General features: G+C 35.2%; 14 protein-coding genes across 26 annotated transcripts; 4 read left to right on the plus strand and 10 right to left on the minus strand.

The window, feature by feature from the left end:
• Window positions 1-2792: 2792 nt before the first annotated feature.
• On the minus strand, window positions 2793-5356 carry LOC18029240 (membrane-bound transcription factor site-2 protease homolog). 3 transcript variants are annotated; one of them, XM_006413821.2, is made up of 7 exons: window positions 4849-5255; window positions 4675-4766; window positions 4386-4533; window positions 4213-4293; window positions 3705-4136; window positions 3320-3619; window positions 2793-3235 (listed from the first exon to the last, which is right to left on the minus strand). In XM_006413821.2, exons 1-7 carry the CDS (start codon window positions 5203-5205, stop codon window positions 3062-3064), a joined length of 1584 nt encoding a protein of 527 aa, XP_006413884.1. In that variant the 5' UTR covers window positions 5206-5255; the 3' UTR covers window positions 2793-3061. The 3 variants fall into 3 exon arrangements, with proteins under 3 accessions (XP_006413884.1, XP_024005904.1, XP_024005905.1); XM_024150136.1 differs by having other exon boundaries at window positions 2796-3235; window positions 4386-4555; window positions 4849-5020; XM_024150137.1 differs by lacking the exon at window positions 2793-3235 and having other exon boundaries at window positions 3469-3600; window positions 4849-5356.
• A 288-nt stretch (window positions 5357-5644) lies between these two features.
• Window positions 5645-9543, minus strand: LOC18029241. Of its 2 annotated transcripts, none has more exons than XM_024149647.1 (5): window positions 9208-9543; window positions 8216-8689; window positions 6943-7360; window positions 6760-6837; window positions 5645-6045 (listed from the first exon to the last, which is right to left on the minus strand). In XM_024149647.1, the coding sequence occupies exons 1-5, from the start codon at window positions 9213-9215 to the stop codon at window positions 5992-5994; spliced, it is 1032 nt and encodes a 343-aa protein (XP_024005415.1). In that variant the 5' UTR covers window positions 9216-9543; the 3' UTR covers window positions 5645-5991. The 2 variants fall into 2 exon arrangements, with proteins under 2 accessions (XP_024005415.1, XP_006413885.1); XM_006413822.2 differs by having other exon boundaries at window positions 5645-6048.
• A 413-nt stretch (window positions 9544-9956) lies between these two features.
• On the minus strand, window positions 9957-11370 carry LOC18029242 (transcription initiation factor TFIID subunit 11). Its single transcript, XM_006413823.2, has 5 exons — window positions 11237-11370; window positions 10793-11122; window positions 10607-10694; window positions 10395-10494; window positions 9957-10298 (listed from the first exon to the last, which is right to left on the minus strand). The coding sequence occupies exons 2-5, from the start codon at window positions 11107-11109 to the stop codon at window positions 10171-10173; spliced, it is 633 nt and encodes a 210-aa protein (XP_006413886.1). The 5' UTR covers window positions 11110-11122; window positions 11237-11370; the 3' UTR covers window positions 9957-10170.
• A 4673-nt stretch (window positions 11371-16043) lies between these two features.
• Window positions 16044-16766, plus strand: LOC18029764 (dof zinc finger protein DOF4.4). The gene is made up of 2 exons (XM_024148967.1): window positions 16044-16557; window positions 16588-16766. Exons 1-2 carry the CDS (start codon window positions 16044-16046, stop codon window positions 16764-16766), a joined length of 693 nt encoding a protein of 230 aa, XP_024004735.1.
• Window positions 16767-17672: 906 nt separating this feature from the next.
• LOC18029765 (leucine-rich repeat receptor-like serine/threonine-protein kinase BAM3) lies at window positions 17673-21143 on the minus strand. Its single transcript, XM_006413825.2, has 2 exons — window positions 18301-21143; window positions 17673-18112 (listed from the first exon to the last, which is right to left on the minus strand). The coding sequence occupies exons 1-2, from the start codon at window positions 20960-20962 to the stop codon at window positions 17784-17786; spliced, it is 2991 nt and encodes a 996-aa protein (XP_006413888.1). The 5' UTR covers window positions 20963-21143; the 3' UTR covers window positions 17673-17783.
• A 5561-nt stretch (window positions 21144-26704) lies between these two features.
• Window positions 26705-27476, minus strand: LOC112081916. Its single transcript, XM_024148968.1, has 2 exons — window positions 27307-27476; window positions 26705-27155 (listed from the first exon to the last, which is right to left on the minus strand). The coding sequence occupies exons 1-2, from the start codon at window positions 27474-27476 to the stop codon at window positions 26705-26707; spliced, it is 621 nt and encodes a 206-aa protein (XP_024004736.1).
• Window positions 27477-29178: 1702 nt separating this feature from the next.
• On the minus strand, window positions 29179-32186 carry LOC18029767 (plasma membrane-associated cation-binding protein 1). Its single transcript, XM_006413827.2, has 5 exons — window positions 32002-32186; window positions 31150-31306; window positions 30657-30746; window positions 30462-30546; window positions 29179-29919 (listed from the first exon to the last, which is right to left on the minus strand). The coding sequence occupies exons 2-5, from the start codon at window positions 31258-31260 to the stop codon at window positions 29468-29470; spliced, it is 738 nt and encodes a 245-aa protein (XP_006413890.1). The 5' UTR covers window positions 31261-31306; window positions 32002-32186; the 3' UTR covers window positions 29179-29467.
• Window positions 32187-37226: 5040 nt separating this feature from the next.
• Window positions 37227-38662, minus strand: LOC18029768 (protein NLP2). Of its 10 annotated transcripts, none has more exons than XR_002897009.1 (5): window positions 37958-38661; window positions 37753-37849; window positions 37615-37662; window positions 37510-37518; window positions 37227-37423 (listed from the first exon to the last, which is right to left on the minus strand). XR_002897009.1 is itself a non-coding variant. In XM_024150004.1 (5 exons), exons 1-5 carry the CDS (start codon window positions 38079-38081, stop codon window positions 37394-37396), a joined length of 327 nt encoding a protein of 108 aa, XP_024005772.1. In that variant the 5' UTR covers window positions 38082-38662; the 3' UTR covers window positions 37227-37393. The 10 variants fall into 10 exon arrangements, 5 of the variants coding, with proteins under 5 accessions (XP_024005772.1, XP_024005774.1, XP_024005773.1 ...); XM_024150004.1 differs by having other exon boundaries at window positions 37753-37868; window positions 37958-38662; XM_024150006.1 differs by having other exon boundaries at window positions 37227-37518; window positions 37753-37847; window positions 37958-38036; window positions 38293-38660.
• Window positions 38663-42227: 3565 nt separating this feature from the next.
• On the plus strand, window positions 42228-45029 carry LOC18029769 (terpenoid synthase 26). The gene is made up of 7 exons (XM_024149603.1): window positions 42228-42524; window positions 42604-42880; window positions 42965-43343; window positions 43589-43810; window positions 43907-44048; window positions 44248-44496; window positions 44614-45029. Exons 1-7 carry the CDS (start codon window positions 42264-42266, stop codon window positions 44905-44907), a joined length of 1824 nt encoding a protein of 607 aa, XP_024005371.1. The 5' UTR covers window positions 42228-42263; the 3' UTR covers window positions 44908-45029.
• A 561-nt stretch (window positions 45030-45590) lies between these two features.
• LOC18029770 lies at window positions 45591-46817 on the plus strand. The gene has a single exon (XM_006413830.1). It carries the CDS (start codon window positions 45591-45593, stop codon window positions 46815-46817), a length of 1227 nt encoding a protein of 408 aa, XP_006413893.1.
• Window positions 46818-48542: 1725 nt separating this feature from the next.
• On the minus strand, window positions 48543-50992 carry LOC18029771 (galactan beta-1,4-galactosyltransferase GALS3). The gene is made up of 2 exons (XM_006413831.2): window positions 49656-50992; window positions 48543-49124 (listed from the first exon to the last, which is right to left on the minus strand). Exons 1-2 carry the CDS (start codon window positions 50825-50827, stop codon window positions 48779-48781), a joined length of 1518 nt encoding a protein of 505 aa, XP_006413894.1. The 5' UTR covers window positions 50828-50992; the 3' UTR covers window positions 48543-48778.
• A 2288-nt stretch (window positions 50993-53280) lies between these two features.
• On the minus strand, window positions 53281-57415 carry LOC18029772 (intracellular protein transport protein USO1). The gene is made up of 8 exons (XM_024149896.1): window positions 56480-57415; window positions 56261-56388; window positions 55882-56182; window positions 54353-55818; window positions 53889-54261; window positions 53650-53797; window positions 53476-53572; window positions 53281-53398 (listed from the first exon to the last, which is right to left on the minus strand). Exons 1-8 carry the CDS (start codon window positions 57413-57415, stop codon window positions 53281-53283), a joined length of 3567 nt encoding a protein of 1188 aa, XP_024005664.1.
• Window positions 57416-59367: 1952 nt separating this feature from the next.
• On the plus strand, window positions 59368-60985 carry LOC18029773. Its single transcript, XM_006413833.2, has 3 exons — window positions 59368-59615; window positions 59756-59893; window positions 60701-60985. Exons 1-3 carry the CDS (start codon window positions 59525-59527, stop codon window positions 60715-60717), a joined length of 246 nt encoding a protein of 81 aa, XP_006413896.1. The 5' UTR covers window positions 59368-59524; the 3' UTR covers window positions 60718-60985.
• Window positions 60986-61081: 96 nt separating this feature from the next.
• Window positions 61082-65071, minus strand: LOC18029774 (LRR receptor-like serine/threonine-protein kinase GSO1). The gene is made up of 2 exons (XM_006413834.2): window positions 61666-65071; window positions 61082-61580 (listed from the first exon to the last, which is right to left on the minus strand). Exons 1-2 carry the CDS (start codon window positions 65069-65071, stop codon window positions 61228-61230), a joined length of 3759 nt encoding a protein of 1252 aa, XP_006413897.2. The 3' UTR covers window positions 61082-61227.
• Between the last annotated feature and the right edge of the window lie 1597 nt (window positions 65072-66668).

The following is a 66668-nucleotide window of genomic DNA, read 5'->3' on the forward strand; positions in this document are numbered from 1 at the left end:
CAGATTGTGAAGTTTATGAATTTTGGAGTTGAGAGGTTTCATTACTATAAGAGGAATCAGTTATCGGATGCTTGGCCAGTGAAGTCATCTTTGATTTGTCTTTTCAAATGAGCTCTAGAGGAAACAAAATGGTACCACTGCACTCCAAACAAATTTGTACCTCCTCTCAATCTCTATTGCAAGGCCCAAGTTGTTGTTCATTGGCCATTTATGGGAAAACCTTTTCTAGATTATATATGGGTTAATTAGAAAACACATATGCTCTTGAAGAGCTTCAAAAGCAGGTTGATTATGGCAAAAATGTTCATTTCATGCACTAGACCATTCGGCAGAAGTGGATGATTCAACTAGAGGTGTGGATGAACCTAAACTGCAACATCTAACTCCATCTACAATGAAGCATGAATTTAGATATTTTGTTTGAAAGAAGTTAGATATTATTTTTTTTTCTTTCTTAAATGTAGTTATTACTCTCTCTTCTTTTATTCATTCTAATTTTTTTTTTTAAAAAAGTGTCAATTGGAGTATGTTTGATGCCTGAAAACAATTCGAGCTGGAAAGTGTAAATAGGGAGTATGTAACTGCAAATAATTTTTTTTAACATGGGTTAAAAAACCTAAAATATCTAATATCTAATAACTAGAGATAGATGGAGTATGTATTAAATGGCAAAAATGTCCAAATTTTGAACTTGTTGAAGTTATACCTAATAACACATAATTAATTTTTGATTATTTCCTTCATTCGTTCACTCATTTTTAAAAAAAGTTATATTGAAACCTTTCATTTGATCGTAATATTCAGACACGTAAATTTTTTTACTCGATTCTCGTGAGATAGATATCAGAAATAAGCAAATTACTCGATTACTCAAAGACAATGCTTTTTCCTTGCTGTTACACAGTACTCACTCATCCTGTAATTCGGTCTTGGTTCGACTCCCGCCCGTCAAACGAACTTATACCACCTCTCAATACCTATTGCAACGCCCATATCGTTGATTACTTGCCATTCACCCGAGAGTCTCTTCCAGAAGCCGTTTGGTGTGCTACAGTCACTGCCAACGAGAGCTAGTGAACAGAGTTGGTTGTGAAGCTCTGGTGGATCGTGTTCAAAAATATCCAATTGGTGCACAAGGCCACCTGGTAGAACTGGCTGGTTCAAGTGGAGATGTTGATAAACTAGAAGTGAAATATCCAATGCCATCTGCAAAAAATCTGATTCTCGTGAGATGGATATGAGCGCAAGATGGATATAAACGCAAGATGGATATGAAAGCAAGATGGATATGAACGCAAGATGGATATGAACGCAAGATTCAATCCTCAGCAGATGTCTTACGTAACAAGCAAATGCAGATTTAGAAAGCCCCTGCGCAAGATTCGATCCTAATTTACGAAGAATGGAACTGTTGTTACTCGATTTGATTCTCACCAGATTGCTTGAGATTTTGTGATCAAACCGAGGATAGATAAGCCATCAGAACGCAAATTCCATCGTAATCGACTCTCACCAGATAATAGAGAAAGCGCAAGATTCGTAGTCTTTGGAAGATATACCGCTTTTTTTTTTTGAAAATAATTCGATGTTTAACAATAATCATAAAATGACTAACATTTTAAATATAAACTAAACTAAAAGAAGACATTAAAATAGTATTAAATCATTAATAACAAAAATAAACTAATAACACACATTACACCAAATAAAATCATGTTTATTTCCCTCACGATTCTGCTCATCTATTATATTAAAACAGAAGCACATTTAGTACTTGCTTCTAAACATCCTTAATTTTTTTTAAGTGTTTAAAAATAATTTTAATAATTATTTATATTTAATTTCGAAAATTAGTTATTAATTCAAATATTTTAAGAGTTCCTTAAAAATATGGGTAATTTAGATTTGATTTGATTAAAAATAATAAATCAGATATTAATTTGAATTTGATTTAAAGATTCTAATTTAAATAATCTTTATATACTATTAAACATTTTTATCAAAAATATCTAGAATTTTTGAAAAAACATAATTCACATATGAAAAATAATGGTCATATTTGAAATATAAAATATTTATAATGATGTAAATGATATGATATTTATGTTGCTATAATATATTTACGATTATGATTTATTTACAAATTAATAATAAAATAATAGGTAAAATTCAAATATATAATTTAAATATTAAAAATATATTTTTTAAAATTCATAGAACTAAAAATATATAAAAAATCGGGTTAAAAATATTTTGGTAACTAAAATCACTAATCTTGAATTATACATGTATATCGAAAATATATTTTTCATACAAAATAAAAACATAAAAAATTAAAAATTATTGCATACACTATAATGTGGTTTGAAAAACCAGTCGTACACTCCCTTCGTTGATTAAATTTTAGAAAATTATAATGCTAAATAATATTGTTAATACATCTCAAACTTTTAACAAATATTTATATTATACAGTAATATGAAGGGAAAATTTAGAATTATGTTTTTATAATAGTTCATTTTGAATTAATATAAGCGGACGGGTTAAAATTATATTTTTATAATCATAATTAATTTTAATACTATAAAAATATATATATCTAAACACAAAAATCAATATTTTCATTTATTAAAAAATATATTTATAAAAATAATTATATCTAAACTTAAAAACACAAATTATATTACAAAATTCGTTAAACAATAAAAAATATTCCCGTGCGGATGCAAGGGTTAGAATCTAGTTTTCTTTAAAATGTATTATTGAGTTCTTAATCAAAATCTACAAAAATCACAAATAAAACAAACAGAAAATTACAACAACATTTTAAAACTACCCTGATCCTATACAAATACATACAGTGAGTGAGATAAAAAATGACCAATCTCAACATAAGTTTCCATGATTCCTTTCCGGTATATGTTAACCCGCAAATCTGAGTGCAGTTTGCATCCACTCCATATGTTCAAGGCACTCGAGCTACTTTTGGCCTCGAATGAAAGACCAATCGTGTCGTAAAGATTTGAGAAAATGTTGAATTGAGATTCAAAATTGCGGGCATTTACCATCGGTTCAGAGGTAAACCGATGAGGAAGATTCTGAGGAAGGCAAGGAGAGAGAGGAGACTCCCTCCAAAAAGGCAAACTTGAAGTGCTTTCTTCTTCTTTCTTGGGGTTAACCAAGTGAGATGCTGGAGACTAGACTCTAAAATGGATTCACCATCAAGATAATACACCTAGTAAAAAAGTACTATCAAGATCAAGCAAACAAGAACTTAATTTACATGAGATTCAGTGTCCGGATTGGAAGTAGAACTTACCGGTAAACTGTTCAGAAGGACTAGTGCAAGAGAGACATGGAATGTGCAGGTCAAGCTCCTCTCTAGGATATCCGGTAAGGATTTTCCAAATAAGTTAAATAACGAACGAGGTTGGTATGCGGTTAGATGAACTGAACGTGACATGGCAATCAGATCACCGACAAATACAAACGTCCCAAGACAGTTCGAGCTATTGAAATCCAGACCAAGTCCAGAACACTCGTGTGATGAGGTTCTTCTATAAGTGATTTCTGTCCATGAAACACCTGGAGATTGGATTGCTTGTAAACACCACTCACCCTGAACATCAATAATCAAATGCATAGAAAGTCAATTGATATACAATACAATCCCTGTTTTGAGGGTATTCTCAAACGATAATCACCTGTGAACATACGCAGTCACTTTTAGTATCAGTGTCTGATGTTGTCACCCATCCATCACCACATTTGCTAAGCTTAACGATATCCTTTGCATCCAAACAAACGGAAAAGTCTTTTAGCGTTGCATCTGAGCATGGCATTGGTAGAAATGGAGTGAGATCATCACGACAAACATATTGTTGCTCAACCATTTTCCCCTTGAACCCTTCTTCAATCAAAGAGATAGGGACACAGTAACCCTTCCCGTGATGAAACCTCCTTGAGCCTCCAGTATTCAAGGAAGCATTGAGAGTTTCGCTGTTTTTCTTATCCAAAATCGCTGACAGTTCAAGCCACTCGCTAGGTTTATGGACGCGTATGCCATCCAAGGACACGATAGCATCTCCAGGAGACAAGTAACCAAACAACGGCGACTTAGAAGGCACTCCCACAACCTACAAAAAGCAGCTGAAGTATTAAAGCTTCTACATGGGATTTGGTAAGGTTAATGAAATAACATTAGAAACGCACCACGAGGCTTTCCCCATGCTTGTAGAACGGAGACAACATCACAGGCAAGAGAAACAAAGCGAACGCGCAGAGTACACAGAACTGCAGAAAGGAATTCAAAATCAAGATCAAGGGCTCTCTTATTGCAAAACACACAGAAAGACAATAAGAGAAGAGAAAGGAGCTAAACCAACCACAGCATTATGCCAAATACCAGCACAGTAAACACGAAGAGCATTAAAGCTTGGAAGTGATTGTAAGAGATCATGATCGAAAGCTACAAGACCTCCCGGAAATATAGCTGCGATGAAAACGGCAATGTATTCCATCTGTATCCCTTCACTGCCGCTCAATCAGAAGAAGCCTATAATTAAGCAACTAATATAATCTAAGAGTAAAGCTTCAAAATCAACCCAATTCTATTTCACAAGGAAAGAGCGTAAGGCATTACGAATGAGAAAAAGGTGAGATCTTTAAACTAACCTAGCAGCAGCAAGAGCATGGCCAAGTTCATGAACTAAAACAGTAATAACAGTGGAAACGAATACGTAAACGAGGCCGGAAAGTGATACACGCTGCAAAAACACACAGTCAAAGTAGTTAGCTTTTGTTTTTTCGAATTTCAAGATGAGATTTTTTTATGGTAATCGAGCTCACCGTTGATGGAGAGAATCCGAATACGGCGGAAGCGAGGCTGTTGGAGAGTGGGTTAGAGTGGAATTGAAGGAGAAGGAAGAGGGTAACGAGGAGAAGAGAGGCGACGCCGAATCCGACTCCGATTGAGAACCAGATTTTCATCACGCCGGAGAATCGCCGTCCAAGGCGGGAGATGGGTTCGTTGAACATCGAGATCTTGAGATCGCAGTAGCAACACGAGGCTTCGCTTTCCGTATCTCCGCCGTGTCGCAGAGGGAGGACGGAACCGTCATTGTTTTCGCCGCCGTCGGTGCCGGCGAGGCGGTTTCTTCCGAATCTTATCCTAAATCTTCTCACTCGTCGTCCTGAGATTTCCATCGGAAAATTCAGATTGGTTGTTTCTCAGGCGATGATGGTTTATGTTAGAGCCGATAAAGTAAATAAAACCCGGTAAGAATCGGACCGGAACAGACCCGATTGGACCGGTTATTGACGAAAGGAAGACTGAAGACAGAACTCAGAAGGAAGAGGTCGGTTCGGTTTTTTTTCTTCTTTTCAATATTCTGGTTTAAAGGAAGACAGCATTTGATTACAATTTCAAACCGAGCAATAAACCATGTAAATGAAGCAAGTTTGAGCCAGAACCGGACAGGGAGATGCCTTGTCTGACAATGACATAAAGTCAAAGAGGTTCGAAACTTCAAATCACAAAGAATCTTTGACGTAATCAGAAACATTTTTCTTAACTTGTTATTGGTGTTTCTCGATTACAAGATTGATTTTTGAATAACTTGATTTATCTAAGAAAATAAAACGCAAAAGAAGTTTCATTTCATAAATAGTGAGAGAACCCATGCATCTTTTTTTTTTTTTTTAATAATTAGAGGGAATTATGATTCTTCATGAAGATGCATCTTCACCCCTCTTTTTTTGTACACGAACCGAAAAAAAGAAGAAGATACAAAAGAAGGAAAAATAAGGATAAACCAAGATTCAAAGAAAACAAAAATATAGGTAGGGTAACTTATCCGCTGGTTCTTGTTGGCCCATTTCGCAAGCGCGCAACACAAGCAACCCACACATGCGTCCTTCTTCCACTCTTTAATATTTCTCAAAAGAGAAATCGAAAAGAACCACAGAGAATGTAAAGAAAGAAGAAGGGATTTACTCAGAGTCGGTGTCCAAATTCTCCATACCTTTCAATCCTCTCCGTTTCTGCTGCTGCATTTATACAATTCAACATAACATTTTTCAATTTCATCCCATTAAACCTCTATTAATCATTACATTTGTCTGCTTTCACTTTAAAACCGCATAAGCGAAACAATAAACACCTACAAAAACATTAATCACCCTTAGCAGTAAACTTAATCAAGATCCAATGGAAATCAAGAATTCAAAACTCGGGTATTTTGTTTTCGATCAACAAAACCGGGTATTAATCAACTAATCATACTGTTTTCAATTTGATCACATAAACAAACACAAGATCAAATAGTTTTTAAAAAACTTAACTAACCGAGTAAAACCCACTTGTGATTTTTATTGTTATTTACTATATGTTATTTCAAATATTACTTTGAAAACAATTTTTTAAAAACTAGTGTTCTTGTCTCTTTTCCTTAAGAAAATGAGTTAAAAAAAACAGTCCATTATTCTCCATTAGGAGGAATAGTAGGTCCCATGTCTTTTCCATTTTCTTCTTCATATTAAAATACATATCATGTTATTTATTAATAATAAGGTCCACCCAATTTTGTTTACAAGTTACAACACACCACCTTCTCTGCCACATAAAAATATTATGTAATATTATATAGACACTAGACCCAAACACATTCCATCATCTGTTCTTCTACTATAATCTTAACTTGTATTAAGTCTCTTTTGTCATTATCAAAGAAGTAAGAAAGGTTTAGTAAAGTTAATTACCTTCTTCACATTTTTCTTCTCCCTAACTTCATAACGGTTCTTAGTCAAATCTGATAACCACATCCCTGGAAAACAATACTGTCCACAACACACCGATTAACAAACTTTCAGTTTTCTCTTTTTTTTACTGTCCAGATAAAAATGAAAGACTTTGGATTTTTTGTTTTTAATTAATGAATCTACCTGGAGGGATTTATCAATGTTCTTAGCTCGTTTCCTGGGTCGATGAGGAAGCTTTGTTCCCTTCATTACCAAGAAATCTTCTTCCTTTTCTTTCCTAGACAAGGCAATGTAGATCCTTGGCCACTCTACCACTTCCACATGTGTTGCTTTCTCTCTCTCTCCACTGTTATTGTCTCTCTCCAGCTCCGGATGAGCCTGAGCCGTTGATTCTGATCTGTTCACTCTCTGATGCTGTTGTAGATGGTTATGATCGAACCCGTTTTGTCTCTGGTTATGATGATGATGATCTCTGATGCTTGATCTCTTCTCGATTTGGTCAGGAGACGGTGGAGATCGCTTAGAGACGGCCGATCTGGACACCATACGCCCGTTGGTGTTCCTTGATGGTGATCCGTTGGCTGATCGATCTTCTAGATTCCTGGGCATGATGATGATGATGAACAGCTTAAATCCACAGGTGATTTTGTTTCTTTTTAATAAAGCAAAAAGTTCTAGACTTTGAAAGAGTAAAATGAAATGACGATTTTTTTTTTTTTTCTTCTTCTAGGGACGAAAATTAGAAAAAGAAACTAGCAGTACCCATTACATATTTTTAAAGAATCAGAATCAAAACGCAGACAAAAAAAAAAGTTAAAAGAGATTTTTATCTAATAGGGAATGAGGGACCAAACAGAAAATAAGAAGAAATCTAAAATCGATTAATATTGTGATTTCAAGCACGAAGCCATATTTGAAGATTGGGTCAAAGAAAGGCAACGAAATTTTGAGAGCTTGTATTTCAGAAAAAATAACAATCAAAGATTTAAGTTGAAAAATCTTAACAAGAGAAAAACCTAGAAACAGAGACTTGGGGAAAGGCAAAAGACATAAACTCTGTTTCTGTGTGTTACCAAGGGTATTACCGTAACTCCCTAAAAAAGAGTTTTGGATCACCATCTTTTTTGTAAATGCTTTAACCAAGCGTTTGGATCTCAAAAATCATATAACCAAAAAAAAAAAAACAAACCCGGAATTCTAAAATAGCAATAAAAACAAATAAAATAGGAAACAGTATTTTTAACACATAACATGGATGAACAAAAGAGGAACATATAAAGTCACGATCAGAGAAATTTAACTTTACAGTAAACAATATCTAAATTTTTTAAAGTAAACAATACTGTAAAAAAAAAAAGACAAATCAAATCTGTTCTTACATTTACGGTAAAAAATATCTATCAAAATAGGAAATATAATGGAGTGAGAGAAATTAAGAAGAAGATTTGAGCTAAACCTGGAAAGCAAGAATTCCTTGCCGTCGACGAAACCGTTTCTAACTTTAGCACTCCGGCCAGAGAAAACCGGCGGAGGTGGTGCCGGCGGTGGCATAGACGGATTTACCGATCTTCTCAAACTCTTGCTCGATTGCATCTTACCTTGTCCTGAAGAAGACGAAGAATCATCGGCGGCGGCGGTTGTTGATCGGATCTCGGCTCTCGAGATTCTCGATCGCTTTCGCTGTCCCCACTGCAACAGCACATCTCCTCCGCCGCGACGGCTAGGGCTAGGATCTTGCTGCTGGGTGGATCTGAATCGGAATCCTTTGGGGACTCCGTCTAAGGATGAGCTTGTGGTGGTGGTTGTGCATGATCCGCCGTTGAATTCTGTTCTGGCGACTTCGTTTGATGCTCTTGAAGGTGAAGGTCTCAAGTTCGGCTTTTTGCCTCCGTTTGTGAGGGGAAGACAATCTGGGCTTACTCTCTGATACCTAATCAAAACAAAAATCAGATCAAGCATCAACAAAATGCGTCTGTGTTCTATGCGATTTGGTGAAGAGGAATTTCTCAAATTCTTCTGAGTTTTATAGTAGCTAATGCAGAAGCTCTAAGTGATTTTTTTTGTTGAAGATCTTTTGGTGCTCGAAAGCCCAGAAAATCATAATCTGGTTGGTGGATTCAATTTTTGTGATCAAAATTGAAAACTTCTGCATCTAACGAAGATGAAATCCGGAGAAGGAGACTATTTTGACATTAGAGTTATAAACACCGTTGATAGTTTTTCTTTTTCAAATCAAACCCAGATCCATAGAAACCATTAGAAATTCGAAAAAACAAATCAAAATCCAGAAAAGGAAGAATGAAGAGAAAAACCCAAATCAGTGGAAAATTCCGATGGTCAGCGTATCCGGAAAATGGAAAAGCTCAGAGAGGCAAACAAAAAGTAAAACGGAGAAGACGAAGAAGAATAGGAAGAGGAGGAAGAAGAGGGAGAAGAGAAGAGAGAAACCTCATCATTATACCCAAGTGAAAACTCGATTCGAATTTTGCAATGGTATGTTTTCCGATTCCCGATCTGTGATTATTTTCAAAAATCTAGGATTCGTTTAATTTTCTCCACACCAAACTTTTTCCCGATTGAAACACAGCCTCCTCGTGCTTCCACTTTCTCGTGCCGATCACCAGAGAAGCAAGGAAAGAAAATGAAAAGAAACGATGACGAAAATATCTATGTATAGAGAGAGAAAGAGAGAGGAAGAATAAGAAGAAGAGAAGAAACGGAGGCTCTGCGTTAACAGTGATGAGGAGGAGGAAGAAGAAGGCGGAAGGGAAGGAGAAAGATAGTGGGTGCGTTATTGTGGCGAAACTTCTTTTATTCTTTTTATTTTCCCAATCGAGTCCTTCAAATTTCTCTAGACTTCCGATTCACTCCCCATAGTTCTTTTCCTTCACACCTTACGTTACATAATCCGGCCCATCACAAGGCCCACTAGTTAGACTCTTTCGCAGCCAGAGCAACTTGTGATAAAAAAACGTCTCCGTACCAATTTGACACTAGAACCAATTTTGATAGTGACGCTTTACAATTACGCCCAAGAAACATATGTACACCGAAATTCTTCTTGCAAGATTCGATTAATTAAAAAAACGAGATGTTTAATCCAAAATCGAATCAAAATTTGTTTATTAACCAGAAAGAAACCAATATTTGTTAGCCAAACCTAACCAAGTAAACCGGTATTATTACAACTCAAAACGAAGACCAAAATGATTTTATTGGATTCCAGATTACGTACAACAGAAAACCAGATGAGCAGTTATGAGCAAAAGGCTTGTATTCAAAGAGAGAGTTGTCACAAAGTTCAAACACTGAAGAACAAACATATTCCACAATTCTACTTATGACAGTAAAACATCGCCAGCTTGAGTCTTTGGGGTAAGAGAAGCTCTCTTTTTTATCTCGAGTTCTGACTTAGCGGAAAAGGCGTGGAACAGATCTTTTAGGCACTTTTCCTTCGAGCTTTAGTCTTCGATAGGACTCTCTGATATGGCAAGGTCTGATAGGTCCTGATTCTTTCCTTTCCCCCATTACAACTCGAGCTGCAAAACCAATTGTTCCATCAAGCGAGTTTAGCTTCTTCACCGATTCAAATGTTGGCACCGTATATAATTGAAAAAAAATGTCGCTAGTCTTACCTGTTTCCACGAGTTCACCAACAAACATCTTTGCGATACCACAGGTAACGATTGTTATTGGCATACTAATCTTCTGACTCCCTATGACTCCCTGTAACAACTGCATTCAAAGAAAAACACAAACAAAGCTAATGGTTCTTGAATCTTGTTTCAATGAAGCAAAAAAAAAGAAAAGAAACTTGTGTTCAAAACACAAATCAAATGTACATTACCTTCCTCATGTTTCCTTTTTGCAAAGCAGATCTCCTGAAAGATTCATATCTGCTCATCTGATCCTCAGTGAACTGCGATAAAATGATCCTGAAGAATTCAACAAAGAAACAATCACCAAGCTCAGATTTTTAGTAAGCTGATAAAGAAAACAGGAAGAAAATTGAAAACCAAAAAAAAATACTTACTGCATTTTAGCCATCTTAGCAGGATCAGCAGTGGTTGGGTATTTGGTTAGCTCAGCTTCCATATTCTCTTCCTCTTCTTCTTCGTCGTCATCTTTGTTCTTAGCTTCAGAAACAACGGAGGTTTTAGGCTTCTTCATCTGACGGCGAACACCCACATCTCTCTCATCCTCTTCCGGAGTCTGGTCGATTTCAATTCGACCCTCGTCACTACCATCTCCTCCGCCTCCGCCTCCGCCGCCACTAACGGGTGATTCCGGCGGCGATTCCTCTTGCTCCTCCTCAATTGCTGCTTCGAATGGATCCTTCGAATGCTTCATTCCTTTATAAAACCTAAACGAAAATCACAATTAAAACGAATCTCAACTATAGAATGAAAAAAATCGAAGAGATCAATTAGGGTTCCAAGATGGATAGCACAATAGATAGCGAAGATAATTAACGAACCTTTGAGGAATTCTTAAGAACTCAGGACCAATTTCAAGTGGCAAGAATCAATCGACCTTTGTTCACAGCTGGGGAGCTCCAAAATTTTCTAGGCGGAGAGGAAAATTCTTCGACTGTTCGATTTTGCTCTAGTCAGTTTAATACTTTAATCTAATCATATTTAATAATCTCAAATATTGTTTAACCGAACCAAAAAGTTTGGACCCGGACCGAATCAATTCAGTTAGCTTGGCTCGATTCAAAACCGACAGATAAAAATTGAATACAATTGTAGCATCAACCACATAGTGTTTCAAATTAATCATATGACCGACAATGCTTTGTGGTAGTGAATTATATATATATATATTTTTTATAATAACACATAGTGACACTTTTTCAGTTTATATTTACATTTTATGACACTTTTGTTTTTAGTAGCACTTTCTACTTGAAAATTTTTGTGAAAATACAAAATACTCCTTTGGTTTATTTGTAAATGAATAAACCGATTTTTATAAACCTATTATGATATGATTTCCTTAACTCATTTTAAACCAAAGCCATTTGTCTTCTTCTTTCTTCCTTCTTTTATCTTCTTCTTCTTTTCTTCTTTCCTCTATTACTTTCATTTTTCTGTCATCTTTTTCACCAACATCTCCAAACTCAAAAAGAAGTAAAACCAGATCTGAGTTATCTTTGAGTCACCAGAAAATTCAAATGTATTTCTTAGCCCGAATCTGTTATTCACCAACCTCTGCTACTTTCTTCTTCTTTTTCTCTCTCTGTTCACTTTTCTTTCTCTTCTCCCCCTTGTTCTCTTCTTTAAGCTGAATCTTCATCTCTTTTTATGATTAGTATAAGTAAATAATATATTTCTTTTATCTATATTTACAGGTATCATGATTAAAACAAGCCTACCCATGGAATTAATCTATACCTAGTTTCTGTTTTTTTTTTTTTGAATCTAAGTTGTTTTTTCTTAGATCTGTTTTTCTGTTTTGTTTTGGCTAGCGACATGTCCATGTCCACTTGTACACATATACGATCTCTATTTTGTTCATCTCTATATATACTTTCAATGGACTATATTATAGTGTGGATGCAGCGATGTGGATGTAGCGGTGTGAACGCAGTGGTATGGACGCAGCGGTGTGGATGTTCTCCATTTGCATCTTCATTTCTTATAGATCCGGTCTACAGTTCTTGACAAAGCTCCCAAACTCTCGGTGAGCTTGCAGCTACTTTCCACCATCATATGTTGGTCTCCCGATTGCCACAGCCAAAGGTTTGTCCGGATTCGCACCTTGATCAATATGTGTATTCATGTGGACATGGACACAAAGCTTTGCACCGCTCTCTATTTATCCATAAGTGATGACCCCTCGACCAATTCTGCTTCCTCCAACGATGGACATAAAGTTTATGGATGTATCCACACAGATCAACATAATGCATTTTATGTTTTATATCAATATGGGTGTATCCACGTGGACATGGGCACAAAGCTTTGCATCTCTCATCCTCTTTACACCATATCCCCTATTGTCGCTTTTGTCTTAGCCACGACTCTCAGGATCTATCAAGGCAGGTGAGATCGTGATGTTCAAATCATGTCCATGTTATCTTATCCATGTGATCTTGTCCATTTTAATCTTGTCCAATCATGCTCATCTTGGATTGATACATGTGGATGTTTAACGAGGATATGTTACTCATTCTTAGGGACATACATACGAATATGTTTGTTTGGACACTTTAACTTGCGATTTTTATTGATGCATATGTAAATCTTTGTAGTCGACATGTCTTGAATACATATACGGAAATTAACTTGCTATGTACGTCTCTTTAATTATGTTCATATGGTCTCAAATTAACTTTCTATGATTTTATCAACTTACAACAAACAAAAAGAACGTGGCCATGTCCACACAGTTTCCATATATAAGAGTCTGCAAATGAACATGTATTATGTCTATACAGACCTTTCTAGACCTGTCCACATCGGTCGAAAATCGACTCTTTTGATATTATCAATCGTAATTTCTTTACAATTTAATTAATTTGATGATTTTGTACTCGCAATTTAATTAAGTTTATTATTATTAAATAATTTATGGACATGTACATGACAAACAAACTTTGATTCTAAGAAAAGATACTCAAAATAACTAAAAAAATATAAAAACCAACAATATAAATCTACCATGTGGCGTCCACACGGCAAAACAACATGGCCATGTCCACATGATTGCCATATAAAAGTCTACCATATGAATCTACCCTATGGATACATATATGTGTACAATACTTGAATATGTATAAGGTTTATTGGAATAGGGCATACTAGCGTAGGATTATTCTTAAATATTATGATTTATGGATATGTTTATTTAGACTAATTGTTAGTGCTATAGTATTTTCAATATTGAAGTTGTGAATATATAAAAGGTAGTCGAGAGAATATAAACCAATTGTCATGGACATTTAATTATATCTATATGGATATGTCCACATTAGTCAAAAATCAACTCACTAAAATATTATCAATTGTAATCTCTTTACAATTTTATTAATTTTATTATATTGTACACACAATTTAATTAATTTTATTATTTATGGACGTGTACATAGCAAACAAACTCTTTGTTTTTGAGCGAAGATATTTAAAATAACTAGTACGACGCGTACACGATAATATGTCCATATAGAAATATCCACACTAATTTAATTTGAGGCAACTATATTCAAACATTTTTTGATGAAAGAAACTACTGCACATAGATAACATTACACTCAAAGGATATGTCCACCAAAAAATATCTACAAGGAAAGAGAGTTATGTGTACGCGTCCACTAACTAATTTTGTGTACTTGTCCATATAAATTATTTTTTATACTGTTTGTTCTCCTTCTTATCTTCATACACAGCTGCCATAACCACATGCGATTCTAGTTCCAGAGACGATGGTTGCACGACCACGAGATCCAAGTGCAACTCTGTATCCAAATTCTTCACCAGCATCTGAGAACAAGCTTCACCAGCATGTGCATAAATTTTTTTAAGCAGATTTGAGAGTGAGGGAAGGAGAGAAAAGAGAGAGAGAGAAAGAGCAAAGGAGAAAAAGAGAGAGAAAAAAAACTGCTTCGTTGAAATAAAAGAAATGTCTATGAATGAAGGAGAGAAAAAAGAATTAAAGAGAGAAGGAAAAGAATGTTTAACCGATCGGTTTAGAAACTGGTTTAATATATACATTTTTACACATAAGGACTAAAATGGTTTTTTACACATATATGTTATAAGAAAAAGCCACTTCAAACGAAAGTGCCAAAATCTGTAATTTATAACTCAATAAGTGCCCAATTGTGTAAACCACTCTTTTTTTTTTGCTAAATGGTAAATAACTGTGGAAGATTTATTGTTCGTGTGTGATTATTTTATTTGTTTCGACAATAATGCTTATTTGCCTTTTATCTCATCTCATCAGTAAACAACTTGAGTTTCTTATCGGTTAGAAATAATTGTTGACCGTTTTGAGCATTTAAGCTTTGAATTTTTACTTTTTAAACAATTCAAATTTAGTTGGGTAAAGAACAACAATTATTATATTCTGGTACGGAACCTTTCAAATATAGACTTTTTTGCTTTTTATTTTGGTAGCTAAATACTATGATATCTAATATGACTAGGAAGAAAATTGTTTAAATCCCTAAAAATAAGATTTATGGAAGATAGAATACTTAATACATAAATTTTCCTATATGGTTGAGTTTCCTGTCTCTTTTGGATTAGTAGTATTATGTACTCATGCATTATCTTTCACCGCTACAAACCATACACATATAGTTTTTATGTTATATATTTTTCATATGTAACACAAAAAACACTTGTAAACATATATACTTACGCATATACAAATGTTTCTTTAATTTGTTTTTGAATTGATTATACAATTTATTTTATAAGACTTTTGTTTACATCAAATTTTTGTTGTATTTGACAGTAGAAAATAGTTAGAAAAGATAGCTAAACTTAAGAGCAAATAATTAGAAAGAAAATAAGAATTTGGTCAAAAATTTCTTGTTTTGGTTGAGTCTCTTGTCATTTTTTGATTTTGATATTGGTGCTGATATTAGTATTGCTTCTCATTATTGGTAATTTAGTAACACATGTGCTCAGCACATTATCTCCCTCTCTCTTAATAAATCACTACTCAATCTCTAGTTTTTCTAAAAAGTATTTATGTGCTTTGTCTATTTTAGAAATATGTTATTTTCCTTTGTGGTTGAGTTTATAGTTTTCTTAATATTGGGTATTGTAATCTTCTACATCCTTTTAGCTTTCACCATTTGTATCAATTTAGATTATAGGCAAATCTCATTAAAAAAATTGTAAAAAAACAATATTATTATACATGCGTACGTGTTTTCTCATATGTTTTCATAGTTAAACACACACAATATATATTTTTTTTTTGCCTAAAATTGGCTTTATATTCTCAAATCTCTTTAGATTTTGCTTTTGAATATATGATTTGGCTCATTTAATCATATCTTCTTGATTCTCTATTTTTCATATACATCCAATAAAGTAAAAAAGACTAGGTAATTGACTAAGCTTAGCCTAAAGTTCATAATGTGAAGATTAATCTTCAGATCTTATTAATATACAATCTTTGACACGTTTCATTCATAAACTCATTCTCTAGATCCGAAACTTATCTCTTCTTCAATTTCCACTTTCCAAGAGCCTATATAAGAAGATACCCTCACATCATTAAAAAATATAATAACCATAAAAAAAACTAATTAGCTCTCTAGAAAAATGGCTAACTCGAATATTTTTGTGATAGGAGACAATCAGGTGACTGAAGAGAAGCCTCCACCACGAGTATGTCCAAGGTGTAACTCAGACAACACTAAGTTCTGTTATTACAACAACTATAGTGTATCTCAACCGCGCTACATCTGCAAGAATTGTCGCCGACACTGGACTCATGGTGGAACGTTAAGGGACATATCGATTGGTGGACATGGACTTAAAACCAAGCGTCCAAAGATAGATCAACCTTCTGTTTCTCAGATAGTTTCTGTTGAGATCCAACAAGTTAATCACAACCAACCTTTCTTAAATGTTCAAGAAACCAACAACTTTGTTGGAACTCTTGGTCCTTCTTCTTCTACTGTTGTTGCTGTTGGGAACCATTTTGATTTTTTGCCTGAAATTCATGGTGATATGGTGCTTCCAATTCGAAGTGTTCCACCAGTGAATCAAGATTACTATGATGTTGGATCTAATGCTTTGATTGGTAATCCTTGGATAAACCAACCAATTGATGGTAACTTTTACAGTTATCGCATAAATCAAGAGGATCAAAACAAGCAGAACCAGAACTTCAACAATAATATTATGAATATAAATCATAATGCTGGAATTAGTGGAAGTAGAGAATCATCGGACATTGATCACATGAACAAGAACAACAACAAAATTGAAAACAACTGTGTGCCTAGTTCCTCTGATTATATGGAGAAGTTTGGTTTTTAAATCTTTTATGTTTAATTTATCTGTTTTCTTTTATTTAAGTTTATGTTTTAATATTTTTTTGTTGGGTTTTTTTAAAGTAAAAAAAATTTGTACTGTTCTCTCAAAAATTAATCCCTATTAATTATATTAGAAATTTATAAATATTTAGAAATTTCCAGCTTGATTTGACTGGGTATAAAATCTTTTAAAGGTGAGTATTTGGGTATGAAAAAAATAGAAAAAGTTAAATCAAAATACTTGTAATCAAACTTCTTTGTTGTGCGTCTTATTGGATTCAAACTTCTTTTTCGATTCAAATATTTTACACATACTCCTTCCGTTTCATAAAGAGTGTTATTCTGACATTTTTCACACATATTAAGAAAATTATTAAAAGTACAATTTTATCCCTTATTAATACATTAAATAACTTGTTTTATCTAATAAGTACATTAAATTAATAGGGTTAAAGCTGGAATATTGTTTAAAATTTTGCATTGAAAATATCAAACGACACTCTTTATGAAACAAAAATAAAACCTTAAAACGACACTCTTTGTGAAACGGAGGGAATATATGATATTCGATATGCATATCGAAATTTAACATTTGAGAACATATTTGTATCTGATTTAATTGTTATACTGTAATTGTTTTTTGGGGGTTGAAAAGTTATATTATTGAATGTAACAAAAAGAATGTGTACTTATAAAGCTATTAGACAAAATGTTGATTTGTGTGAATTCTGATACAATCAACAGCAACCCCATTTCCACCATCACCATTCACAATTTTTTGAAATCACTTGATCTATAAGAGATGTGGATTAATCTCTCACATTGATTTTATTAAATAAAGTTCTGCATGAACGGATATGTTGCGCCACGAAGATATAATCCTAACCCCCTTTTCTTTGCCCCCTCAATCTTAATATAAACTCATATCATCATTACATTTCTAAAACAAAACAAAAAAAAACTCTATAAAACACATACAACATAACAAAAATATTTCATTTATATAATATTATTACTCGATTCAGAAAGTATTGGGTTGTTTAGCCTGAGAAATCATCTGGACAACCTCTCTCATGGTCGGTCTCTCAACACTATGTTCTTGAACACAAAGCATTGCCACAAAGAAGAGTTCCATAGCTTCTCCTAAAGGGACATTGCTCAATCTCTGGTCAATGATCTTCACCACACCTTGTCTGTTACAATTTGTCTGAATCTTTGACCATTGCACAATGTCTATCCCTTCTTCTCCAAATTTATCTACTGGTTTTCGACCCGTTATTAGCTCCAATAGCACTACTCCAAAGCTGTACACATCGCTCTTCTCGTCTATCCTCAATGTATATGCGTATTCTGTGTTGAAAAAATCGGATTAGGAATACGGAATTTAATCTATCTAGCTAAACCAAAGTTTTTTTAAGACACTGATAAATGTGGTCAAATTATCTAGAAACCATACTACAAAGGAAGACCTAAAATGCCCACCCTTTTGAAGATTACGTGTAATGCAAGAAACGAGTATTGGAGATCAGTCAATATACCTGGAGCAATGTAGCCGTACGAGCCTGCGATTGAGGACATACACTCTGAAGCTCCATTATCTTGCATCATAAACTTAGCGAGCCCAAAATCAGCTACATGAGCTTCAAACTCAGGACCCAACAAGATGTTGTTTGACTTCACATCGCGGTGGATTATAAGCGGGGAGCAATCATGATGAAGATAACACAATCCTTTAGCCGCTTCCAACGCTATTTGCAAACGCGTTTCCCATTTCAAAAACACTCCAGCTTTCCCGTGCAAGACTTCTCCGAGACTACCATTAGGCATATACTCGTAAACAAGCAGATTCACGTCTTTGTTTGAACAAAAAGCTAGCAATCTCACAATGTTTCTGTGTCTGATTCTACCTAATGTCTGAATCTCTGCGGATAAACCGTTGTCGTGAGATGATCCTTTGCTTATTGTTAAGAGCTTCTTGACCGCAACTTCTTCTCCGTTTGGCATTACGCCTTTGTAGACAATCCCTGCACCGCCTCTACCGATCACATTGTTCTCTTTAACGCATTCCAAAATGTGCTCGCTTCTGAAACCAAGCTTTTGAAACCCAATGAGCTTCCATATATTCGAGTGATTCATTCTCATTCTCCGATTCTTGACCACAGCTAAAACAACGAACACCAAGAAGAACCCTAGCAGGCCTAACCCGAATAACAGCTTGAATTTCGCAGAGATTTCGCCGTGGGAATTAGCATTTTTCCGGTTAAGAAGCTGAGATTGAGATTGGTTTTGGGAACCGTTGCAAGGGTTGGAAGAGTATCCGCAGAGAAAAGGGTTTCCGAGGAATGACGTGTTGTTGAAGTAAAAGAATTGCCCTAAAGTTGGTACTGAACCGGAGAAGTTGTTGTGTGAGAAATCTGCCGATGTTAAGCTCTTCATGTATCCAAGTTCCACAGGGAGGCTTTGGTTTAATGAATTCCAAGAAACATTCAGATAGATTAGAATCCGAATCTGCGAAATCTGAACCGGAAGCTGACCGGAGATCTGGTTATGACTCAAATCCAAGTACGTCAATGACTGACATTCACCAAACTCAGGAGGAAACTTGCCTGAGAAGTTGTTTCTGCTCATGTCAATCTTGAGAAGACTCTTCAAACTTCCGATTTCACGTGGGATCTGCCCCGTTAACCTGTTTGCGCCAAGAAGAAGAATCTGAAGGCTTTTGAGGTTTCTGATTGAACCGGGAATCGGACCGGTTAACCGATTGTTGGACAGATTGATCTGAGTGAGACTCGATAACCGCTCATTTCCCGCGTCTTCCTCAGGAATTTCTCCGGTCAAGAAGTTGTTTTGAAGCTCGAGAAGAGACACATTTGGCAAATAAATCAAACCCTTTGGTAATTTACCTGTCAGAAAGTTCTGACCGAGACGGAATCTCCAGAGAGGCTCGCATTGGCCAAGATCTTCAGGGAGAGGACCAAACAAGAAGTTGTTGAAGAGAATGAGTATCTTTAGTCTTCTTCCAAAACAGAGTGACTCAGGGATCAAGCCTGTGAGCTTGTTTGTAGACAAATCGATCTCGATCAGCTTCCCGTTTGATCCGAGTCTCGCAGGAATCTTTCCGGTGAAATTGTTGTGCCAAAGCTTGAGAATTTCCAGATCAGGAAGCTGAGATACGAACTCAGGGATCTCGCCGTGTAATTTGTTGAAGAAGAGGTTGAACAATTGAAGCTTTTGAAGTCCAGATAGCTCCAGAGGAATCTCTCCTTCAAGGAAGTTGTTGGAGAGATCTAGAGTCTTGAGGCTTGTCATGTTCCCTAGCTCTCGAGGAACAGAGCCTGTAAGCTCATTGGTCTGAAGAAACAGAATCTCCAAGTTCTTGAGATTACCTAATTCTCCAGGAATTGATCCTTTCAAGCTGCAATTCGCTAAATCCAAATGAACAAGATTGATCAATTTCCCGAAATCCGCAGGTATCTCGCTCTGGAAATCGTTGTAGTAACCTAAGTAAAGTTTTTCCAGAGTGGTGATGTTCCCTAGCCCGTTAGGGATTCTCCCACTAAGATCATTTCCAGATAAAGACAGATACTTGAGACGCAAGAAACCTCCGTAGCTTCTAGGGATCTCGCCGTCAAAGTAGTTTCCTCCGAGATCTAAGTAATCGAGTCGAGTGAGTTTGGTTACAGACAGAGGAAGCGATCCGTTGAAGTTGTTGTTGTACGCGTCGAGAGTCACGAGCTGAGTCATTTCACCGAACGCAAGTGGCTCAAGCTCTGCTTCAAAGGCGTTGTTTGAGATGTTCAAGTACTCGAGGCTCGAGAGCTTGTGGATCTCTTTGGGAATCTCGCCGGAGAAACTGTTTGAAGCGACCGAGAGATAAATGAGAGAGGCACCAAGACGGGATATTTCCGGCGAGAGAGTGCCGGAAATATTGAGATTTGAGATGTCGAGACGAGTTATGGACTGATTCAAGTTGTCACAAGAAACACCAGTCCAAGAACAGAGAGAGCTGAAATTTGGAATGTTCCATGAATCAAGAGAAGGATCATAGGAATCAAAGCTTTGCTTTAGAGAGACAAGGACTCTAGCTTGTCTAATTAGTGAGAGATTAAGAGGTGAAACTGAAGGAGAACAGAGGAGAGGAGAGAAAAACAGAGAGATTGAAGACAAGATTAGGAAGAGAGTGAAGATATTGTCTGCCATTGTAACATCTGAAAAAAAAAAAGAAAAAAAAAAAGAAAGTCTATCCGACACGAATCTGATGTTCAGAGAAGTGAAAGAGAAGAAGGGTCTTCGAAGAAATTGCAAAACCCTAGAGAAATCGATCGAAGGAGATCATCATCATTAGACATCATCATGCTTTACTGTTTTTATTTTTTTGGGGGCTCACTATATCCTGGACTTGCTGCTGCTTATAGTGAGTGGATTAATAAGTAAAGAGGATAATCATCATTTCAAGCGTTCAGTTTTTTTTTTTTTTTTGAATAGACTAAATTGTGAAAATCATAATTGAAAATTTTAAAGAAAAGTGAAAAAGAAGCTTCAGTATCCAATGCATTCTTCGTCTTTTGAATCGAGCTTTAGTTTTTTTTTTTTTTTTGGATGAGTCTTTTGCTTTTGAAAAAAGCAAAAGCAATATATAAGCTTTCACAAAAGATGAGAACACACATCATCGCTTTTTCTTTAATGGAGAAAAATATAAATATTAACGATTAGTGCCTCTTGCCTTCTTTTTACCTTCTCTACATCTTTTCAATTTAATTTCTTTTTCTTTTTATCTCCCAATTATTATGATTATTTGAATTAGGTTTCATATATATAGACATTGTCAAATAGTCCATCAGAATCTTGGTCATTAGGATGATTTGAATTAGGTTTCATCATCGCTTTAGTTGACTGGATGAGATCATTAATTTTTTAGTTGTAAGAAAAAAATTGTTGTCATCCAGCACTAGCTAAGTCTTACCTTTGTCCGAGAACAAAAACACTATCTACGACAAGTTGATTGTGGTACAACTATTTCAGTATATTGTTTACATTCAATTTTTTTAGAAAAATTTATATTGTTTACGTGATTAACATGTCCAAACAGTCGAAGGCGAACATATCATATTTATATTTATCATATCATTTAAAATCTTCTCTAAATTAGAATACCAACAAAAAAAAAACATTGAAAGCATTTCAGTAATATCTTAGAAATCGTAAAATAGAAAAAGAAAAACAAACACAATATCATTTTATGTTGTTAATATCAAATATTATTTAACTAAAAAATTATTAAATATTATTTTATTAAGAGGTTGTAGTGGAGTGGTTCCTCTCCAATATAATAATATTTGATTCATTAAATCTAAACCAGAGATCGAATATTTTTGGATGCGGATTTACTTCCGAATAAAAAAAATATCAAATAGTAGTTTTCAATTAAATTCCAACTGTGTTATCATTTTGGTCGAATGCATGAATCAATTTTTGTTTTAGTTCGGTGGAATTTACCTACTAACTATAAATCATATAATTACCCTATATTATGAGATAAACATCGTACCTTTATGTCATTCTAACGTTTTATGTTCCAATTAACTAAAAATCAAAATCTAATCCATCAGATTGAGGCCATGCATTGTCTCTGTCCACCGACTAAATTAGTACAAACCAAAGTAACTAGAATCTTTGGTAATTGTGCTGCTCTTTTTGTTTTTTGTTGTTTTAGAAGATACTATTAATAACTTCTCTATCAAGGATTCTATTTCTGTACCCAATGTTTCAACAGCTAAAACTCCTCGAAATTTTCACACCATGAACCTGCAAAAGGATAGTATATATATGTACATGCCAATCTCCAATTATTATCGAATTATTTCGTAAACTACCCTTTACGGATTTTTCCCACTTTCCTAAAATTTTATTTCTATTTTTCTCTGAAAAGACGCATCATCAGATTAATAAGATAAACTAAGGGCCACGGCAGCAAATTAATACCAAGGAATATGATCTAAAGAGAAACTATTTCTGTGTAAGAAAAACCATAAACTAAACTCAAAGTTGTACAATGGTTCATTCATTTTGTGGGCTAGAAGATCTAATTCAAATATATTCACTAATTCACTACTATAATTTTATAATCATAGTTGACAATTGCAGAAAAAAGTGAAAATACCGATCGACGTCTTTCTATGTATGGTTTGTGGATAGTATGAGTTTCGATGAGGGAATTTATGGTTGTTCAATAAACCAACATCTGAAATGAGTATTATCTATAAAGCATTTAAGATAATAGATATTCTTGGTTGGTTTCACTCTCATGTAAATATAAAATTGGAAGAAATAGTTATTCAAGCATTCATATCTCATCCAATATTTAGTTGTTCTAATGACCTATATATTTTCTCAACTAAGACCTAAAATAGTTTTTCTATCAATGAGAGTATATTAATGCTGTTTAAATTAACAAAATAAGTCGAAGGGAATACAAATTTATATTCATAAGGTGAAACGTTGTAAGAAACTTGAAAAGGTTTCAAAAAAAAAAAAACGTTGTAAGAAACTATAGAGCAATAAGGGTTTGAACTTCAAAAATACTTGGCGTGGAAAAGTGTGATAAAGAATAACTTAGTTCATTTATTTATTAGTGAAAATCTAAACCAAATCTATGCATCTTTTGCTATTTCATGGGCTCTTTTTAGTTTATTCGATTTTGTTTTCGGTTTCTTGAGATGCCTAAAATTTGAGACGAACAAAGAGGAGGCCCTCCCCATTAACTTTGCTGGCTTAAAGTGACAAAGAAAAGCGAAAGATAGCTGATTTTCAATTTTAGAGCATGCTACCTTTTTTTTTCTAAAATGAACGTCTCAATCTTTTACTTTTTAAAAATCTTCAAGCATATGAAAACTTTCAGATTGAAATTAAAGAAAAAACACTCAAGTATAGTTAATTCAACTATGAGACAATCTATGCTAATTACAGTAATTAGTAATTGTTTGTCTATTCTGAATTTGAATATACAATCTTAAACCCTCGTTTCTATTTCTAATGATTGATGAGAACTATAAATGCTTCGCGGACTGGATTAATCCACGCTGACATAATTGATTTTACACGACAATTTTTTTTTGTTTTTCTTAGGCTTTGTCCGGTTTACTCCAATTCGACCATGCAGGTTACTACACCGCGACCAATCATCTAAAATGTGTCGTACTTTTGATAGATTTGACTGGTTCAAACTAGTAGGAACACAACTAACTATATATATGAATCGGTTTAAAACTAACCATTAATTTATGGATATTTACTATTTAGTCTACCATACCATCATCGGATGGAAACGCATCCACAACCACCAATGAGAACCCAATCCCTCATTTTCTATTCATATTTTCTCAGGTGGATATGAAATTTGGCGTTGGAGGAACCAAAGTTTCCATAAAGCTTAAAGAAGTGCATTTACATCTTTCTAGGGACTAGGGTTCCAGATACACTTCTACAATTTTTGTTTTGCATGTAATTTCAGAGAAACGAGACTTAGTGGAGTGGCTTCTTTTCACTTTGTTTTTCGATCGCAAAACTTTCTTAGTATATGGCTGTGGGTTCGACTTTATTTCAATTGCAAAACTTTCTCAGTAAATGGCTTGGCTACTTTGTTTTCTTTCAAAGCTTTATTAGTAAATGGCTATGGGGTTCAACTTTCTCTCTTTTCCTCATGTATTTATTTTGCATATTTTTCTTGGTTTTTTCTATTATTTTTGCTTAGAGATTTTCTTTGGCGTGAATTTACGTTTTCTTAAAATTTATGTTCTTATATACATTTTACCAATACTTATAAGAGAATACCAACATTTTTAGCATTAATTAAATATATCCTTTTTTGTCAATATAAATACCTAGAATGGCTCAAAAACTTTCTTGAATAATTGCTAAGTGTAGAAAATTCCAAGTCAAAGAGAAACTTCATTTTAGCTTGGTCTGAGGTCGCTCACTTGACAATCACTCTTTTTAGTAAACCGATTTAAGTGTTTAAACCGGATCGTTGGACCCTGTTAGACTCGGTTAAGACTTTAAATGGTAAGAATCTATGATGTACGTACGGAGTGTCGACGGAACGTATATCATAATACCATTGTGTTTTTGGTAAATCATTCGTGCCAGCGTAACCTTTTTTTTTTAATAAACTTTAAAACTTTCGGATTTTTGGTCCAAACTCCAAACTGTTGATAATATCATATTTAATGCGTAAATCACCATCAAGTGAAGTTGAACAAGCGATTGAACCTGAACCATGTCTTGTTTTTGCCAAGGTATAAAATATCGGTTTGATGTATGATCTATAAACTCGTAAACTTATGGTGTCATACCTCGCTTTTTTTTTTTCAAATTAAGAGAGTGATCGATACAAATCAAACTCTGCGCATGTGGTTTGAAAATTTTCGTATTTATTTATTTTTGGGTCCAATATTTCCTCAACTACTTAAATAACAAAATTTACTAGTTTATAGTCCTGACCAAACAAAAAAAATTATTAGTGCACTTTTCTTTTATTAATAATCGCCAGTAAAGTGTGGATCGAAGTCTAACGTGTAGCTTCGATTAATTATCAGAATCAAATGATCCAATTGTAGATTCGGGAAGCAACATTTATTGACTGGACTAGTCTAGGGGTTTAACAAATTCTCTTAATGGAACGAAATCTATCTTGTGCGTCTCGGATTCATAATGGAACGAAAACTGATTTGGGCGCTTAACCAAAAACATTTTCTTTTTGTTGGGGGTTAATTTTTAGGGTTAGTGATCATCTTATCTGATTCTTTTAATCGATTTGAAAGACGCACTAAATCATTAGGTGTTTCTTTTTGGAGCCAAGTTTCGTACATGTAGATAAGATCTTTGATCACCAATCTTAATATTGCTCATAACTCTATTTTCTCTGTTCTAAACCTTAAAACTAAATTTTTTTTTTTTTTATTGTTGTGTATGTTATTTCATGATTATGCCATAATCTCACTTCAGTGAAGTTTTTGATGGGGTAAGGAGAGGAATCTCTTTGATTTAAAAGAAAGAAATTTGTCAAAAGCTTTAGATGATCCTGTCAATTCTTCACTTTTTGGTGTAGTCTCTTCTTGTTCTTTAATTTCACTTGTCATTGTGTTTCTTTTGTTCAGTGGAAATTATGGTGCTCTACTGTTGTATTAGTCTATGCTATGCTATGGCAGGGTCCGTTCTTTTATGAGATGTCCTCAACAACTGTTATACACTGTAAGCATTTTAAATGATAAGAAAATATAGCTTTTATAAACCTCGAAACTAAGAATTTATTTCAAGATAGATTTCATGCATATATAAAGGAATTTGTAGGCTCTTTGAAAAAAACATATATAGTTTTTTTTTTTAATTATGAACCTTTTTTGAATAAAATGTTAAAATCCTTTACATGACATTCATGATAAAAAAAATTGGTTATGGAAACAAAAATGTTTATAGCTAAAATTATATTATCCCAAAAAAAAAAATATTTTTGAATGTGATTTGGAAAAGAGAAATATTTACAAATCTAAAAAGAAGAATTTCACCCAAAAACAATTACTCCTTTAATCAGAGGATGGTGATGTCAAAAAAATAAAATAAATAGAATCAAACACATACGAGTGTGAAACTTGCAGCCACGTGGAGTTGGTTGGGCTAAAATAAGGTTTAGTCAGTATCCCGAGTATAAGAAATATCAAAACACATTATTTTTTTTTTTAACCAACTTTTATTTTAAAAAAAAAATCATTACAGCTATGACCGAGATACAATTTTTAAAAAGTAAGTAGAAAAAAGAAAAAAAAGTGAAAGGTACATAAAATGAACCAAATACAATCGAATTTTCCGCTTCGATTGACTTTAGTGCTTAGATTAACAAGACAATTAGCTGGGATCGCCTCGGTTTCCACGTCCTCGACCTGTGGATTACCAATTCATCTCCTCAGCCTTTGCTGATGGCTTCACTGGTCTTTCCCGAAGAGTTCTCTTCCCCGAATGAGTCATGAGATCCATCGAATCCGTTTCTTTGTCTGAATCCGATGAGTCTTTTCCTTCTTCCGGAGAAATCAGAGAAGCAAACTTATTAGAACCCAAATCAAGCTCTACTATTCTCATACTTTCCTTCTCGACAGTAGATTTTTCTTGAACATTAGTGGTAATAGTGGAGTATAAAGAACGAGCAGCCTCCAAAAAAGAAGACTCAATGACATTATTGTTGGTAGCTGAAGGAGAGGCTTGATATGCTGTAGGGACAGTCACATTCACAATTGTCGAAGCTGTAGATACCGGAATGATATCTTCTATGATGGAAGCTTTAACTAAATCAACGGTGAGGTTGTTAGTAGCAGGTATCTCAATACTTATGGCAAGAGCTGAGCTAGAGTGGTTTTGAGATCGGGACAGAATTGGAAGCTCCAGCCACGTCCATGTCAACCATCAACACAGTTTCTTTAGTTGTGTTATCAACAACCCTTGGGCCGTTTTCCTCTTGTAAGCAACGCTTAACTTTGTGTCCCAATTGGCCACACCTGCTGCATTTAGAAGGCAACCATGCATATTCCACATCAACCATTGAAATAACTCCATTTATATCATCAGCAGCTGTTCGGGATGGAAAAGCTTTACTCAACTCAACTTCAACCAAGATATTTGCTTTACCCATGAGAATGAGATCCAACCGAGGCTTGTGAATTGCCATAGGAGCACCTAAACCCGAAGCAATATGACTTATTCTCGGGATAGAATATAAAATATTGGGTATTTTCTTTAAGGTTACCCAAACCGGAATGGTTTTAATCTCAGGAATAGCAAGGGAAGCCTCTGGGGTCCAAGAAGCTACAAACATTAGGCAATCATCAACATGCCATAGTGCTCGCTGGAGAACCCAATTCCTAGTGGATTCATCTAGTATATGGAATAAGTAATTTGATTCACCAAGCTTCCTAATGGTTATTCTGCAATTTCTTCCCCATAACTTGTTGAAGACAGCAAATATTAATCCACCTGACGGAGGAGAGCATCTATAGAATTGACCTAGAACATACTCTTTTTGGTTCTCTAATCCTTGTAACAAAACATGTTGAGGAATTATTACCTTAGGAATCTCATCTTCTAGATATTCTGGCTCAGTCGCTCTGTAGAGATTTCTTGTCAAAACACATTATTCCCTCAACGCTCAAGATATCAAACCTCTAAAAAACACTATTCACTAAAAATGTTAAGCAGGCTCTACATTATAGGTATAATTGGAATTGTATGACGTTAAGACAACCCTTAATTAGTTTGTTAGATAACATAAAATGGTACAAGAAAAACCAACAAAAAAAAAGATGACAAAGTAGACGACTACTTAATCTCCAGTAGAAAAAAATAACACTATAGACCACAAGATTCAAAAGTCTTTGATCATTAAGAAAATGTTTTAGAGGGACAGGGAGTAAGACATTAGATTTCAAGTTCAAAATACGACTATGTATTTTGGACGGTGGATATGCTAACCGGCCGGTCTTGAGAGCTATTAAAGGCAGATAAGAGTTAAGGCGAAAGAAAGCTTAGAAATAGGAAGCAAGCAACGTACGGTTGCTTTGGTTTAGATTTGGTTCCGCATCCGGTTTTGTTTAAAAAATCGATAGGAACATGCATTCGACTTATATTGAACTAATAGCGTGAAGATGTATCACTAAATTCTAAAATTGAAAATGATTTGATTTCTTATTAGGCCTACCGTTAGTATAATGGAACATTACGCAACTCTTTAAAAAAAAAGAGAGAAGAAAATTCCAGAGGGAAGATAGTGATTAGGAGATAAGCTGCCTACCACTTCATTTGAATTAAGGAAATAAAAAATTTTGGTCTGCAATGAAGGTTCCCTATTACTTGCACGTATCAACAATCTTAAATAAATCCGATGTGCTCTCCTCTTCTGCTAGACAAATTTCACATGCACCTAAACACATCCCAATTGGTTTCTTTTCTTCTTCTTTTTGTAACAAATCCCCCCCCCCCCCCATCCCAATCACAATTGGTTTCATCGATAAAGTATTTCAAAATTCACTAAAAAAGTATTTAATCATAATTTTCACAATTGGTTGTTAATTAGAAATCCCGTATCTAAGAATTATGTGCGATTCACGGACTAAATAATATATAACCGGCGTGATCTTAATTTCTTTCATTTTATTTTCTAAACGTAATCTTATTTCCGTATGGAATTGTTAATGTTCCATGAACCTTGACGGTAATAGTATTGACGAGCTTTATATACACAAAGATAGCGTCTTAATTTTCGATGTTACATTAACAAGTAAAACTAGATTACCTATACAATAAGCAATTTATTTGATTCGAAGATATATCATAATGTAAGCAAATGTTCAAAAATATAAAGAGATATGTCAGAATGATTTGAATCCTATGAGTTTGGTTGAAAGTTGAAACATACAAATAATGTATAGACAAAAAAAACATCCACAAACATTTGTTACAAATTCACATGAATAAAATTTAAAAAAACATATAAAAGACTTAAAAAAAAACAGAGATTTTTCCACACAAAGACAAACCAAATAAAATAAAAAGAATGAAAAATAAGGTTTTTTTATGTTCCTTTCAGTTTCTTCCTTTCATTTTTGTTACGTACAGAGATGTTTTCATACAACAAGAGAAGCAATCATACCATCTTGGAACAAATCAAGGCTTTGGTGCCTCTGCCACCGGAGCCGGCGTCGTTGTTTCCGGTTCCTTCACCGGAGTTTCAACAACCGCCGGAGCCGGAGCCGGAGCAGCTTCTTCTTCCTTTTTCACTTCTTCCACAGGCTTCTTCTCCTCCTCCTTCTCTACCTCCGGTTTCTTTTCCTCCACGACCGCGGTTGTAACGGTCTCTTCTTTCTTGGGCTTTTCAACAATCTCCTTCTCTTTCTCACCACTTGTTTCTTCGGTTTTGGCTGGTTCTTCGGTTTTGGCTGGCTCTTCCGTTTTGGCTGGTTCTTCGGTTTTGGCTGTCTCCACCGGTACTTCTCGTGTCTTTACCTCCTCAGGAAGGAACACACATACCTTCTCGAATATGAATGTTATTGGTCCTGCGACATAGCCAGCTCCAAAGCTAGATGAAGCGTCTTTCACAGCCGTTGATCCGGGGAATTCTGAATTTACATTTCATTAAACACAAAGATAAGTAAATTCACTACTTTCATCTAATGAAATCTAGGAAGAAGAAAAGTGATCCAATTAATGAAAAAATTTGTTTCTAATAATATGATGAGGCTTGACCTAAGGTTTTCGAATTAGTGAAATATGACGAGACATACGACGACTAGTAGTTCAATATAATAGAAAAATGTAATAATATGTTATCTCAATAATTTATTAAAGATGTTCACAACTATGAGATATACATAACTTAATTAATATATATCTTTGATTCCACGATAAGAAAAAATATGTGATCTAAACTCGAGATATAGATGCGTATATAAGAATATAAGACACGATAGGAATCCAAAGTTTCTGCCAGCAAATATTTGAGGAAAAGTCAATAACTATATATAGAAGACCAAACAGATAAGTTCGTATAAGACAAGCCAATTTGTAGTTGTTTTTTTTTTTTTTTTGAGCAAAAGACAAGCAAATATTGTTGTCGGGGTATTTATAATAGGCACATGACTAAGTGTAATTGAATCGTTACCAATATTGACAAGCGCCTCGAGATACTTCTGCACAGCCGCTGAGTTTTTCTTCAAACCAGCCTCCTTAGGGTCTCTCACCAAAGCCTGCCCATTTTAATTTTAATCTTAATACCAATGTTACATAAAAATATGGATTTGGATAATGATTGAAATAACCATTAAATTAGAGAATTAAAGAAAATGAAGATACTGACCTTGACTTCAGCAGACGTGGCCTCATAGGTTTCCACGACCTTTGGTTGGAGTTCTGTCTTTTTCTCCTCAATCTCCTTGTTGATTGCTTCCTATTATACGTATCATACGTGCCCATTTTAGCAAACACAGAAAATCAATTTTCTTAATAAATAACACTAGTATATAATAACTATATATTGCTTGAGTGGATAATTATTGTAGGACAAAAAAACCGAAGTGCTAAAGTCCAAATGATTCGTGCTTATTGTCAATATTTTTATTTTTTTCAGGAATCAAACAAAAACTATTAAATAAACATCTACTAGCTAGACGCCGAGAAAAACACCTACTATACAGCAAATTAACTTCTATGTTTACATAGTAATATATTTTTATGATCAAATAATGTTGAGTGATGGGATGATAATCACATAATTAACAGATTTTTAAGATTTTTTTTTTCAAGAATGGGATTTGAAAGGTTTATTAAGTTAGGTTAGTAATAATCTTTACCTTAGACTCATCAAAGGTCTTGCAAGCTTCAGCAGCAGCAGCTTTCTTGGTACTATTTTTCTCGAATATCTTCTTGAACTTTGGAACAACCTTCGAATTCCAGTAACCCATCTTTTTGTTATTTAATTTTAATTAACCTTCTCAACTCGAACGATTTCTGTCAAAGAAATAGAAAGAAAATAAATCAATGTTATACACATATTCTTTTGTAACAGACTGAAAACTCAAAACTTATCTAATAATTCGCCCACGTTACTTATCTGTCATGTATGTGTGTAAAGCACATATCTACTGGAGGGAAAAAACAAAAGTACATATCTAATGTTATACAAAACGACAAAAACCAAGAACCCAAAAAAAAAATTGTGTTTGTTGTAACAGTGTTTCTTCAATCAAAAATCTAAACTAATCCTTTTATGGTAATAATACTTTTGAATATTGATGATACACCTTATCTAAACCATGAGACTATAGTAATTACCTTGGAAAAAAAGTTAACGTTGGTTTTACTCAATCATACTTTTTAGATCGAAACCTAAACTAATCAGGCAAAAAGAGTTTCACCATGAAAGACAAACTCCTCAAATTTCTACGTATAACAGCTGAGAACAAAAAATGAATTATGTATATTGTATATAACTACATATTCTGTCTCTATATAAAAATGGTTACTAACTAACTCTAATTCTCTATAAGAAAAATCAGGAAAATATCGAACAAAGCCCTAGCAAGTTCGTGCGTTCGTTGAGATGAACTGAACAATCGTATTTTATCACAGACCTAAAGGATATAAACGAAAACATATTTGTGATTTGATTTGTTTACAATCATGAGTTTGATAAAGAGACTTACTTGAGATGATAAATCTCTTTGGAGATCTTCTTCGTCTCGATCTGTTCTTCTTCTTCTTCTGAAACACAAGAAACTGATTAATTTGTCTCTCTGAATTTAAGAAACCTTTTCGTGTCATATAGATAGGTTTCTCTTCAAACCACCCCTTGTTTTCTTTCCTAATTACGGTTATTGCCCCTCCCTCTTTTCTCGTTTTACCCCTCTTGCCTCGTTGGCGTCAGAACCGTTTCTGTTAATCTGTTCGCGGAGAAATTTCGGTTATTGCCATCTCAGTCAATCAAACAGTAAACCGGGAAAATATAGTTTTTAACATATCATCAATCCATGGTTTAATTGGAGTGGTAAACATAAAACCGGGAAAAACACAATACTTGGCTATAAACTGGTTTTGGTTTCAGTTCGGGCCGGAAAAGGGTCAAAGACAGCAAGTACACAAGTCATAAAATGGAAAAACGGTCAAACAGAAGACAACGAGGAGAAGAAGGGGTAGATACGTAATTTCGGAGGAAAATTTGCCAGCTGGCGGTCACATCAATCAGAGTTGGCAAATATCGAAGTAGGACCCGCACCAATCGGATTGATATTAATTCTTGGATGGTGATCTGTAGGTGTAACACATACGCCTCTTATCTCCATATATTCAACATTTTCATATTATAATGTATGTTATTCTGTTTAACCCATAAAAACGTAGTATATTATTCTGTTTAATTATTTCATTGATGTTATATATGTGATACTTTGAGTTTGAGTTGGATTACGATTACCCTCAAAATCAAAATCTTTAAGAAAAAAAAGATTAGACTTAAAATTTGTTTGATATTATATTGGAATATAATAAGTCGTCTACTATTATTCGGTTAATAAAAAGTTAAGGTGGTATTTGATTCAACTGAACCAAAACCATGTTGAAACCATAATATATCTCTTTATTATTCGAGTGATTGTGTGTTTATACTTATTGTTTTAATAATTTGAAAAATCGCTTGAAGACAATGTCTTTTATGAACCAGACTCTTAATGAATGATATATTTGTTGTAAAACCATGCTTCGACATATATCAATTAATTCGTATCAAACTAAAACGTATTAGATTGGATATTTATATTCTTCTATCAGAACCATGTTGATGACCTAGAAAAAAATTTCTATTTAAAGGGTTTTTTAGGGTGTATTTTTCTATATTTGGACTCTTTTAGATTAATCAAAAGATAAAAGTTGACAAAACAAATCCGAATTCATAGAAGATACATCTTTTTGATGAATGACACCCTTTTCGTAAACCTATAACTAAGTGCTAAGCTCAAACCTTGATCGATATTATTCTTATTCTTTCTTTTAATATATGTAAGCATTGTTACTTGAAATTTTAAATAAACTAAAAATAAATAAACAGAAAATTATTATTTCTTCAAAGGTTCATATTCTTCTAATGAAAGTTTTTATAATTGTAAAACAAAATTTTTGAATCAAATTCGCTTAAAAACTAAAAAAATGAATAAACATAAAAGTGAAAAAACTGATTTGATATTCTAAAACTATGGGGGTTTTATTTTTGTTTCAGGAACCGGATGAACAAATAATCAAACTTACTGATAAAGAAAAGAAAAATAATTCACATGGCCTATCTGTTTGATAGATATTAGGCTGTCTAAAAACCAAAAACTAAAATTAATTAAAATGATTGTAAATAATTAATTTTAGTACAAGACAGACATCCCACCCCCAGTATCTATAACAAGCTATGAAATCTCCAACACAAAGAGAACTTTGTTTACACTCCTAATCCTGATTCAATTAATTTGATTTGAATAAGCAAAAAAAAAAATGAACATCAATGGTTCACGAAATTATATTATTTTCGATGATATTTTATAGTGCTCTACCCATCAAATTACTATTTTTGAATCAGGAAGTGATTCACTAATCTTATAGTTAATTTAATAATATTTGTATAAATTTAAGAAGACCCATTTTTCTTAGTAAGAAACAACGACTATTTTACATGATTTTGTACGTGTTGATGGTTTTAAGAATACAAAATTATGAGGTTTTTGAAATGGTAATATAATGTCGCCAGGATGACAGTATAAATGCACATGGGTTGCCTTCATTATCTGTTGTCTTCGTTGATCGAAACAATGGACAACCATCCATTGTGAAAGATCCTATGATATATCATTTATTTCATCATATTTTTCACATATATCCCACACACATCTATAACACATAGTCACATACATAGACATAAATATACACATATGTGCATGTGTCTAATGTTTTCTTCATCTACATTTACTTATAAATATTTACTCGAGTGTGACAATGTGTCTAAGTTTCTGTTATAATAAACGAGATGTGTGCATATTTCTTGGTTTTAATTACAATTTTTTTTTGATATTTTAAAGAGAATCGTATAACACACTTATGCTAAAGTTAATAAATATTAATTAATATTTATGACTATTTCCTTATTTTTATAATTAAATATATATATATATATATATATATATAAACAACTATGTTTTTTAAAGAAAAATTATTTTCAATTTAAATAGGAAAACAATATTATATATATATATAATGGTGTTGTTTAAAGAAAAAAATATCTCCAATTTAAATAGCAAAACAACATTTTTTAGTGATATATAGAACTAGAAGAATAAGCTATACAATAACATTTATTGTTAAGTCAGAAGAAACTATACTTTTACGTGTAAAACTCTCAATATGCAGAACATATACTTTTTTAAGCCATCAATCGTTAGTTATATACTATATATACTCCAGTAACATCATTCAGACTTGATTAACATCGATCTGTAGATTCGATTGATCTTAATTCTTCTTGAATATATCCATTCCATGAGTCATTCCGAGAATATACCTCATGAATCTTCTTACCTGTCCACGTCGCCCTTCTTTGTGCAATACGATCATCTTTTTGCGCATAGACCGCTTCATGTTTACCTGATGTATCAACTTCAATTCGTCTATCCACATGTTCAACATCTTCATGCTCTTTCACTATTTCTGATTTTAATGATCATACAATATACCATTTGTCTTACTGTGCTTGAGGATATCAATTTTACGTTCGAAGTTTCAAGTAGTGTAAGATTAAGACGAAACATATATTACCCGGTCTAGTGTGTTTTTACATTCTCTTGGAACACTTCTGTTCTGTCCAATTTATCTTTTTTTTTTAATATAAATTTAATTTTTTGTCGTCTGAAATAGTATTTAAGAAATGTTAATTTTATTTAATACTATAATATAAATGATAATATCAATCAAACCGAACAAAATTAATTTCATGGACCATGTGGAATCACGACAAACATCTCTTCCACGAAGAATTCTACAACAAACAATTTTATCAGCACGCCAAGGATCCATAATGGATAGGTTCACCTGCATCACACTCGAGAGAGACTATGTGTGTAACGAACGATTCTATCTGCATCATGTAGAGATTTTATGTAAGTTTGCGTGCAATATTTTGCCTTATTTTGTATTCTTGTGGAGTCAAAATATTAGTAAATTCTTGATCAATCACTGAATCAAGGGGAAATTCACGAATAAAAAATCCGGTTTAAGAACAATAAATGAATCCATACGTTAGTTTTTTTTAAACTCTGTATAAAATGAATTGAGATGGGAAAAACCCAAAGTAGCAAACACAAAGTCCACCAACAGGCGATTCAATTGAAGGCCTTAATTACATTTTGGCCAAACAAAACGAGAGAGAAGATAGCAAGTCCAATAGGACTGCAAAAGGAATAGACTTGCATTAAATAAAGTCTGGCTTTTGCAACCAATATGTGCATGGACTCTATCCATATATTAGCTTATTTCAATGTCAATTGCTATTTTGAGTGGGTTTTTCTAAGAAAATAATTGGGCTACTTTTGCCACCTTTTTTTCATCTTAGCCGAAATATATGTCCAAAATAATAAACAAATATCAAAAATCAAAAATTGGTAATACAATTTTAATATTTTACACAAAAAAACAAACTAGGTATGTGAATAAATGTTATGGTTTAAATTTTTGCATGATTAAATTATGAGATGTTAAACTAAGGATTTTTGAGAAAAATCCCAAAACTTTTTTTTGTAGTTTTAAATATCATCTTCTATTTTTTACTTGTTATATAACAAGAAATATTTACTTCTTCCATAACAATATATATAGATATATATATAGACATATTTATATGTAAATGTTAAGATGATTTAGAAGATTTAATTTGATATGTAAAATATACGTGAGATAATCCTAAATCATTTTTATATTTAAAATACAATTAACTTATATTTTCTAAAAAATAATTAAGATAAATAATAATATTAATATTTACACCCCGTTTAGAAAACACACGTGCTAATTTAGTTGGTCTCTACCTGACCGACCAAAAAGTATGATCCATTTTTATGAATTTCATTGAGAGTGGTTCGTTTGAAAATGGCCAAATGATATCCTCAATATTCATTTTGAAGTTAACATTTGTTTTTGGCAAGCGGGGAAATTTCAAGGTAAAGCCCATATTAATTTCTCTGGTTTTGTTGCCCCCTAAAAATATATACCGGGGAAATTTCAAGGTAAAGCCCATATTAATTTCTCTGGTTTTGTTGCCCCCTAAAAATATATACCGATGTGTTAGGGCATGATTATTGCAGGTACCTGTTAAGGGTACTCGTGAATTTTAGACCCAAAAGAAAAATAAAAAACCAAAAAAACAAGCATCGATTTTTCTTTTAGTACTTCAAGTATCGATACTTGATGGTTGCTTAAGACAGGTGTCCACTTGTGATTGACAGAAAAATGATGGGTTTTTTTTTCCTGAGCTTTTTTTTTCCCTAAGCTTATTTTTTCTCTGAGTTTTTTTTCAAGTACCCCATTTTAAGATTCTTGCAATAAACTTATTTTTGTGTAAAATTCTTATTCAAAGTTTTTATTTTAAATTTAATAATAAATTAATCAGTAAGATCATATCCATTAGTAAACCCTTCTTAGAGGTTCATCAGCTTATAATACTATTTTTTTTTGGTTTTAAGTTTAGAGAAGAACCTGTGGTTTTTTGAGGTTCCATTAGTGAATCCCAAAATGGAGTTCAACATAAATAAATAAAAAATTAGAAAATTTAATTTTAGTAATAAAATTTATTTGTATTTGTAACCAAATTTTGTTTTTTTGTATCTAAAACTCTCGACATATCTTCACACTAAAGTTTCTCTCTTCCTTAAATCACAACATTTTTCTTTCAGCAAAGAGATAACTACAACATTTCCTTGATGAAATCAAAACTAAGTGTGTCCTTGACAATGAGAAACAATCCAAGGAATATCACAAGCATGATACCTGAAGACATTATCCTTTGTTCCACCTCTACAGAAAGCTTCCTTCCTCCTCTAACCGCTTCCAATAATATCAACGCCAAGTCCCACCGATGTCAAAAAGTCTGATACCTTAGGTAATGCGGCATGGTAGAAATGGTTATATACCTGCAGAAACTGAAACAATGGGCATACATACGTTTAGCGACAGTAAGTCATTGTTTATGTGTGTGTTAACAATTGATTTGGTTTAGAAGAGCATTTTTTACAAACCTCTCTGCTTGGAGATTTCAGGTTCGTTGAAATCCTTAGATTAACAGCCTACAAACATAGAAACCTCTTTAGGCTACAATGCACAAACAAAATATGGTAATAAAGGATGATGCTAAAGAATCAAGGGAAGAGAGAAACCTCGAGAGCTTTACAGATATTCTCAAGTTCTGGCCTATAATTCATCTTCTGAGTTGTTGTGACAATCTCAACAACACCCAAACAAGTACCACTACCTCTTTCAAACACAGGAAGGGCTATTTTTTATTTTCATGATATATTCCTTTTGAACTTGCACAAAAACGAATCAGCACGCAGCTAAATAAAAAAAGAGGAAGATACTAACTTGAACCAACTGCAGCGCTGGAGAAACTCATATTGGAAGAACAAGCACTTGGTTGAAGAATATAACAAAAAGAATGATCCTGCAGGGAAACGAATACATCAGTCATTAACACCATATCAGTCATTGAAACTTTGGATCCTGAAAACCATTTCCACGCCTAATCAGAGATAAGCAAAGCATAAACTCATCGAAGAGGAGAACTAAAGCAAACTCAATACTCTCCTTACACCTTAATCAAAGCGCTACTGAATCTAATTGATTTCACCACATCATGAGTTAATTTCTGAAGATCATCTTCTTCTACAAACAAGTATCTAATTATTCGAAATTCAAACCCGTTGGCACAAAGGTCGTCGTAGAGCTTCATGTGAGCATTAGGGAGCTGAGATTGTTGGAGACGACGGCGGCGGAGATCCTCGACTCGCGGCGGAAGGGAGGAGTAGCTGAGCGGGAAAATCATCGGCGATTCGACTCCTAAATCGAGCTTATCTGGAGTTTTATTAGCCGCGGTCAGATCGAAAAATATACAGAGGATGATGAGGAGCGAAGCTCGATCCATGGATGGTGGATTAAGGAGATCACTCGATTTAATTGAAGAACGCCGGTGGCAACGGAGAAGATATGGCGGAGTTAAAACTCCACCGTGGCTCGATCCTTGGATCCTTCGTCGTGGAAGGAACAACGAGAAAATGAGAAGAGAGAGAAAGGGAAAATTGAGAAGAGAGAGAAACGAAAAATCACGCTATTTTTTCGTCCAATTCGCTTCTGCCACGTGGTTCGAATACGAGTTCGTCAGGGTCGATGGGAAGGATCGGTTCATCAGAATTAAGCATTTTTTCTTTTTTTTTAAAATACAATGTACCTATGAACCTGTGCCAAAAACTTGACGACCCCCTTGATGGACCTGCTCTTAAGTACCTCTTAGAAGTGCTTGCAATAAACATGGTCTTAAGAATGATTGACAAAATTAATACATGATATATTACCACTAACATAGAAAAGGTTGATGGTTACCATTTGTTTGATGAATTACGTTTGTAATATACTAATACTAATCCAGAAGACACTAAAAAGGGAGTAAGCGGGCGTCTGATTTTCTAAATCACAACCTACTTACAATACTACTTATACAAGGCATATACAAGTTTGTAACAAACATAACTACAGAGCGTTTGCGAGTCTGCGGCGGATGAACGAATGAAAGAAAACAATGATCCATCGTCTAACCATATATTAACATTAAGGGATTCAGTCAATAAATTATTTGTCACAAATAGCAACAAAGTGGCTAGGATAATTTTGCAGCCACATTCAAAAGAACGCTTACCCTAACAGTGGCGACGAACTGACTACGGATTTTTCACAATTAATGTCATGTCCTATCAGTCATTTGAGTCGCCTATAACTAGTGAAATTATGACGATATATGTTGCCATTAGTCACAACTCGGTCACGAATAGCTACTGTTGTAAAATTGGTGGTCTTACTGAAACGTTTGTTTGGTTCTAGAATAAAGTTCGGGTCAGCCTTATTCGAACTAAAGGCTTCTCAAACAAAACCGTTGCAGTTTGTGGCAAAAATACCTTATATTCGTGCATGCATGACATATATTCCTTTCATTTGTTCATGTCACCGTATATTACGTCCCTTTTTGGTTGTGTGGTCAGAAGTGCATTTGTTTTTATTGGGATGTGGGTGCTAATTTTGTTTTAATTAAAAAACCACGACTTTATGAGCTTTTAGCCCGAGGCTGGTAAGTAACGGTCCATTATCATACAGAAAGTTGATGGGGGCCATTGTGTAATGAATCATGCTTTACTTTACTAATTATATACTAGGAATTAACTTGCCATTGTGTAATGAATCATGCTTTACTTTACTAATTATATACTAGGAATTAATTTGCATATTATGCGGGGTAATATTTTTTTAATTATCTTTAAATTTAATTTAATTTTTTTGTTAAATTAAATTGGTGACAAAAGTTTTACCAAAAAATATAAATAAATAAAATTAGTGACAATTAGATAACAATACCTATATAAATATCACACGACCGATATTTACTTGTATATATTATTATACGGTTTAATTATTAGTAGCTTTTTTAAATATGAAAGTGATATGATATTAATATATATATATATACACTTATATACATACCAACATGGATTAAAATCTAATATATATATATATATTCATAAAATAAAAATTTAATTGTGAATATTTTATTAAAGATCAAACTATCATTTTTAGTGAATAACTTATATAATATGTGTTAACAATGATTATATATAGGATTGTCAAAATGGAAAAACCCGTCTACTTAATATATTTTCACAATTTACTAAACTATTTTTTGGCCAACCCGTTAAAAAAAATATAATTTAAATTTTGAAAACATAATTTCATTTTTTATATAAATAATTGAACTGATTTTCGAAAACGATACTAAATAATAATGAAAATACAAATGAAAAATATTGCAAAAGTTTAAATTTATTTTTTTCATATATATGGATTAATTATTATTAAAAATAATAGAATATATTTTAATATTTTAATAAGTAAAGAAACTAAATATACTTTTGATTTATATCCATATATTTAATTGAGCTTTTTATATTTATAAAGTTTGTTTAAGTAATATCTTCTAAGTAAAGGTTTATTTATGTAATATCTTATAAATAAATATTTATTTATGTAAAATATTCTGTAATATCTTATAAATAAAAGTTTATTTATGAAATGTTTACTCAAATAATAATATAGAGATAATAATATAGAGATATTGAGTCCAGGCAGTGAGCGGCTTATTATATAGTGGTTTCTATTTTCCAATGGTTAAAGAACATAGTACGTACTAACAACTAAATTGCTGACAAATAAATAATGATTTTAATTATTATGTGATATTACCATTATCATGCAAAAGGTTCATGGTTAATAGGGCTGGAACGGAGCTGGATATCCGGACTTTTCAAAGTATCCGGATTCGGCTCCGGATTTGACGGATAATCAATTTTATTATCCGGATCCGGATCCGAAAACTCCGGATATCCGGAGACCGAATATCCGGTTTGAACCGAAGATTTACGGATATCCGACCGGATATCCGGTTTCGTTGATTTAAAAAAAAAACTTCAATTTTTAAAATTATAATGAGATAACATATATAATTAAAATGTATCATTATAGCAAAAATTACAAATACCAAAAATTTAAAAGCATTCAAGTAACATTCAAATAGCACAAAGTTTAAAAGTTTACATAGCAAAAGAGAAAATAGTAATAGAAGTTAATTTATCTTCATATCCTTGTGTTAACTATTTTCATGGTATTCTCTCACAATCTGAAATAGAAAATTATCATGCAATATCAATTTCAATCATGTGTAAAAGAGTTAAACCAAAAACAATTTTCAAACATAATTAAAACAAAAAATTAAATGCATATCCAAAGATTTCAAAATTTTCAAAATCTTAATAAACGGATAACGGATAACGGATATCCGATTTTAAAATTTTCTATTATCCGGATCCGTATCCGAAATAACCGAATACTTAATTTAACTATCCGGATCCGGATCCGAACTACACGAATATCCAGTTTTTACGGATCGGATAGGACCGGATACCGGATCGGATAGGACCGGATACCGGATCGGATAGTGGATACCAAATAATAATTCCAGCCCTAATGGTTACCACTTATAACATGATATATAATCAATAAATGGGATGTGGGTGCTATGCGACGTACCTAATTCACAGACATTGTAAGTGAGCGGTTTAAGGTTTCTATAGAGAGTGGTTAATAGTGAAAAGAAAATAGTACTAACATAAAATGCTAATGATTTTCTTTTTGCACATGAATATATAATAGAAAATTAGTGATATATATATCGACATATATGAATTAGCAAAACTATTAAAGTTTTATTCATATACATACATATAATATGATATCTAATCAATAATGGGATGTGGGTGCTATGTGACATACCTAATTCATATACATACAATTTTATTTTATTTTTAACTTTTAAAATTGTTTTACATATCTATCTATATATTTATTTATTTGCTTATGTGTCGACTCCACAACGAATTTCAGAATATTTTGCTTACGTGTCAGTTCTATAATGAATTTCAGCTGCAAAACTATTTTTTAACTCTATTTTTTTATTATATGTTATTTTTTTTTATATACGTGAGAATTTTTTTCTTAAAAACAAAACCACGCAGGTGAACCAGAATACCGTGCCTATAAATTTGATGATAAAAATGGATTCCATTCCATATCAATGTTAGTGAACATGGAATCCATAGCAGTTTTGGAACATGGATCTCAACTCTTTGTTCCTTCTCCTAACAACATGTTTGTTTCAGTAGGCAAACTCTCTTGCTTTCCGCTGACGTCACTTCCAACTAAGCCTCGAAAGTTTGTTCGTTTGAAGGCAACTAATACCCTGACTTGTGATGATCAAGAGAGCCTTCGCACGTTCAAGAAATTGCTACCTTCTCCATGGACTGATCACTTCCACTCTGTTTCTGTCGATGTCTCGGTAAGTCCATATTTATATAGCTGGTGTATTATATATATATTAGAGAAGGTTAACGCATGTGTACATGTTTTACTTTTAGGAAATGGATGCGCTTAGGAAAGAAATCGATGTACTAAAGCCGAAAGTGAAGAACAAACTCATGTCTTCCCATGGGATCGACTCGACCAAGAAGAGAATCCTTATGATATATTTGTTGGTGAGCCTTGGTGTTGCACATCACTTTGAGGACGAGATCGATGAGACTCTAAAAGAAGGTTTTGAAAAGATGGAGGAGATGATGGATGATGAAGATGATTTGTACACAGTTTCCATCATGTTCTGGGTTATCAGGACATACAATCACTACATATCTTCCAGTAAGTGATCATAATTCACGTTTGTAAAAGTTTATGTTATCTCTAATTTATCTGTATAACAAGTCGGTCCGTTTTGGTCAATAGATATCTTTACAAGATTCAAAGGAGACAACGGAAACTTCAAAGAATCGCTTAAAGGGGATGCCAAGGGCATCTTGAGCTTGTATGAAGCTGCGCACTTGCGGACAACGAAGGATTGTATACTGGACGAAGCATTGAGCTTTGCATCAAACCATTTGGAGTCATTAGCTGCAAGTGGGACGTGCCCGCCTCATCTCTCTATGCGTATACAAAATGCTCTCACTCTATCTCAGCGTTGGAACATGGAGATGGTAGCCGCTCTGGAATATATAACTTCCTACGAACAAGAAAAAGATCATGACGGAATGCTACTGAAGTTTGCTAAGCTCAGTTTCAAGTTAGTCCAGCTCCAGTACCTTCAAGATCTTAAAATCATTACAAAGTACGTAATCTCCTTATTTACTAGTATTTCTAGGGTTTCACTTACAATCCTTCTAAGGAAGTTATTCCAACCACGTACATTTCCTTTTTTTCGACAAGAACTAATTATCTTAACTTGAAGAAACATATTCAGAATGCAATTTTTGGGTTAATCAAAAATTAAAGGTGGTTAAACACTTTCTAAAAAAGAAAATATTATTTGGTGACGCTTTCTTAGCTAACATATCTATATCTTTGGGTCCAAAGATGGTACAAGGAGCAAGAGTTTGCATCTAAGTTCCCACCTTACTTCAGAGACAGAATCGTGGAAAATTATTTCTTTGTGCTAGCGGTGTTCTTCCAGCCACAACTTTCACGTGCAAGGATTATGTGTACTCAGCTCTTTACCATTTTGGAGATTATAGACGACACATTCGACAGATATGCTTCTCTTCCTGAGGCTAAAAGCCTCGCAAAATGCCTGGAAAGGTACACTCTATATGTATTGAAATTCCACATAAACAGTAATCATGATGGTGATAATTAACCACCATGATGATGAGTAATTATGATGATGATGTACAGGTGGGCTCCCGATCATGCCATGGATAAACAACCTGATTATCTGAAATTAATGTTGAACTTTATATTGGATACTTTCGAAGGTTTTGAAAGAGAGCTTAGGGCAGAAGGAGAAACTGACAGTGTGAAAGCCACTATAGAAGAGGTAACCTATTAAATTCTTATATTGTAAGTATGATAAGTTAAGGGTAATGTATAGCTTTGGAATATTTATTAAATGAAATGAGCTCTCTGGATTGATAGTTTTTTAAGTGAAAAAAATCATGGGCATTTCACTATTTCAAAATGATTTTGAAAACCAACATTTTGTAGTCGTAACGGTTTCAGATTTTTTGAGCTTGCAGTTCAAGATACTAGTAAAATCCGAATATATTTTTGCAAAATGGGCACACGCGGTTCACGTGCCTAGCTTTGAGGAGTACATGGAGGTTGGTACGGTGGAGAACGCGTCGCATGCGGCTTTAGCATGTTATATAATGTGTCTAGGAAAGATGGCTACGAAGGAAGATTACGAGTGGCTAAAATCCAGACCAACACTCGCCATGTCTTTATCCATCAAATTGCGTCTTGTGAATGACATAACCGGTTTCGAGGTAAGAATATGGATAATTTATATCTCCACAACTCGGATATATGCTTTGTTCTATCTTACAAAATTACACAAACATAATTGATTACATTTGTTTTTTTGATAAAAATTGTTTGACTAGGATGACATGGGTAGGGGATATGTCATGAATGCGGTCAACTGTTATATGAAGCAATATGGAGTTACGAAACAAGAAGCTGTTAGGGATCTTCTTAAAATGGTTGCAGATGCGGATAAGGCAATCAATGAAGAATTCTTGACGACGGTTAATGTGTCACGTTTGTTTCTCAACGCAGCAAAGGGTTATGCAAAAATGATCAGCATCTGCTACAATGGATATGAAGGATTCACCCATCCCGAAGTAAAAATTAACGAGTATATGACTTCGTTGCTTGTCGATCAGATCCGTCTTTGAAGACTGACTTCAGAACATGTTTAAGCCTGTAGCGCCATGTCTTTGGTTTCTTCGGTCTACCGTCTACTTAGACCGAACGTCCTTAGAATCAACAAGAAGCTTTTAATATATGTTTTTGTGTGTTTGAATAAGTAAAAAATGCTATACAAATGTTACCAGATTCAACCTTAACAAACAAACAAAAAAGAAACCGGTAACGGTTCAAATCCCTTGCTAATCAAATTTGGTCTTGTTTCTCACCGTCCGTCTATTTTGAGAGGTAATATATAAGCAACTAAAATATATAAGCTGAAGATAATTGTCCTCATGATTAGTGCCTTTGTTCCTTATCTTAATGACTTATGATGCAAGTAACCACTCTCCAAACAGTTTGCTAACATTAGAACTAGGTAGGTCGTGCAGGCAAATCTATCTGTTTGATCCTGTCTTAATATTTGGCATGGTTTCATGTCAACGATATTGGAATATTTTAACCGATATATTTTTTCCTTTTTAGAGAAGATGGAGTCAACAACACTTTGGGTTATATTATATTATATTATACGTGCGAGTCATGACTAAACTAGTCACCGACGTGCAACCCATCCTGCTCCGTATTTAAGTATCAATCAATCTGTTTTAGCCTTTTGGCCAATATTGTCTTTTTCAAATTCATCCTCTCAGGCCAAACGATCATAAGAAAAATGGCGGCAGAGGTTCTCAGCTTCAGGGACGATAGTAGCCAAGAGGATTGGCATGACTTCGAGGTTCTGGGCCGAGGAGACGAGCCCAAGATTCTGATCAAGAAGACGAGTATGCAATCCGAATCCGAGAGACAAATCTCGGTTGATCCGAAATCGCTATTGTCAAGATCAAACTCGAGCTTCGACATGATAATCTCACGTCCGAGAGACATCAACGACGACATGGTATTGTCCCCTCAGCCGTTGGATCATCAAATGACGAAGACCAAGTTTATGAGCTGTAGCCTCCCAAACTCAGCAGCCACGTCACCAAGACATAGCTCTTCGAGTCGTAATTGGAAAGACAGAACCACGGAGCAAGTTCTTGACCTAATGCTCGTTCAAGACGCTGCCGCTGCGTTTCGAAGAAGCAAATCTTGCGGCGAAGGACGTGCTTTCACGCCTTCTCTCGATTTCGACATGCTATTGCACAAATCAAGTCAAACACATCATCATAATCATAATCATCATCATCATCATCATCATCATCATCAGCATGGATTCTCTTCTTCTTCAAACGCCAAGAGTCTATCTAACAAGAGTAGTGGAAACAACTCTTTCTTCTCAAAAACAGAGTCTAGCAAAAGCAACAGAAGCAATATCAATACAGCGAACTCGAAAAGCATAAGTTCATTCGAAGACGGATTCAAATGCAGCGCCTTGTGTCTATACTTACCAGGTTTCGGCAAAGGAAAACCAGTGAGATCATCTCGCAAAGGAGATTCCTCGTTCACTAGAACCACGACAATGACTTCTACACAATCTATGGCAAGAACCGTTTCCATTAGAGACACTACGGTGCTCTCGGCTCGAGCGTCGCTAGAGCGGTTCGAGTGTGGTTCTTGGACCTCCTCGGCTATGATTTACGACGACAATGCGGATCTTGGTGGTCATTTTTTCGATTTGCCATCGGAATTGATCAAAGGTGGTCAAGGAGGGAACGATCAAGATGATCCTGTTTCAGCTGCTTTCGTGTTCGACAAGGAACCTAATTTGGAGAAAGAAATCAAAGGGGTTTTGAAGACTTCTGGTTCGAAATCAAGAAGATCTATGGAGTCGCCACGTCACGTTCGGTTCTCAACTTCGTCGCCGGTTTCTTATCCGACGTCTCCGACTCATTCAATCACGCCGCGTTTGTTACAAGCCACCGAAGATTTCAGTAGTTTCTTGGAAGCTCAAGCCGTGTGAATAATTAATTAATGGGTGGGTTTAGCTATTCTTTTTTTTCTTTTTTTTAAACGAATGAAATTAACTAATTTTTTTTACATTTTCTTGCTGAAATTAGCAATTCCCATTCCAAAGTATTAAAAAATTTCCATTGTATAGAAACGAATACACAAGAGGAAATTAAAAGTGAATTGAATAACCTTTAACAAAAAAAAAAAGTGAAAGGATCTTAATTATTTTACTCTTATTTATCTATGGGATGGAAACCTGCAATTTCCAATATTATTCTTTAAGCCATGAACAGCACAAAGACAGACAAGTGGTTATGACTTATGACTTATGACATCCTGCTGGATTTTTAGGATTGAAAAATTTGATAAAAAAAATACGACTTGACATTAGATAAATTCATTTAATTTTTAATTAATGGAGTATGTAATAAATTTTGTACCGTTTATATAATTTTTAGAAACAAACATATATTACGTTTGATTTACAGTTTTTGAATAAAATTTTTGCAACATTGGGTTGCATCACTTTAACCGTAAAGACCACATCAACCACATTTAATTTGCAGTGACTGAAATAGTCTAAAATAGACAGCATTTCTTCAACAAACCTCCGTAACCATTCCAAATCTTATCTTATATGAACCGACAGCAAAATTGCTATGTAAGATGTACTGAACACTTTATGGGGTTGAATCTTAGAGGAACCTTTTTTTCACATCAAGGAACCTTTTTTTATTGGAGTAAATAAACTCTGTGTTATCAGAGAATATTGCAGCTACAGAGATCATGCAGCCTCGGCCACTTTGTATTAATAATCTCGGTCAATATTAAATGTATAGCAAACAGACCATCAAACATTAAATTGGACCAATGTTTTGACGTGATACATGGCATACATATATATGCACACGTATACAGTGTACATTGTATTCATAACCCGTACGTTACCATCAATAGTTACTACATTTTGTTTCAGGGAAAAAAAAAACAGAAATGTTTTGAAAATATTGATGTAGAAATCAGGAAATGGTAGGGTTCTTGAATGTGATATAATTAGCTTACATGATGCTTTTGTGACCGTACCGTCGGTGAGCATCCTTAATCCATCAAATCCTAAAATCCTGTAATATTTGTTGGTGTTTTCTATATATATATATATATATATATATGGTTAAGTTTGAACTCGCATCTAAATTTATTTCATCAACGTTTCCATGGTTCCAAACACCAAAAGTCAAATTTTATATATTTAGTAATCAATATTAGCCTTTTGCATGTCATGATGGAAATACATATATCTACCTAACAAGTAACAATTAAAATTAAACAAAAGCAATGACGATGTAAATCTATTTCAAAGTGAATCGTTAAGAAAATGATTGTGTAGGTCCAGACGTAAATCTCTGTGATTTTTTTTTTACACCGCATATATAAGCAAAAGAAGAAAAAAAAAACAAAATTAATTTAGGAAAATATATAGTCATATGGTAATGGAACACTTGTAATCTAGTGCAACCAACGACCACTTTCTAGCCTACTTGCGAGATTTAACAACCACGAAACGATGGGTCCCATATGTTCCTTCTACGTAGGACCTACACGTTTAGGCCCATTCGGTGGTCGTCAAGAAAAGGCGTAAACGCACGTTCCTGACCTCCAAAAAAGCAAAAGCTATCTTCTTTTGTCGTTAATTAATACAAGTATACAACAAACTAGATTAAACCAAAAATATTAATTACCGCAATTATTCCCACTAGTTTATATACTTTAAAAGAGACCTTAAATCTCTAATCCATACAGAATATATGCCAATAGTTTATGAACCCATACCCAAACGATGATACAAATAAAAGAATACCCCAAAAGACAAACAATAAAGTAAAAACACCTGCCCCAATATTTGATAACTTCTAATTTCTTTCTAAAAGAGGAAATACATTCACTATCTTCATTTCTTCCTATATACTAGTCTCATTGCCGAGTCCGAAGCAGCCGGTCACCGATCGTTCTCATCTCGAACGTCTTCACGGCGAGGCCAACGTCGCGGATCGTAGTGTCGAGCACGTAAGGATTGTTCTCGAAAACAACTCTAGAATCATTGAAAAGGTTACGGCAAGGCTCACGTCGCTGAGATATCGAGCCGTGGTAATGGAAGTAACGGATTTTGCTCTCGGCCTTGTGGTATGTTTTCCCTTGCAGGTTCTGAGACATGTGGACTCCCGTCGCGAATACATTACTCGGCTGGACCGCGTACTTACGGTCTCGTCTTGGAACTTTCTTGACGTCTCTATATGCCAGTTTCTCAAATCCCCATTTCCTGGTCAACATTAAAGGAGAAAGCATTTTAGAGATCAAATCAGTCTCAGTCCCTGACATATAGAGGCTTAGCCAAAAGAACATACCAAACTATAATTTGAGGAATCCTAAGCACGTATTAAAATTGACATTTTTATAATTTGAGGAATCAGAATTTAGAATAATTGAAACATTTATCACACACTCAAATCATGTGATGTGAAAGAGAAGCAAAGATCTGGACCGACATGGGAGACTAATACGGAATGCGCAAAGACTTTTGCAGGCCAAGTGTTGACAGAATCAGATGCTTTGTTGTTGTATATTATTATATATTCCAAAAAAGCCAATCAAGAAACTTGTGATTATATTCTAAGTTACTCAACACATGGGTTTTGGTTAAAGTTCAATCATTAAAAATTCGACAAAGTCACGAGGGAAAAGAAAAAATAAACCAGATTAACAACCTAACCACGGTTTCTTGTTAGCAATAATCTAATTAATTCACGGACACATTAATTAACCTTAAATATTACGAGATTAAGGTTCTTACCTGTATGTTCTTGCCGGACCATCACCGGAGTAACAGAGCTTGCTACTCATAGGCATCTGCTCAATAGTAAACTGAGAATATTCCTCCAAAGATTCCATAACCGACGAGATCGAGTTATTGGCCGGAACATAGATAAACTCATCGACGTCGAAGAAGAAAATCCACTTGGCCGAGAATCTATACCTATGCAAGCAATCATTCACAACCATGAACTGATTATGATAATACCCATCGAACCTCTCCTGGTCTCTGATATCGTGCACCGTCACGTGCCCGAGCTCAATCCACGGCCGTAAAACCTCGAACACTTCCTCGTGAATCCCTCCGGCGTCGTGAAGCACGAAATGCGACCGTTCGCCGAAGAATCTCACGTGGTAAGCGATCCACTCTCTCACTCTCTGAGGACTCAAGTTTCCGTACAGAGACGAGCCGCAATAGAGGTAATCGTACTTTTTGCGACGAGATTTGGAGCTGTAGAGCTCGAAATCGACGGAGTTTGGGGATTCCGACAGGACCGGGATCGAGTCGGTGAGGTTTCGGTCTGGATCTCCGGTGGTTGCGTGGAGGATGAGGTTTCCGCCGGAGTTTTCGGGGTTAACGGCGGAGATTGAAGAGAAAGTGCAGTTGACGACGACGGTGGTGTAGATCCGTCCGTATCCCCAATCGGTTAGGATTTTAAACCCGTCTGTGGAAATCGGGTCGTGAGTCGGGTCGAGAGGGACCCACTCGCATCGGTACGAAGGATGGCCGTACACGTGGAGGGGTTTCGACGATAGGCCGATGACGGCGAAAGAGTTAACGCCGCCTCTGTAAGCGCTCATCGAGACGAAGTTGTAAGCTGCAGAGCCGTAGCCAGTAAACGACCGTTTGATAACGCCGTTATCCAAAACTCGATCTGTTTCCGTCGTGTTTTCCGGTGACTGTTCCACGGCGGTGGATGTAGTGGTGTTGACGGGAACGGCGGCGGAGGAGGAGAAGCGTGAGATGCAGAAGCGGAAATCGGAGGCGGAGAGAGAGAATGAAGAAGGTATGAAAGGTAAGAGAGTGGCTAAAGTGAAGATAACGAGTAACGCCATGAAAATGAGCTTGAGCTCGGTGGAGAAGTTCCATATGACGCCGACGAGGAGCTTCTTCTCCTTAACAGGGATTTGCTCTTTCTCTTTAGTGACCATGGCGGTTGAATCTTCTCTTCTTCAGTGCTGGATCTGAGTCTCTCGAATCAGAGAAGAGGATGAAAAAAAAGGAAGAAGAAGAAGGTGATAGATTCTTTCTCCCAATGTCTCTCTCTCTATCAACGAGTCGGCGAGTCGAGTCGCTTTCTAATTCTACACCTGTTCTTGTTTGTCTTGTTACCTGCGGCTGCGTTTATATTTTAATGTTTTTTAAAAACAAATTCGGGAATATGTAAATTTCTTTGATATTTCCCGAATTTGCTATTTTTTATTTTAGGAAGGGGTGTTAATTTCCTTTTCCAATCTTCGTATTTTTGTAACAGAGAAGGGCTAATGAAAACAACTTATGAACATCACTACTAAAATAAAATTAGACAAAACACTGAATCTATCATTAGAGCAGCAAAACATTCCTATGCAGAGACAGTTTTTTAGCAGTTAGTTTTTATATTTATTTTTTTCGTTTAGCAAAGCGTCTCTTTTTAAATCAGATTTCTCCGTTTAGCTCGATCGAATTATTTTTATATATAATAGTATAGAGATCTATATATATTTAGAAGGTTTTTTTACTACATTATTTGTATTTCCAATAAAGACATTTGTAATCTCTGCGAATGATCCTATTTCTTATTTCTGTATTACTTTGACTTGCAGACGTCACAAAGGAAACCGTATAGTGAAGGGAAGGGAAGGTCAAAAAAAGGATATTGAGAATGTGTTTCGTAATAATTATTTTTTCTTCTATTGGTCAGAAGAAAAGAAAAAAAAAGGAAAGACAGATTGAACAATTATGCTACTATTGGATTGAGTACAAATTAAAAAGATAAATGACTACCAACTATAGATTCCCATGTGTTGTATTATATAACTGTGAAATCAAAATCAAAATGGTTCATGATAATTAATAATGCGTCTGGAAACAATTACTACTATTGCTTAACATTGGACATGTGCTAAACGCCAAAGTCATAATTTTCTATTTTCAACTGCCAAAATCATCGATTAACAACAAAAGTATTTTATATCCAACAAACAATACAAAATGCTACTGGTATACTGTATACAGCATTCTCAAATGAGTTGTATCGTTTTTGTCGTTTTAAATTACCACTATTTTATAGTTTTGGTTTTACCGGTTGGAGTTTCTTAATCCCTAATTTTTTTTTGAAGAAATAGTTCGAACTTTTGAAGGTGATAGAAATTTCGTACAAGAAAAATGAATTACGACGACTTTGTCTTACCATATAGTGTATTTTGTAAAGTTTGCAGTATCGCCGTTTCGTTATAGGATTCCAACATCTGTGGGAGACGTGGCGCTCTTTCCAGAACCCACCTGTCCGTTTCGCCAACGTGTCTTTATTGCTTGGCTTCCCTCCAACGTTTCCAATTGCCTTTTCCTTCATTTTCCTTTATTGTTTTTTTTAACATCTGATTTTTTGGCTTCTCGTTCATTTATTTTAACCGGAAAAGAGAGAAAAAAAAAAAGAACTTTCCGAAGCTCAGAAAACGGTCAACAATAATTTTGTTTAATTTTTCAGCAACAATAATTTTCTTACATCCCCAAAGACAACTTGTTTTTTTTTTTTAATATTTCCAAAGACAACGAATTTTTTTTTTTAATATCTCCAAAGACAACGAGTTTTTTTTTTAATATCTCCAAAAACTCATTACTATTCTCTTTCATTTACTCTTAGTTTTTGTTCAATAAGTTGATTCCATCCATATTCATATCAATATCGGTTTAACATTCTTAATAACATTCATTAATTATATATATATATATATATTAGTTTTTTTTATATTTTTTTGATAATCAATTAGCTTTCAAAATTTCTTATATACTATTTATTTTGGCTATGGTGAAATTAAGTATTGTTACAATTTTAAAAAAATTTAAACATAAATTGTTCATGTGCATCCTGTAAATTGCAAGGACAAGTGAAACTCCAGCTCGGATCCGTGTTGATGCCTTGCGCTTCCAGATGACATATCACTCCTAATTTCTAACATGTCTTCCATTAATATCTCTTATATCATAATTAAGAGTCCTCATATCCTACTATTTTTAGTCTAAAGTATAAAATTGGGTTTAAGATAATCTGCACGATATCTAATCTTTCATTTACTACCTAACTCATTAGAGATTTATTTTTAACAACCTAATATGACCAGTTGATGCGTACTGGTTAAATTGGCCTAAAAAATTATAAAGAAGAAACTACCTTTGAGTTTTATATTTTAAATTATGGCCGTGTGCAATGCAAAGTATTGGCGAATTATTCCACGCACAAGCCATATGATGAATAAGTGTTGGAACTATTTTGTAACAACCTCAATATGGCAAACACATGAAGGCAACAAAAAGGGTGTTTATTTGTAAGTATATTCAGATGTGTCAGAGTCACATTCCAAATCAATGGAGAAGTTATAATATTTGTTTGGGTTCATGAATCCTAAGAATCAAGAAAAGCTCTCACAACGTCGACGATTGGAGCCATACAAATCGGACATTTCTTACTGCTCCATTGCAATTCATGAGCACATTTCAGACACGTGCACATATGTCCGCACCTGCAGAGACAATCAAGACCGCTGGTTACTATTTTAGCGTTTGCGATTTGAAATCCAGATCTAGCAAACGCACTTACCTATAAAGGAGCGAGTCAACAGGCATCTCTAAGCAAACGCAACACTTTCGTTTCAGTGGATCTTTCTTTGTATCTACTCGTTGTTCTCCGGATGACCCTAAAAGATTATTCATTAGCTTTGATTTCTTGAAATGAAATTTTTTATAACGTTAATGTGATGATAATAAAACTAACCAGAACGAGAAAGATCTTGCGTTACAGATTTCTGGAAATGAAGTTGCATATCAACGCAGGATTTAACCGTATTTCGTAGCTCGAGCATTTCTCGTTGAAGCTTCTCCATTTGTACCTTGAGATCACTGATCATCTGCATTTCCTGTGTCTGTTAAGTGTAAGATCTTAGTTTACTTCACCAACACGTAACCTAACTTGTCCGGGAAAATAAGAGCAAGAACAATATTGCCTAAACTCACAGATTGATCTGTCTGGACTGAAGGTTCAGGAAGAGACAAAGACGTTGTCGGTTCGTAATCCTTGTCGATGTCTTGGTCCCTGAAACTCCACGACATCAACAACGTACTACTTCTTGCTGATGATTGGCTGCAACCGTCACTAGCAGCCTCAAGATTTGTCTTCTCTGGTTCTTCCTCTGTTTCCTTATCTTCTTGGTTCCTTGCTGAACACTCTTCAACCCACTCTTCTTCTTCTTCTTCTTCATCGTCATCATCATCATCATATTCCTGTTTTTGATTGATTGGTACGCCTAAATGGCTTTGCACACGAGTAATCATCAAATTGTCGATCTTTTGTCGCAAATCACTCGTCAAAAAGTTGGAAACTGTTCGGCTGCGCAGCGATAAGCAAATAACATTACAATCTCAATTAGTTAAGGTGAATATCTTTTAGAGGATTTTGATGAGTGATCATAGATATATACCTCTCAATGAGATTGCAAATATCTTTCTTCTCTGATTCAGTGTTGAGAACCTCAAGATACCTTTCTTTCCTTAATTCTTCCCAGTAACTTCTAGGCCGCGATATATCGTTAATCCAGTCATATGAATTCTCTCCATTGTAATGATCATAATCTCCATATTCTTCTTCTTCTAGGTCTTCCATTTCATCTTCATCCCAATCATTTACAAACTCCATTGCTGTTTCTTCCACTTTGTGTTCTTCCTTCTTGGTTTCTTCATCCTCTAAGTCTTTAGTGCCGTTTCCGTCATTTGAATTTGGCAGAATCGACATTTCTTCATCCTGCTGTAAGGAATTCTTATCTGTAGTCCTCTCTCTAGAGGCGTCACTTGCAGATTCTTCTTCTGTTCTAGTAGACTTAGCTTCTGGTTTTCGCAGAATCGACATTTCTCCACTGTGTTGTGAAGAGTCAATCTCTTTAGCTCTCTCTCGGGAGATGTGACTCACAGTTTCTTCTGCTGGTAAAACGTCTTGAGGATTCACGCATTTCACCTCAACAATATCTTTTTGGGACTTAGCTTCTACAGAACCAAAATCTTCCTCTTTCTTTCTTCTTTCTTTCTCTTCAGTCTCACACTGCGTAGAGAGTTCTCTACTACTACTCTGTTTTGTATCCATCATTTCATTGTTTTCAACTACTTTCTCCACTGTTTCCTTTGAAGTAGTTATGCTTCTCTCTGCTGTTTCGACATTAGTAATTCTTCTTGAAGCTTCTTGCAACACTTGATTTGTCTCTGTATTAGCTTTGCCTTCGGTTTTACCTTTTCCTTTCTCCATGAATCTTCTCCTATTCTTTTTCTCCTTGGAGTTCCACAGATTCACCTTCTCAGCTATTCCCATCAAAGTGTTTTCTTCTACGCTTTCCTCAACTTCTCGCTTCTCCCCTCTTCCTTCTCTACTTTCCTTCTCAACAGGTTTCTTTAAACCATTCTTACTGTCTGAAGTTTTACTCAAGTCACTCTTCACGGTTGTTTCCTGCAAAACCTTTTCCTCTGTAGCCGGTTTACGCAAAAAATTATCTGATTTTGAAGTAACTTCTTGAGGACTTCTGTTTCTAACCTCAATCTCTTTGGACTTTGTTTCTACAGAAACACAATCTTCCTTGTTCTTTCCTCTTACTACTTTCTCTCCAAACTCACATCGTGGCGTCATCATTTCCTTTGAAGTAATAATGCTTCTTTCCGCACTTTCGACATCACTGATTCTTCTTGAAGCTTCTTCCAAAATATCCTTCTCAACTCTCACTATATTAGCTTTGCTTTCAGCTTTACCTTTCTCCATCCCTCTTCCCATATTCATTTTCTCCTCTGAGTTCCATAGATTCACCTTCTCAGCTATTCCAACCAAAGCATTCCCTTTTATACTTTCTTTAGGAATAGCTTTCTCCTTCATCTCTTGCTTCTCGCCTCTCCCTTTTGTAGTTTCTTTCTGAATGGTTTCTCCTGCAGAATTCCTTAAACTACTCTTATTCTCTGGACTTTCACTTAAAACAGCTTTCCTTGTAGTTTCCTTCGCGATAGCTTTCTCCTTCGTTTCTCGCTTTTCGCAGCTACCTTGTGCAGTTTCCTTCTGAACAGTTTCTCCTGCAGATTTCCTTAAACCGCTCTTATTCTCTGCATTTTCACTCGAAACAGCTTTCTTGGCGATTTCAACCACAGAATCGCTCTTCTCTATAGCTTCCTTCTTCTCTGTAGCCTTACGAGGATCTTTATCCAAAAGCCGACCCCGAGAAGACACAGAACTAGACGAAGCTCCAGTCTCAGCATTGTCAGAGTTTGTCTTATATTTCTCCCTGCATTTCATTTCATTTCATTACTTTAGCTTCACTAATATCTCCCCAAAAACTGCTAGTAGAAAACATCAAATTTACCTGAGAAGATGCATCACACCAGACCCTCTTGGCGACCGGTTTAAATCAGATCCTGATGATGATGGTCTAGACCGATTTCTATCTTGAATCGCAATGCACCTTTCGTAACATCGAATCCTAAGCGTCGACTACAACAAAACACAAAGCAATAACATTTTTTTAGACCTAACAAACCCTAAAACCTGTCTAGATTAGAGATCAAGAAGCAATTATATATACCTGAATCCGCCCGCGATGCGTGAACTTCGAAACACTATGTCGTTCTGATAAACAAGCCAGTTCCTTTTCTCGATCGCGCGTCATCTGAACCAATAGTTCTGCAAATGCTTGTCTCCCTCTAATCCTTGGGGAACAAGCAACTTGAGGAAAACATCTCGCTTCTGTTGTCTGAGCTTCTTTAGCATTGTCGTTGCTGCTGCTTCCATTGTCGTTATTCGCCATTGTTTCTGAGTCGGTGCTTAGTTTCCGGATAATATCCATAACTCTTACCCCTTCTCTTTCTTTCTCTCCAGAATCTGGAGGTGGAGGAACAATTTGTGAATCACATTCCATCTCTTCTTCTTCTTCTTCCTCTTCATTGTTACCTTCCTCGATGGTTTGAATCAATTCGGATTCCTCGTTGAGAGACTCCGAATTCTCTAAAACGTTTGATCCTGAAGAACTCGTTCTGCTATCGATTTGGGATTGGTTTTGGTTCGAGCTCGGTGGTTGCTGCGTTGTCCTCGCCTCCCATATCTGAACCAGAGAAGAAGCCGCCATGGTTTCGTTTCTCGACGAATTCTTACCGGGTTGACCCGAAATAGGTAAATTCAGATCCGGGTCGGATCCTAGAGAAGACGATGATGGGACTTCTTCTTCGTGCCGAGATTCCTCTGTTTTCGAGAGCCGATGGTCTGAAACAGAGGAAGAATCCGGAACCGTTTTGGTGGAACCATCAACATTCTCACCAGAGACGCTGCAGTTTTCGAGATGATCTCTGACAAAAACATTGAGATTCTTCTCGAAGGCAACGTGTATGTTTCGGACATTGTTGTTGTTGTTGTTCTGGTTCTTCTTTTTGTTGTTGTCTCCTCGGAGGCATCTCTCGTGAGGGCTCAATACGCAATTAAAACTCTGGCATGAGGAAATTTCTACCTCAGAGGACGCCATTTCCATCAACACTAATATCAAAAACACAAATCCTATTTAATCGGATCTTTCTCTGTAATATGTTTTTTTTTTTTGATAAAAAAATTAATGGTCTGTTTCTAATTTCTTGATCCCTTCTGGGGAAGAAGAACAAGAGCATCGAAACAGATAAAACCCCATTTGATGATGATGGAGATTTTCGAACACAAACACGAAAGTTTTGATTGACAAGAGGAAAGCGAAGAGACAAAACAGGGGAAAGCGAAGAGACGGAGCCCGAAACAGAGCAATGGAGAAAAAAAGGCTGAGAAGAAAAATTAAAAGTCCTGCTGTTTTTCTCTATTCTTCTTCTGTTTTTTTTAAAAAAGATTTGATATTATTAAAATCCACCGATATTATTTAGGGAAATAATATTACTACCTTTAGGAAAAAAATCCAAATAAGTTGTAACTTTGAAAACTAAAAAAAAAAAGTTATAAGAGAGACATTTTAGCCCAAAAAAGAGAGAGAAAGACAGTGTCAAAGAAAGAGGGAGAGCATAATTATGGCATTCTCTAAATGGGAGTTGACTCGCCTTTAATTGATACAGTTTCTTTTTTATTTCAAATTTACTGGTAACATTAGAGGTATTTCTAGTTAAACACTTTTATTAATCAATTAATTGGACATGAATCTGGATATAACTTGTTTTTGGGGAGAAGAATCTGGATATACTTAATGATCAGTGTTATTGGATTATCTTTCACAAAAGATTAAGTGCTGTGTAGATATAACTTGTTTTTGGGGAGCAGAATCTGGATATACTTAATGATTAGTGCTATTGTATTATAATATTTCAAAAAAAAAATAGTGTTATGTAAAAGATAATTTTTCCAACTCACATATTAATTACACATTTACATGTAACAAAATATGAGCCATTATCTTTTTTTTTTTTTACAAAAGGGTTAAAATATGAGCCATTATCATGATTATGAAATCAACATTAAGATAAACCATTCTATTTCTCTTTCTTATATACTGTATAATTTTATGAATTATAGTATCAAATAAACGTTCCACTTATTGTATATGGTAACTCAAAGGAATATTTTTTAGTCTTTGACGCGTGTGATTGATACTACTTTTTTTGGGTACTTTTTTTTCTTCAAGTTCATGACACTATTAGGTGGATTTACTAAAATCAAATATTCTGGGTGATTTTTTAAAAAATGAATAATAGGTAACTATTTTTGTAGTCTTTGACTAGCGAAATTTGGAGTTTTACATCTGGGGTCAAACTCTGTTCCAATTAATGAATTTAACTAAATTTCGGTAAATAGAGTTTTGACGGTAGCTCAAGTCTAATTGGGATTTCGTAGTTTTAATCATCGCTAAAACACTACTACTTTAGCTCCTTCTGTTCAGACTTACTAACATTTTCAAAATTTTATTTATTTTTACACTGTATAAATTTTAGAAGTCTCTAATCATCAATAATCTCCACCAGAAACCAACTTCTGATAGTATCATGTTGAAGGCGTAGATTATAACACTTCAATGAAATTAAACTAGTAATTTTAAAACTAGTACTTATCAACGGTTGATATAAATAAAAATTAGTTTATGTCGAGTTTGGAATTTCCAACAATTTCCATACTTACTGGGTTGGCTTAAACATTTATTTCTAAGAACCCAAGATTCATTTCTAAATATATGACTATAAATATTCAACCAAGATACCTGTCTAATTATGGGATTATGCTTTTAAATTTTAATTTCAAAGAGTGGTGACTAGATTTTTTTTTTTTAACAATACATTATACAAGTTTGGATGTGATTATTATCACAAATGAATAGTTTTGAAGTTTGAAACGAATGACTAATCTCTAGAATTAGTTGTTCTAAGTTTGAGGTTTTGGGCTCTAATATTTTTGTTATGCGGACGAAGCCCATTTGAATACAAAAGAAGCCTTATACATTTTTCACTTTTCATTTTTGAAGACAAACACACACACATACACTAAATGTATGTGGGCCCAATGTGGTGCAGCTAAACTAAGTCCGAGTAGTCACTAAACCGGAGATCGGAGACCCGTCGACTAAAAACAAAAGCAGCAATTCAACAAATTTCAGAAGATCGAAGAAGAAGAAACGATGCCTCTGAGTGCAACAATGGTTGGAGCTTTGCTGGGTCTCGGTACCCAGATGTACTCCAACGCTCTCCGCAAACTCCCTTACATGCGCCGTAAGCCCACGAATCCAATTGCAATTACCCTAATTTTGTTTTCATTTTGGATTGTTGAGAAAATGCGATTCCGATTGGATTCTGGTTCTGATTTTTGTTGTTGTTTTTGTGGTGAAATTTTGGGTGATGGATTACTGTAGATCCGTGGGAGCATGTGGTGGGTATGGGACTTGGTGCTGTGTTCGCTAACCAGCTTGTGAAATGGGATGTGAAGCTCAAGGAAGATCTCGATGTGATGCTCGATAAAGCCAGGGCTGCCAATGAGCGCCGTTACTTTGGTTAGTAGTATATCTTTGATTTTCTCTCTTTTGTTTCCTCCTTCAACTTCTCAGATTTTGATTTGTTTTGGTTTTATGGGTTTGCTTGTTTGTAAATCGAATTTTTCTGCCGTTTGAAGAGAAAGAAAAATAAACGATTTTGGCATATCACAAGAGTTTCTTGGTGGAATTAGAGTGTTATTACACCAGACAATTGAAAATCAGGCTACATTGTGTCGTTCTTGTGATTTGGTTGTTCTTGTTATCTTGCTCAAGGATTAGTCTTTTGAAAGTTTGTCAACTGAGAGAATCGCCCTAAAGGCTTAGCTCGTTGCAAATCCGTTTAGTCAGGCACTGCTATGAAAAGTTAGACAATTTGAGCTACATAATGTTTTCATTAACAATATCTCAAATAAGTGTGGAAAGATAGATATGTTCGATTATTTCTTTGGCTCTAGATTTAGATAGGCTGCAACTCGCAAGCAATACTATTGCAGTATACGATACACAGAAACTAGATTCGAATTTGAAGGATCCACAGTTGTCTTATGTAGATGTGTCTAGTTTTAGACTTTTAGTCAGAGCTTCGTGGAAGTTTCTGTTAAACAACGGAGTGGATAAGTCTTCACTTACTCATCTTAAGTTCAAGGACTTTCTTGTTTACCTTCATGTTAAAATCTCTAGTTTATCGTGAGGGTCTGGCAGAATTTTGCGTATTACATTTCTTGTTTTGTTGGGATTTATATTAGTTTGCATACTTATATATTGACCTTTTACTTATACGACTGGGAATATTCAAACTTGTCGTTTGTTTTTGTTGTAATGCAGATGAAGATCGGGATTAGTTATTGAGTGAGAAGTCTTCTGGAAAGAAATGTCTTCCTCTGGAGTCATCTCAAATCTCAAGTGCTTGTTTTGTTTGATCTTCCCTGTAAAAGCTTTTCTTTTCATTTTTCTTAGAGCTGGTTCTCTTTTGCTTCGGCACTGGAGCTCTTGTCACTCAGTGTTTTTGGTTATGAACCTAAAGATTTGTGTGTTTTTCACAATCTGAATCACTTGAATCTGTTTGTACCTGGCTAATAATTTCGAATGAGAAACCTTTCATTACTTTTACGGTTCACAACTACATCTTCTTTTGCTAGATTGGAAAAATTCAAAAAAAAAAAACTCAGGTTGCATAGAAAAGCAATCTTGATTTCGTGACTTGCTAGTAGCCAATACATATATGCAGTCAAAACAAGAAGTGTTTGTGGAACTGCCACTCTATACAAAGCAGATAAATACAGAATTTGAGAAAACAAAAAAATATTCAAGTTTGCAATTTTATGTCTTCAAAATCATTTGTAGGCATCAGCTTACAGCTTCTTATAACCGGCTGTTCTATTGTTGAAGACATGGAGAAGGCTATCACATGCTTGTCTAGAAGATGGTCTCTCTTGTGGAGAAGTTTTTGTGCATTGAAGTGCAATCTCGAGCACCTGATAACCCGCGTCTTCTTCAAATGGCAAAAGAGGCTTAAGCTTTGGATCTATGAGCTTCTCTCTTGTGGAACCCGCTACCTCAAGATGTGTTTCAACCCATCTCACCATATCCATCTCTGCGCCAAACACTGACTCGGTTGGCATTTTCCCTGTCACAATCTCCAACAACACTATCCCCATACTATAGACATCACTCTTCTCAGTCGCCTTCAACGAGTAAGCATATTCTAGAAACACAATTTTCTAAACATTAGATTTTCAAACAGTTGAATATGCAAAAGCTAGGAAACTTGAGAAGAAGAAGATAAGTACCTGGAGCAATGTAGCCGTAAGAGCCAGCAAACCAGGTATTTGACTCTGTGTTGGTATCATAGTTCTCAGTTAAGACCTTTGCAAGACCAAAATCTCCTAAATGTGCTTCCATGTTGGAATCAAGGAGCACGTTGCTGGATTTGATATCACGGTGAACGATTGGAGGAACACAGTCATGATGAAGGTACTCAACTCCTTGAGCCAATCCTACTGCTATTCTCAATCTTGCTTCCCAGTCTAAAAGCTTCTTCTTTGATTCGATCACTGGTTTGTCTTCATGAAACCAATCCCAAACGCTTCCGTTCTCCATGTACTCATATATCAACAGATTCACTCCTTCTGATTTGCTGCTGCAGTAACCCATTAACTTAACCAGATGTCTATGTCTGATTCTTCCAAGCGTCTTAACTTCTCTACTGAAGCTCTTGTTTGACATGAGATCATCCTTCCAGAGAATCTTTTTCACAGCAACCGTCTCACCATGCTCAAGCTCAGCCTTGTAAATCTTCCCAGAGCCTCCTGATCCAATCATGAACTCCTCGCTGAGACTATTCGTGGCTTCCATTATGTCCTCCCACCTGATATCTGACTTTGAAGCTCCTGTTCGAAAGAGAGGCTTGTGTGTAGCTTGTGAAGATGAGCTTGACGATGAATACGCAGTGCTTCCATCTCTCACTTTCTTGAAGAAATCATGCCTTTGTTTGAAGAAGAGAGCGATGACAAGTATCATCAAAGCAATTGCTGCCAATGCTGAGATTGCTGATATAATAACAACTGATCTCGCACTAAGACCTTGTTGCCTGTTCTCTCTCCCAGCTCTGTTGCAATGAACAAGAGGGCTTCCACAGAGACCTGTGTTGCCTATAAAAGAATCAGCTGGCCATCTTGAGAACTGTTTCTTGAGTTTCCCTTCAAAGTTATTGAAAGAGAGGTTGAGATAGCCCAAACTCTTCATATCCCCTACCGCACCAGGAACTTCTCCGGTCAGCTGATTGTGAGACAGATCAAGGGTTTCCAGCTTGAGTAATGTCCCAATCGTGGAAGGTATATCTCCGGTGAAGTTATTGTAGCTGAGGTCTAACGCACTTTGAAGATCCTGAAGCTGTCCAATCTCAACTGGGATTTCTCCTGTTAAGCTGTTTCTTGATAGCCGAAGCTCGTAAAGCTTGCTAAGCTTGCCCATAGCTTGAGGAAGTGAACCTGAAAGCTGGTTCTTATCCAGACTAAGTACATTGAGAGCTCCCAAGTTACCAATCTCTTGAGGGATAGACCCGTTCAGAAAGTTGCCATCAAGAGATAACACAAGAAGCTTTGTACAGTTGCACAACTCAGTAGGTAAAGACCCATCAAACTGGTTAGAAGAAAGCTTTAGCTCTCCTAACTGTGAAAGCTTTCCAAGCCATGGAGGTATAGGCCCTGAGAGGAAGTTGTTGTTGAGATCGATGTGTGTCAGTTTCTTGCACAAGACGAGCTGAAGCGGTATGGTTCCAGTGAGAGAATTGCTTGAGATATCCAATAGAGACAACTCTCGGATTTTCCCCAACGTCCAAGGGATTCTTCCTGTGAACTGATTCTTCCCTAACCTGAGACGATCAAGATTCGGAGAGTTCCCTAGCTGAAGAGGGATCTCATCTTCAAACTCGTTGTTGGTGACATCGAACGAGAGAAACGAGCTCGAACCACACAGTGGAAGGATCGTACCGTTGAGCCTGTTGTGAGAGAGGTTGATCCTTGTGAGATTCTTCAGATTGATAAGTGAATCAGGAAGGTTTCCATGGAGTGAATTGTTGTAAAGCATGAACTGTTCCAAACCGTTTAAGAAACCGAAAGAAGAAGGAATCGATCCCGAGAGCTGATTATCCGCCAAATCCAAGATTTTCAGTTGGTGACAGTTACCTAAAGTGGCGGGAATGTCACCAACGAGCTCGTTTTGTCTCAAGTGAAGCAGATTAAGCGCTTTCAATCTTCCTATCGAAGGAGGAATCTCTCCTTTGAAATGGTTCCCGAACAAATCAATCATCTTCAAGTTTGTGCAGTTTCCAATCTCTTTTGGAATTTCCCCTGAGAAACGATTCTCATAGAGAAACAGAACTTCTAGTTTCTTCAACAAGCTGATCTCCTTTGGTACCTTGCCTTCCAAGTTATTGTGATACAACACAAGCCATTGAAGATTTGTGAGGTTTGATACGGAAGGAGATAACTTACCCTCCAAGGTATTGTTGTGAAGATAGAGATCCGTGAGTTCGACTAGCTGAAACAAGTCCTCAGGGATCGAGCCAGAGAGCGAATTGTTCGATAAATCGAGCTGTTTAAGCGACTTGCATTTGCTAATCTCCACAGGGATTTCACCTGAAAGCCGAGTTCCAGACAGAACCAGTTGCTCCAAGTTTGTGTTGTTCGAACATATACTCTTTGGCAAAGAACCAGAGAGAAAATTGTTCGCTAAAGCCATGTCAAGAAGCTGACTCATGTTCCATAGCTCTTCAGGTATCTCTCCGGTGAGATTATTCGCCGATAAATCAAGTGTTTGAAGATTTTGTAGATTAACCAAAGCCTTTGGGATAAGACCTTGAAGACTGTTTCCCATCAAGTTAAGGTACTCGAGCTGGCTCAGCTCACCGAGTTGACTCGGTATCTCTCCCGAGAGACTGTTGCTCGCCAAGTTCAGTATCTCGAGGTTCTCGAGCCGACCCAACTCCTCCGGTATCGTCCCGTTGAGCCTGTTCTCCGCCGCGGTGAGCACGGTGAGGTCGGAGCAGTTTCCTAAATTCGCCGGGATGGGTCCTTCGAGATTGTTGTCCTGAAGTATCAGTGATCGAACTCGGACGAGTCTACCGAGTTGACTCGGTATGGGACCGGTGAGTCTGCACGAGGCGAGTGCAAGCATCTGGAGATTGACGAGGTTCCCGAGCGTCTCCGGGATGGCTCCGACGAGGTCATTGTCTCCGATTCGGAGCGAGCGGAGGTTGAGGAGGGAGCCGAGTTGACTCGGGATCTCTCCGGTGAGTTGGTTGGAAAAGAGAAACAGAGACTCCAAGGAGGAAAGGTTGGAGAGAGCAGTTGGGATGGGACCCGCGAGATTGTTGGAAGATAGATCGAGGTGGATTAGGTTGTCGAACCGGCCAAACGAAGGTGAAATCGAACCGGTTAATCCTAAACCGGAAAGGTTAAGAGCAACGACGCGGAATAAACCGGTATCGTCGCAGGTGACGCTGGTCCAAGAGCAGAAATTGATGTTGAGAGAGTTCCATTGTGGGAGGAGATCGTTTTCTTGTGGATTCGTGACGAAAGATTTCTTCACCTCGAGAAGATTCTGAAGATCTTGCGTAGGACCGGTTTGACCCGAAATCGAACCGAGAGTAGAACAGAGGACGAACAGAAGAAGAAGAAGAAGAAGAGACTGCATGTTTCTCTTCTTTGTTGTAGTAAGAAATCAAATGGCTTCTTTTGTTTTTTGACAATGGCGTAGAGTTTTTATGGCATTATTTGATTTTTGTTGCAGAGACTGATGATGAATGAGAATGAGGATTGGTTATCAGAACGGTGCATAGGGACTCTACCTCTCTGTATAAATGCAGAAACTTTGAGAATTAATGTGATCGCTCTAGTTTCTCTCTCTTCTGTACATGTTTTTGTTCTTTCTTTTCTCTTTTACTGTTTTATTGAGACAGAGAGAGAGAAAGAGAGAGAGAGAGAGAGAGAGAGAGAGAGAGAGAGAGAGAGAGAGAGAGAGAGAGAGTTAATGAAGAGATGGGGCAATGTGAAAGGAGAGAGAGAGAGAGAGAGGTCAGAGGAGAGAGATGGGAAAAATGGAATGAGAAGGCTCGTAGATAAATGTTTCGGCTTTTTATCAATGGCGGCAAAGGTCAACGGTCATAAACACACATATAGAAGAGTGTGTACGTGATTATCCGTGAAGACATGTTAATTATTAGTATAGTACACTATGTTACAATTAAACTCTGCCTAAAAACTTTGACAAAACATTAGTCTTATTATAAAACACAGTCCACAAAATATACAAATCAATATGCACATCTTTTATTTTCCCTTTTTGACGTCCATTGTATTCATATCAAACTTGTAAAGTTGTATAATCATAAATCATTATAAGCTTAGCTTACTATTCCATCCGGCATTCCATTGTACAAAATTTCTCATTTCACAGTTTCCTTTTAATCTCTCGCCGAAGAACATGATTACTACTCTGAATATTTAGAATGTGGACTCTGCACGATATCTCTTTTTTCTTATTTATAGTCATGAGAATCAATCATTTGATCTTGATCATATATCAAAAGCCAGTTTTTCAAAACCTTTATCCAACAAAAATATACAAAAAATGCCAGTTTCGTGAGAAGTTGTAGTTGCTTCCTTTCTGTTACGTTTCAGGAAGTTTAGTTGTTTAAGTAAGGGGTTAATTATGAAAAGTAATAAATCAGATTCTTTATAAGAAAGAAAATTGGTGATGCATGGCTTTGACCTTGGCCAAGGAAAAAGAGTGGTTGAGACAATGACTTGGTTGAAGGATTTTTTTTTTTGGTTTGGTTAAGTGTGTTAGCTTCTCATCACTTCAACCCTTTCACGATAAAGGAGAGCAGTTGTGTTTCCAAAATTAATACGTATACGTCATTATACGATATGCCCTATATTATTACCGAGTCAAATGTTTTATTTTTATCATCATTCTTTTTCAGTATTACACAAATTATGCAGCATATCAGATTGTGCTACTTATCTGGTTCGGTGATACCTTCCCAATCTATTCCATCGAACAAAAGAACTATAACTCGTGGATTTTGAACAATTTCATCCCGTTTCCGTTAATGTTTTGAGTTATTAAATAATTGTGGTTAGTTGTATATATAAAATTGTTGTTCCTTTCGGAATCTAGCTTGAACTTAGTCCTATATAATTTATAAATAAAATTTGCATAATTCGTCAAGAACTTTACGTCATTTTCCAAATATTATATAAATTTTGGTTGACTGTGATAATGCGAG

Source organism: Eutrema salsugineum, unplaced genomic scaffold (genome assembly GCF_000478725.1).
Source record: "Eutrema salsugineum unplaced genomic scaffold, Eutsalg1_0 scaffold_1, whole genome shotgun sequence".
Taxonomy (NCBI): Eukaryota; Viridiplantae; Streptophyta; class Magnoliopsida; order Brassicales; family Brassicaceae; genus Eutrema; species Eutrema salsugineum.

Bases quoted from the DNA above. Each gene is read 5' to 3' on its own strand.
- LOC18029774 (XM_006413834.2), bottom strand. From the start codon at position 65,071: ATGCAGTCTCTTCTTCTTCTTCTTCTTCTGTTCGTCCTCTGTTCTACT. The intron at 61,581-61,665 runs GTACTTATCTTC...TTGTGTTTCTAG, and splicing joins TTACGGCTACATTGCTCCAG to AATATGCTTACTCGTTGAAG.
- LOC18029242 (XM_006413823.2), bottom strand. From the start codon at position 11,109: ATGAAGCATTCGAAGGATCCATTCGAAGCAGCAATTGAGGAGGAGCAA. The intron at 10,495-10,606 runs GTAATGTACATT...CTTTGAATGCAG, and splicing joins AAAAAGGAAACATGAGGAAG to TTGTTACAGGGAGTCATAGG. The intron at 10,299-10,394 runs GTAAGACTAGCG...TTGGTTTTGCAG, and splicing joins TGGTGAACTCGTGGAAACAG to CTCGAGTTGTAATGGGGGAA.
- LOC18029769 (XM_024149603.1), top strand. From the start codon at position 42,264: ATGTTAGTGAACATGGAATCCATAGCAGTTTTGGAACATGGATCTCAA. The intron at 42,881-42,964 runs GTAAGTGATCAT...TTTGGTCAATAG, and splicing joins CAATCACTACATATCTTCCA to ATATCTTTACAAGATTCAAA. The intron at 43,344-43,588 runs GTACGTAATCTC...TTGGGTCCAAAG, and splicing joins GATCTTAAAATCATTACAAA to ATGGTACAAGGAGCAAGAGT.
- LOC18029768 (XM_006413828.2), bottom strand. From the start codon at position 38,081: ATGACTGATATGGTGTTAATGACTGATGTATTCGTTTCCCTGCAGGAT. The intron at 37,869-37,957 runs GTTAGTATCTTC...AATAAAAAATAG, and splicing joins CAGCGCTGCAGTTGGTTCAA to CCCTTCCTGTGTTTGAAAGA. The intron at 37,519-37,614 runs GTTTGTAAAAAA...CCATTGTTTCAG, and splicing joins TGAAATCTCCAAGCAGAGAG to TTTCTGCAGGTATATAACCA.
- LOC18029765 (XM_006413825.2), bottom strand. From the start codon at position 20,962: ATGGCAGACAATATCTTCACTCTCTTCCTAATCTTGTCTTCAATCTCT. The intron at 18,113-18,300 runs GTATATTGACTG...TTTTCAACACAG, and splicing joins GTACGGCTACATTGCTCCAG to AATACGCATATACATTGAGG.
- LOC18029770 (XM_006413830.1), top strand. From the start codon at position 45,591: ATGGCGGCAGAGGTTCTCAGCTTCAGGGACGATAGTAGCCAAGAGGAT.
- LOC112081916 (XM_024148968.1), bottom strand. From the start codon at position 27,476: ATGGCAATTCACAAGCCTCGGTTGGATCTCATTCTCATGGGTAAAGCA. The intron at 27,156-27,306 runs GTGTGGCCAATT...AAACCACTCTAG, and splicing joins TTGCCTTCTAAATGCAGCAG to CTCAGCTCTTGCCATAAGTA.
- LOC18029767 (XM_006413827.2), bottom strand. From the start codon at position 31,260: ATGGGTTACTGGAATTCGAAGGTTGTTCCAAAGTTCAAGAAGATATTC. The intron at 30,747-31,149 runs GTAAAGATTATT...TACGTATAATAG, and splicing joins AGACCTTTGATGAGTCTAAG to GAAGCAATCAACAAGGAGAT. The intron at 29,920-30,461 runs GTAACGATTCAA...ATGTAAATTCAG, and splicing joins CGAGGCGCTTGTCAATATTG to AATTCCCCGGATCAACGGCT.
- LOC18029240 (XM_006413821.2), bottom strand. From the start codon at position 5,205: ATGGAAATCTCAGGACGACGAGTGAGAAGATTTAGGATAAGATTCGGA. The intron at 4,534-4,674 runs GTTAGTTTAAAG...ATTGAGCGGCAG, and splicing joins CATGCTCTTGCTGCTGCTAG to TGAAGGGATACAGATGGAAT. The intron at 4,137-4,212 runs GTGCGTTTCTAA...TGCTTTTTGTAG, and splicing joins AGCATGGGGAAAGCCTCGTG to GTTGTGGGAGTGCCTTCTAA.
- LOC18029772 (XM_024149896.1), bottom strand. From the start codon at position 57,415: ATGGAAATGGCGTCCTCTGAGGTAGAAATTTCCTCATGCCAGAGTTTT. The intron at 56,183-56,260 runs GTAAATTTGATG...AATGAAATGCAG, and splicing joins GGTGTGATGCATCTTCTCAG to GGAGAAATATAAGACAAACT. The intron at 53,399-53,475 runs GTAAGTGCGTTT...TTGTCTCTGCAG, and splicing joins GTTGACTCGCTCCTTTATAG to GTGCGGACATATGTGCACGT.
- LOC18029773 (XM_006413833.2), top strand. From the start codon at position 59,525: ATGCCTCTGAGTGCAACAATGGTTGGAGCTTTGCTGGGTCTCGGTACC. The intron at 59,616-59,755 runs GTAAGCCCACGA...GGATTACTGTAG, and splicing joins CAAACTCCCTTACATGCGCC to ATCCGTGGGAGCATGTGGTG.
- LOC18029764 (XM_024148967.1), top strand. From the start codon at position 16,044: ATGGCTAACTCGAATATTTTTGTGATAGGAGACAATCAGGTGACTGAA. The intron at 16,558-16,587 runs GTAACTTTTACA...GCATAAATCAAG, and splicing joins GATAAACCAACCAATTGATG to AGGATCAAAACAAGCAGAAC.
- LOC18029771 (XM_006413831.2), bottom strand. From the start codon at position 50,827: ATGGTCACTAAAGAGAAAGAGCAAATCCCTGTTAAGGAGAAGAAGCTC. The intron at 49,125-49,655 runs GTAAGAACCTTA...AATGTTGACCAG, and splicing joins GGTCCGGCAAGAACATACAG to GAAATGGGGATTTGAGAAAC.
- LOC18029241 (XM_006413822.2), bottom strand. The intron at 7,361-8,215 runs GTTTAGCTCAAA...CATCATGCCCAG, and splicing joins AAGGAATTCTTGCTTTCCAG to GAATCTAGAAGATCGATCAG. The intron at 6,838-6,942 runs GTAGATTCATTA...TGTTGTGGACAG, and splicing joins ACATTGATAAATCCCTCCAG to TATTGTTTTCCAGGGATGTG.